We start from the raw sequence: 72,089 nt of genomic DNA on the forward strand, positions 1-72,089 counted from the left end.
TTAGCGATATTCTTGATCAATAAAAAAGAAGAAGCCTTTTTCCATCTAAAAATCACATACAAATAGTCATTTTATTCATTACTTATTCATTACGTTAGATTTTGTCCAAAAATAAACAAAAAGAAAAAAAATCATGACGTTAGATTAAACCTTAACCCTGACTTGTAAATGGATTCTTTAGTTTATCAGTTACAAGATTGCTTTTACAGAGCCCCAAGGCTGAGCTTTCATATGGTCCAAGTCTCTAAAGACCCGCGAATTATACTACCAATTTAGTTGTTACCAAATCTAATAATGTAAATATGTAAATCTAATAATGTAAACTAGATTTTGATCCGCGCGAATGCGCCGATATTTTTTTTTAACGGTCTATTTATTTTTTTTATCACTATTTGTTTTTGTGGAAGCCTCCTTAATTAGTCCAGTGGTTTGATTAAGGGTTCATTAATGCTTCTACACCATGAGGTCTGGGGTTCAAACCCTAAAAAACGCAAATTATGCAGATTATGGAGAAAAAAGTTACAAGAGGTCTTCAACATCGTGCTTGGCGTATCGTCGAACATGGATCTCATAGGGCGGCTCGGAGTAACGCAGTCAGACGTGCATTCTCATATGATGGTAGAATTATCGACTGTAGAATCGTCTATGTAATATTTCTCATCGTTGTAATAGCATAATTAATCAGACTTCAAAAAAAAAACATTCCTTTTTATTTAAATTATCATAAAACCCAGAATATTTGTTTTTACAGATTAGTTAAACGTGATTTGAAAGATTTTGTTAGTTAATGATTTACTTTATTTGTTATGATGACTGAATCAGGGGAGAATTGGAATGTTATTGAGTTTAGGAATAATCGGATTTATTAGTTTTAAAGAATAGCTTGATTTGCAAGTTTTGAATTACGATATCTTGTTCAATCGTACATTTTTATATAGTTTTATTTATGATGATTGCGTGGAAGTAGGAAACATTTTGGGAATACTAACTATAATATATTTTGGTATTCTCCAACATAAATACGTTTTAAAAAAATATAATAACATTTTATACATGTTACAAACCATAGGATTGATAATAATATATCTATCTTATTAAAACATAAACATTAAAACTTCTTCTAGGTGGATTTTTAAATTGAACATCACATTATTATTCATATCATAACCTTATATTTGCTTAAACAATTCAATATCAACCACCTTTCATTTAACTCCACCGTAAGATCTATCTTATTATATGTTTTACATTATACTTCTATTATTATACATCTATTAAACAAAACATCTATTATGGGATGATTGGTAAGTATTGTAGTTTTATATTTTTTTGCTGTAGAATTTAATCTGTAGATTTATTTGTTGTAGCTTTCCTTGCTGTAGATTTCTAAAGCACTAATTTTTTACTCTGGAAATAAAGCTCTCTACAGCCATATTTTGATTTTGTAGAGATTTTTTTGTTGTGAGTTTTTTAAGGAAAGCAAAGCTCGATTGGTGGACATATATAGCTGTAGACTAAATTTTGGCTGTCCAGAGCATCTACAGCCCAAACCAATCATCCCCATAGTATACTCAAATTATCATATTTATATTATATCATAGTACAAATATAACAAACCCTCTTTTTATTATAGTCAAATGAATACAACAAATGTCTCCAATCAAATATTTTGATCGGCATGCTTACGTACCTGCTATAAGATAGATAAGAATAAAAATTAATATTACACATGTTACAATAATTCTGGGAAAACAAGTCACTGCATCACGAGTCAGTCATTAGCAAGTCGAGTCAGCGAGTCATTAGCAAGTTGAGTCGACCGCGAGTCATTAGCAAGTTGAGTCGACCGCGAGTCATTAACGAGTCGAGTCGACTGCAAGTCATTAACGAGTCCTTAGCCAGTCATTATACAATTCCGAACATCTTGGTCTGGTTATCTCCTAAACCAATTGATTAAATTAACTAAACTGATTATGGAAAAACCTCTTCTCCAAGTTAACGAGAATGTACTAATGTATATTCTTATTTCAATAACAGAAACATCAACTTTTACTTTAAAAAAATCGACAATGGAAAAACCCCTTCTCCAAGTTGAGTCTACTATGGCTAAAACCTCAGTTACAATCAAATATTTCCAATCAAATTGCCAGATTTGAAAAATCATGAATATGGAAAACCTCATTCTCCAAGTTTATTCTACTAGACCTAAAATTTCGGTGTCAATAAAATCCGGAGAATTTGTAATTATTTTACCTAACTTAATAGGTTAGGGAATACCATTTCCTCCCACTATAATGTGTCCATAAATACTTGTCGATATCATTCATCATTCGACATTCACAAAAAGCTCCCAAAAAGCACAATGTCGAAAGAAAGACATCGACCAAGAAAACATACAGATAATGTAAGAAGCTGGCATGTCTCAATCGAGCATATTGATAGCCGATCTTATATAGGAATTGATAATTCTATCAAGAAACAAATAAATCTGAATAAGAACAAAATAATGAGTATCGATTGAATATTGAAAACAAAGAATAAGAATATATATTCTAACCTTTAACGAGTATATCTATCAATTGGTTTGCTCTGTTTTACGAGAATGAGGAAAGAAATTTTGGGGTTCTCTGAATTCCTAAATTTTGATCGGGTTACAGATACTTTTTCAACATGAATTGATGACTTCCAAGAGGAACAAACACGTTTAGAAAAAAGACATGTTTATGTCTTTAGAAGAAAATAAAACAAAGAAAAAGAAATATTGGGTAACCGTTTTTATTTTTTTTATTTTTTTCCTGTACAAGTACTGTTGTTACTAATGGGCTTATTAATTTGATATGGACATGTGCATTTACAATAAAATTTTGCTTTATGGATCATAATAGTTAGATTGCCGATAAATATAAAACAAAAACATTTTTTTATTGCACTTAACTTTTTAACCAAACATTGTTATTCTTTATTTATTAAACCTCTTGCATACACATTGAAAATACTATTCTATTAATAAAACAAATTGAAACTATAATTTTTTTTCGATTAGTACAGTTTCATTTAAATTTTGACCAAATAAAAAATTTTATATCTAAATATTTATACAAACATTTATATATCCGCATCGGGTTAATCTTTTAAGTATTTTTAATTTGTTTTTTGACGCGTTTGTTTGTTTATCTACCTTATTATTACAATTATTTTATTAGAATTTAATGAAGACTTGGGATGTTAGTCTATATTGTATTGGTTAATATTATATTAGTATTTTCACCTTACATCTATATTTATAATACACTGATATGTCAATCCAAATCGTATTGGTTACTTTTAGATTAGTGTACAACACATCTATAACACACTGTTATTTCAATCCAAATCGTATTAGTCAATATTATATTAGTGTTTTCACTGCACGGTTATATCTCTAATACACCGATGAAAACTACTAATACAAAATACAGTTTTTATATTGTTCTTTAAACATAAAATGGAATTGGACAAACTTGAAATGTGTTAAAACAAAAATAAAACCCGCGCGGTCGCGCTGGTCATGATCTAGTACGCTGTTACAAACCATACGATTGATCATAAAAATATCCGAGTAAACACAAAAATGCATACATGAAATTAATGGTTTAGATGAGTAAAAGTTCATTGATAGCACAACAATGTCTATTACACAATTTCTTTAGCATGGTATATTTTGGAACGAATTATGTGGTTAAGTATTTATACATTTTGTTTTTGATTATGCAGACCAAGATAAACGAAGGCATGGTGAGAAGAATGACATTTATTTTGGTTTATTCGGTTTAGGTACATGTAAATGTAATTTTAAATGACATCAATTTTTCAAGATAGTCCTGCGGATATTCGGTTTAGGTACATCTAAATTTAATTGTAAGTGTCGTCAATTTTTTTAAGCTGGTTTAGGAATTAAATGAAACGATAGTTTGTAAGCCAGTGGCATTCTATTGTAATTATTAGGAAAAAATGATGATTAAATACTAATTGTACTTCTGTTTTAATAGATTAAGATTGGAAGAACTTCATTAACAAAACCGCTCACGTGTTTGTATTTCAAGAAGATTGTTATACGTTTTGATTTTATATAACTCTCAGTGCAGCTTTACTCGTAATCACATCCACGAAAACCACGACGACACTGCCATACCAACACCAAAAATATTAGGGATAATTTAGCGTCAAGTGTAAATCTGTCGGTTATGGATTTCGATTCTATTCCTACTTAAAACAAAGTTGCTGCTAGGGACTGTTTGTTTCTCCGTCTCCCATCTCTATCCAGCTGCTCCATCTATGTGATACATCTAAATGATCCATCCAAATTTTAGGAACTGTTCGCTTTTCCATTTAGATGAACCATCTAGATGAGTCATCTGGATGACTTTTATGTTTGTTTATTTATTTCTATTTACATCCAGATGAGTTTAATAAACAAATTATAAATATACCCTTGTTTTGATTTAATCATATATTTGATATTAATTTTAACTATACTAACTTTTATTATTTAGTATAAAATATATTTACACTGAAATTATTTTAAAATTAGCGTTTCACATTTATAAATTTTTATTTCATAGAATTTTATTTATTTTATCTAAATTTGTATTAAAATTTAACTACGACTATAACTTTTCATAAAAAATTGAATAAACTTCCAAACAACTCAAAGTAGAAACTTAAAGTGCAAACTCAAATTGTATAAAACTAAAATTTAAAAGATGAAAGCAATGGTACGAGCATCATGTACTCAAATTTGCAGTTTCAACAGAAAAATATGTTTTTACGGTTTTGGCGGGAAAACACGTTTTTAAGGCTTTGGCGGGAAAACACGTTTTTGTGATTTTGGCGGAAAAACGCGTTTTTGCGATTTTGGCAGTAAAATGCGGTTTTGCGATTTTGGCGAGAAACCGCATTTTTACGGTTTTGGCGGGAAAACGCACTCTCGCGATTTTGGTGGAAATGTGTTTTACTGTTTTTACGAGAAACCGCGATTTGCAGTTTTGGCGGGAAACCGTGTTTTGCGGTTTTGGCGGAAAAACATGATTTTACAATTTTGGCATAAAAACGTGTTTTTGCGGTTTTGGCGGAAAAACGTGTTTTTACAGTTTTTGCGGGAAAACGTGTTTTAATGTGAAAATGCATTTTTGTGGTTTTGACGGGAAATATGTTTTGGCGGGATGTACATTTTTACGAGAAAATTACGATTTTGGCCAAAATTTTTGTTTTGTAGTTTTGGCGGAAAAATGTGTTTTGTAGTTTTGGTGGGAAAATATTTTTTTTATGGTTTTGTCGTTTTTCATGAGTGATAAAATGATATTAGGTTTGAGTTTATAATTTGTTAATTATATGGTGGTATAATAGATATTATACCATTTTGCCAAACTCATCTCCATCTAGATGATCCAATTTGGATTAGCCAGCTAATTTTCAAAATTAAACCTAAATTTTTAAAACTCATCCAGATAAGCCATCTAGGTGATTTATACTTTTAATGCCTAAACGAACAAAACTCTCGTCTTCATTCAGATGGCTCATTTGAATAAAAAAACGAACAGTCTCCTACTTGGCCAGATGAAGATGGAACCCACACTTTAGGCTTCATTAGATCGAAATGAAAACACACAACAAGGGCACTGAAACTCGAAAGGTACGTATTAAAATAAAAGTCATCAGAGTTTTCACCGAGGCTTTGAGAGAATTTTGCTGGAAATCAACCAAAATCATCTCTCAAAATCTTAGACCTGGATTTTAGGATATAAACCAGGAGCCAGCCTAGGTTTCGCAGATGCAAGTAGAGGCTTGGCCATGAACAAGTTGGTATTAGCGGCAATGAGCTCGACGTGGGAGAGTCCATTCGAACCCTTGGAGACAGGGCCGGCTCACAAGGGGGACAAACGGTGCGACCGTCCCGGTACCAAGCCCGTATAAATTTATATATATTTATATATAAAAAATAATAAATAAAATTGAAAAAGATCTAAAATTATTTGATATGTATATAGTTTTATTTTCACTACAAATGTACAAAATATTACTGATTAAAATTTAAAATATTTTAAACATTATCTACGTATAAATTTTAAAGGGTAAAAAAAAATTTTGACCTAGGACTCGGACAATGTCGAGCCGGCGCTGCTTGGAGAAGCCTAGCTAACAACATGACGATCTTTGTTGCTCCAAGCTTAGGACCTGTGTAGCCACGCCGACCGGTGCCGAATACCACGAAACGCATGTCGGGCTCCATCTAAAGTCACATCCACTGGGTCCCTAGCATGATCAACAAGGTGTCGCTCTGGCTTGAACGCGTCAGGTTCCTCCCATGTCTTAGGGTTCCGACCAAGTCCTGGACAGCTCATAAGAATTTGACTACCTGTCGTTGCAATTTAAAATATATAACCACGTCATATTATGTTCGATTGTGTTCTTTTAAAATGCCCTATGTCATAAACTGTTTGACAGAAGTTAAGCAAGACCCCCTAAACCTCTAATATTTACTATGACTTGGATTGGTGACTGTATGTTTAAGGAAAAACAAAAACAAAATAATGAACAGAAATTCACTTGAAGAATTGAATAAATAAGAAAATAATAATTTTTGTTCAATTTGTTCCTCATAAAAATTGTAGAAACAAATATTTATTCATAAATTCTTTTAAACAAGAGAAAATTAGAGGACTGGAGTTATGATCCATGTGTAAAAAATTTAACAAAATTTCTAGGTATAAAATTTGATAATCATCATATTTTAAAAAAATGTGGTCACCAATTGAAACCTATATTTAATAAATTAATTTCTCCATATTGATACAATTAATATCTTGACCTTTTATTTTTTTATTTTTATTTTTTGGCGACAAACGGCTATTTTATTACTCAAACTTGAGATGGTCTGGGTATCTTGACATTTTATTAATATTGGGGCTTTAGCGTATATAATAAATATGAAATTTTGACCTTTGGGGACAAAATAACCAGCAAGAGTAGTATCTTCTCGGGCTCCATGAGGAGGCAAAAATGCATTAGGTGGGTGAAGCCGGAAAGATTCTTTGCAACAAGCTTTGATGTAGTTAAGTTGTGGTATGTCTGATTCCTGGATAAGCCTGTCTTTGCCAACTATAATGTTCAGTTCTTTTGTAGCTTTCTCAAGAATCTCTTGATGATTCAACATCTCCGCTATCGTCCACTCCACGGTATTCATTGTATTGTCGATGGTTGCAACATTGACATCCTACATATGGAATGCATGATAGTATGAAACATGCGTAAGAGATGAAACGCTAATTTGATTTTTTTTTTTCTTTTACAGTTCTTACCTTGCATTGAGCTCTAATCTCCTCAAATGTGAATAAATGTATTCCTTGATCATCTTTTTGCTTGATTGGAATATCGAGCCAATCTTCCTCCGTCTCGTTTCCGCCTTTGTCCCTCCACAAATGCATTCTCTCGCGGATGATCGGGTCGTTGCACCTGTTGATAATATCAACCGCTTCTCTTGCGTCCTTCTCCTCACCCTCGACGTTCCATCCTCTAAGAAAAGGGCGGTAGTCTGCTATAGTGAAGCCGAATAAACAATAGTTTAGTGACCATCACTTTCTTCGCTAGCTTCCACCGCTCACCGTAGGAAGAGAAACTAACGCCGTTGTAGCCATGACTTATGAGTCTGATCGAGTATGCCTCAGCTCTGTCTGCGAGAGCCTTGTCTTTTTCCCTAAGCACTTCTAGGGAAATCTCGCTTGAGGTTACGATAATGACATGGACGCCGCCGGCAAAACGGAAGCAAGCTATCTCCGTTTCCATATCTTCCATTACGCGGTGAATCCACTGATGAGCCGGCCGGTTCATGATCATTTGGAACAAGTTTCCAATGATCGGCCATCGTCCTGGGCCCGGAGGAAGTTGACCTTTTGATTCTTGGATCTCAAGGAACGTATTAGCTAAGGCCAGGACCAGCATAATGGAAAGCACAAGCGTGAAACTAGATGGATAGGTCACATTCATGTTCATATTATTATTTTTGCTTTTACGTGGGAGTGCCATGGTCTAGAGTTGCTATATATAAAACCGCTCAAACATCCCAAGTTCCCAACCAATGGGTAAAAAACAAAATACATATAACAATATTCTTTTTTTTTTTGGGTCAAACAGATAATAATATTCTATACACGCCATTTCATCAATAACTAACTTTGAAAAATTCTCCGCGGGACTCGAGTCATTTTTAAAGTTAGTTCTTCATGAAAGGGATTGTTTAGAATATTATTGTCTGTATTTTGTTTTTTACCCATTGGTTGGGAACTTGGGATGTTTGAGTGGGGTTTTATGAACTCATGGTTAGGGTCCCTGTTAGCACTACAAGAAAACATCAATATCAATATGGTAACTATTTCTGCAACTACAGTCTTTATGTAACCCATCTTTAACGAATTTGCAACAATTTTGCAACTACAATGAAAACGTCTTAAATAAGTTGCAAATGTATAACCAAATTTCGTGGTTGTAAATGAGTTGATTTATTGTCACGCTTTTGAGACATATTTGCAATTCTATTGCGAAGTCGCAACGTAGTAGCAATAAGGCAACTAAAGGGCAACCACGTTTGTTGTTGGAAAACCGGAGTTACAGATTAGTTGGAAAGATATTTAAATGTTGTAGTTGCAAAATTGTTGCATTTTTATTGTGATGAATTGTAAAAAAGTTGGTGTACACATGTTTTTTTGCACGGCGTTGGGAAGTAGGTACAACTAACTTTAGCAACTATTTTTTTAGTAGTTGCAAAATAGTTTCAAGTATTTCTCTATTTAAATCAATCGTCCATTCTCTTCTCATTTGTCCGAACAATTATTAAAAAAACGTTTTCATACACCAAAAAAAAATATCGTGAAAAGAAAAAACGTTTTATACAAAAGATGGGAGAAAACTATAATTACTGGAAATCTCGTGAGTGGATGTACAAAAGGATCGACGAAAGGACGAATAATATCTCATCCGAGTTTTCAGCCGGGGTGGAAGAGTTCATGAATTTTGCAAATAGCCAGCCATTAGCACAAAGCAGTGGCGGTAAGTTTTACTGCCCTTGTAGTGTATGTAAAAATGATAAATTTCTTACGGGGCGTAAAATTTGGAATCATCTATATACTAGAGGGTTTATGCCAGAATATTATGTTTGGTATATGCATGGGGAACAATTGAATATTGACTTAGGAACAAGTCATGTCAATTCAAATCATCCTAGTGGCAGTCAAACCGAAGTTAGGAATATAGATGATAGATATGTCGACATGGTGAATGATGCATTTCGTGGAACATCTGTTTATGATAACTATCATCAAAATGAAAGTTATCAAAATATGGAAGAGCCTAATTACGAGTCAAGAAAATTTTACGATATGTTAGAAGCTGCAAAACAACCATTGTATGATGGTTGTCACGAAGGTCACACTCAATTATCTTTAGCTGCTCGATTCATGAATATCAAGGCGGATAATAATTTGGGTGAAAAGTGCATGGACTCGTGGGCAGAACTTTTTACGGAATATCTATCGGCGGACAATCAAGCAACTGGTTCATATTACGAGACAGAGAAGTTGATGAGAAATTTAGGGCTCCCATTTTATACAATTGATGTGTGTATTAACAATTGTATGATCTTCTGGAAAGAAGATGAAAAATGGGATAACTGTCAATTTTGTGATGCACCACGATATAAGCCTAGCGAAGGACGAACCAAAATACCATTCAGCCGTATGTGGTATTTACCTGTTGCTGATAGACTAAAGAGAATGTATCAAAGCGAGAAGACTGCGGCTGCAATGAGATGGCATGCTGAGCACGAAGCAGAGGAGGGAGAGATGTGTCATCCATCTGATGGAGCGGAGTGGAAAAAATTTCAACAACTACATCGTCATTTTGCTGATGAACCCCACAATGTTTACTTGGGTTTATGTACAGATGGATTTAATCCATTTGGAATGTCCCGTAATCATTCATTATGGCCTGTAATCCTGACGCCATATAACTTACCTCCTGGTATATATGTGTATGAATGAAGAGTACTTGTTTCTTACAATTTTGAATTCTGGTCCAAATCATCCTCGCTCTAGTCTTGATGTTTTCCTTCGACCTCTTATTGATGAGTTGAAAGAGTTATGGAATAATGGAGTCGAGGCATTTGATGCATCATTAAATCAAAATTTTAATTTAAAGGCAGTGCTTATGTGGACGATTAGCGATTTTCCAGCATATGGAATGTTGTCTGGATGGACGACACATGGTAGATTATCGTGTCCAATTTGCATGGATGATACAAAAGCCTTTCAGTTGACAAATGGAAAGAAGACATGTTGGTTTGATTGTCACCGAAGGTATCTTCCTCATGGTCATCCGTTACGGAAGAACAAAACAAACTTTCTGAAGAGAAAGGATGCTTTGAATGATTATCCACCAAGAACTTTGACGGGTAAACAAGTTTTAAAAGAGCAGATAAGACAGGTCAATCCACCCAAAACATCTGAATGTGGTGGAAACGGTCATGATGTAAAGAAGAAAGGATATGGGAATTGGCATAATTGGCACAAAGAAAGCATCTTTTGGGAGCTACCGTATTGGACAGACCTTAATCTCCGGCATAATCTTGATGTGATGCACATTGAAAAGAATTTTTTTGATAACATCATCAATACTGTTATGAACGTTAAGGAGAAGTCAAAAGATACTGTTAAGGCACGATTGGATATAGCAATATTTTGCAATCGGAAAGATTTGCATGTTGATGATTATGGTAGAGCTCCATTTCCTATCTTCAGATTGACACCACAGGCAAAAGAACGCTTATTGGAATGTGTTAAACATGAGGTTAAATTTCCAGATGGCTATGCTTCAGACTTAGCCAGTTGTGTCGACATAGATGGAGGAAAATTTTCTGGTATGAAGAGTCATGATTGCCATGTTTTTATGGAAAGGCTACTTCCTTTTATCTTTGCAGAACTCTTACCGCGAAACGTACATCTTGCACTTTCAGGTACAAATAACAAGTCTTACATATGTGAATGATTAAACATATTACTACTTAATAAGTTTGCATTGAAAATTTGATTATTGTAGGGGTTGGAGTTTTCTTTCGCGACTTATGTTCCAGGTCATTGAAACAATTCACTGTTCGATCTTTGAAGGAAAATATAGTCATAATATTATGTAATTTGGAGAAGATCTTCCCACCTGTTTTCTTTGACGTCATGGAACACTTAGCTGTACATCTCCCGTATGAAGCTGAACTAGGCGGTCCTGTGCAATATAGGTGGATGTATCCATTTGAAAGGTTTTTCAAGAAATTAAAAAGCAAAGCTAAAAACAGAAGATATCCTGCATGATCGATTATTCAGTCATATATTAATGATGAGATATCTTATTTTTCGGAGCACTACTTTGCCGCACATATTCATACCAAATTAAGGTAAAACTTAAAAGCATTTACGGTGTAAATAAATGTTATTTAGATGTAATTTAATTTTTTAAGGTTTTTTGGGTCAGGTCCACAAGATTCGATGAAGGCGAAGCTCATGTTTATCATGTCCAAGGAATACCAGATATATTTACTCATGTAGGTCGTCCAAGTGGGAAAAGAAAAGAAGTATGGTTTTCTGAGAAAGATTATCAATGCGCACATGCGTATGTTTTGCGCAACTGTGAATATTTCCGACCATATGAAAGGTAAAATCTTTAGTTTCAGTTAAAAAAGTACTTGAGTAGTGAATAATATTGTAAAAACATATTCATTGCTGTGTAAATATTTTTTCTTTTTGGTTTTAGGTTATTTGAAGAACAAATTCGTTTTCAATATCCAGAACTCTCTGAAGAAGATATTTCAAGCAAATGCGATGAAGAATTTCCTACATGGATTAGAGATTTTGTATGTGTATATACTTAACCTTTATAGGTAGAAATATATATATATATATATTTATTCGTAATTTTTAATAATGCAGGTTGCTTCAACAATCAACTCTAGTGGCGCTGAATCTTTTCCTATATGGGTTCAAGATTTGGTTCAAGGTCCTCTGAATAAGGCATCAACTTGGCCCATCTATTTCACAAGAGGCTATTTGTCTAGTCTATTAACATGTATGTTTATGTAAGATAATAGATTGTGTTGAACTTATTATTTATGTATAATTATCGTTTCCAACTATTTCGTAACCCGGAGTCACAAATCAGTGACAAATTTTCAGACATTAAAACATTTGTGACTTATTTACAACTCATTTAATTAAGGTAGTCGCAAATTAGTTACGGATAGTACTAATATTAAAATTTACGTTAATTAGATTGATCATATGCACTTAGTAAACTAAAAAACGAAAACAATAAATATAATTTGAATCAATTTGAATAATACTATTTTTATGTAATGTCTCATGGTTTAGTAAATATAAAACAAATTGCTTTTGCGATATATGGTTAAGTGCAACTAATTTGACACTAATTTGTGAACAAGCGTGGTAGTTTAGTTATAAAACGGGGCTTATACAGTTGCTTTGTAACATATTTGCAACTACAAAATTTATTGTTATTGCTCTATAGTTGCAAAGTTTTTACTCTAATAGTCCAATAAACCAAATAAAATCTATATTGCAAATATTATAATATGTTACATCTGTTTCTTAAAAAGGCTCCAAAATAATAGCAAAATATTTTTCTTAATATTATAGTTTATTTTACATAAGAAAACCAACCATAATTCATTAGAAAGGCTCCAAAATAATAGGATATTTATTATAATTTGTTACTAATTTGCAACTAGTTGTTAGAAGTTGTTGCTCTTTGGTCTCACAAATTTGGCTCCAAAAAATTATCCCTAAATTTTGGCTAATTTACATTAACCCGCCTAATGTTTAGAGAGTAAATATTTTACCCACCCTAGTACGACTACGTTTAATACATTTATATTAAGAAACCCTTAATCAACGCCCCTTTCTTCTAACCTAATCTCTACTCACACAAAGGTCACGATGTCTGGAATTGGTAGATCAGTGAAAGGTCGCAGTGGTGGTCGTGGTGCGAGTCACGGTGGTGGTCGTGGTGCCACTCGTGGTGGGAGTCAAGCTGCTGGCGTTTGTAGCTCTTCCGGAAGAATTTACTTCGCCTCGAACCCTAGCACTTCTAATTTCAGAGACTCGGTGTCTGCTCCGGAGAATTCACCGCCGTCAGAGACTCTGCGTCAGTCCCCACCCGTGTCTGCTTCTTCACCGACTCGTGATGGTTCTTCTTCCCCGACGGAACAGCACCCGCATCAAACTCAAAACCCACATTCTCCTCCCCCTCAAAATTCGATGACTTTGGATGACCTGCTTGCAATTCCTGGACGTGAAAATCATCTTCCAGTCTTATCTCTAGTTCCAAAAGAGGGAAGTACTTGGTAAAGGATCTCACTTTATACATTGAGTTTGGTTTGTGTTTGTGTTTGATTTCATTTGGTTCACCTTAGAATTTCATTTGTTTTCTTTTTTTTTGCTTTGGTCTCATATCCATAGTTGAATTTCCTCTGTTTATATTTGATTGTTTGATCATAGATTCAAAGTTACGTTACACGTTTTTTTGAACATGTTCCATATTTATTTTTGGTTCTTCTCTGTGTTAGTAACACTTCTGTGAACACGTGTTTACTTTGGTTTCTTACATTTAGGTATTTGTCTTTGATGTTTCTGTTTTGAACAATTGGATTTGAGTTATGGTTTTGTTCCTTTCATTTTGTTGTTCTATCTGTTGTTAACTTTGCTTCAATGCCCTATCTTTAGTTCTTCTCTCACTTTATGGTTTCTATGCCTTTTAATTGTCAGATTGTAAAGAAATCTTGTTTATATTTGCATTCTTCTCTTATATTTTTATTTCTTTGAATTTATAGCAAACGTTTTTTTACTTGTAACCACTTCTTCTTTTCATCTTCAAGGTTTGATCGTGATGGTGGGAAGCTGACTCGAAAAATCTCAAAGCTCTTGAAAGCTAAGTTTGATGATGCGTATTACTGCTGGACAGTAACGCCTCCTGACATCCAACGTCGCTATTTTGAAGACTTTGCGGTATTAATTTATTAACATATTTTTATGTCAGATTTGCTTACTACTTACAAACAAGGACACCACTGGGATCGCTCGATCACCACACTTGTACGAGATGAGTTTGAAATCATCTGTCTTAATCGGATGAAAGGAATGGTGTGTCAAGCAAAGAGGAAAGGCATACGACCAGCTTGGATTGGAGATACATTGTGGAAAAAAATGTGCGCTTACTGGGCCACTGATGCAGCCAAGAAAAAGAGTGAAACCGCATCAAACAGTAGGAACTCTGACCGTGGTGGACTTGGGCCATTCAAGCACTTCGCAGGACAAATGTCCTTCTTACGTATTCAGCAAAATATGGTAACATACATGAACAATAACATTGTAAATTATAAGGTTTCATATTTTTCTGTTTCAAGTTCATTTTATAATTGTAGGAACCAGAATTGGGCAGATCTGTCAGTATTGGAGAAGTGTTTTTAAAGACTCATACTAAGGCTGATGGGACATTTAGTGATCTGAAGGCTGAGCAGATCGCCCAAGCTTATGAAAAGAAATTAGATGAGAAGATGTCCCAGGTTGAACAAGACGTGTGTGTGAATGGTGGTGATAGTTCTTACATTCCTGAGCTTTCACCAACTGAAATGAATGAGATCTTTCTTGAGGTAAACCATATAAACCATTGTAAAGTTTTTAATAAAGTTTTGTTAGCTATTAATAAGTGAAAGATTTCATTATTTTCAGACTACTACTTTGGATATGAGAGGACATGAGTATGGACTTGGTAGCCTTCTTCCACTATATGGCAACAAAAAGAGAAAAGGAGGTCCTGGAACTTCAACTTCTTCTGCATTTGCACACTTGCAACAACAACTTGAAGCTTCTCAACGTCTAATTGAAGAGCAAGCAGCGGCAAATACTCGACGTGATGCTGAAACCGCAGCAGCCAATGCTCGACGTGATGCTGAAACAGCAGCTCGAGATGCAGAGCATCAAAGCCAGATCAATACTTTGAAGATGCTGCTCACCTATATGCAAGGTAAAGACCCATCATTCTCGGAGTTTATGATCGCAGCGTCTGCATCTGCGACAACTACTCCTATGCCATAAGTAGTTAATAAGTTCTTTTTTGGTTGGCAAAGATAAGTAGTTTATGATTTCTTTTTTTGGTTGGCAAAGATAAGTAGTTTATGATTTCTTTTTTTGGTTGCCAATGATAAGTAGTTCATAACTCCTTTTTGGGTTGGCAAAGATAAGTAGTTGCCATTTGTATAAAACAAAAATCTTAAGTATTTTGTATTTTAAAGTTTAAGGAATTCAATGGATGTTCCAAAATTAGTATCAAAACTAGATTTTATTAATATTCTACTTTCAGATTATAATTTAGCAACTAAATATACAAATAATGTTGTTACAAATCAGTCAGCATAATCCCAACTATATTGCCACAACATTACAAATAATATAGTTGCAAATCAGTCATTATATTTTGTGACAATTTTGCAACTCTCAAAAGGGTGTAGTTGCAAATCAGTCGCTCTACTTATAACAATGCAGTTGCAAAATAGTCACTATATTTTGTGACTTAATTGAGACTACCTAATATTATACAGTTGCTTATATGTTACTAATATTTGTGACTAAATTAGGACTGCATTAACCAAAGTAGTAGCTAATTAGCGATAAACATTTTGTGAAATAAATTAGTTGCTAATTGGTAACAACAATATAAATATTTGCAACCTTTTTTCGAGTTGTGGTATAGTGGCTAATGTACCACTAAGTTTCGTAGTTGCAAATTAGTTGCAAATTATCAACGGATTTGCAACCATTTCTATTTGCGACGAAGCTTTTCTAACCGTACAAGGTAGTTACAAATGAGTTACGAAATTCTTATTTACAACCATTTAGTGACTAATATTGTAGTTGCAAACTCAATGTTTTCTTGTAGTGTAGGAAATACGGTAGGCGTAACGCGTGCGGCCGGTCCGGGCCTAGCGAGTTGAGAGAAAATCGGGGATTAAGCGGAGATTAATTTTGTACAGTTTTACATATATATCTGTTATATGTAAGATAAGTATAAAAATGCGGAGTGGTTAAGTGGCTTTTGCTCACTTATTCCAACTAGACTTCTCGGGTTCGAAGCTCAGATCATGTTTTCTTTTTGTTTATTTACTCGTTTTGTCTTTAGTGTGCATTAAAAGACCATCTTGTCGCCATCTTCTTTCTCACTTCGTAGATCTGAAAATATGCATTTCGTCTCAGACATATTTTTCAAGATAATGGCATGTTTTTACTGGTTTTCTTTAAGTTTTCACTCACTAATAACATAGCTTGAACTCAACATATGATTTTCAAACCAAATTATACAAGTTTTCTGAAACTCAAACAACCGGATTTCTTTAATAACTCGCCGACGTTTGCAATAAAGCGGTTAACTCGGACTTTACTCGCTCGTCCGCGTTACACCTCCGAACAACCTCAATTCACCACGGCGTGCTTCCGGTTTGCGCAAACGCGGCCGCGTACTCGGCAACTCGCCCGAGTTTTAGAACAAGGGTTAGGGGTTACCTTGTCAGTTAGTTGGTAACTTTGTACTATTTGGAAGTTATTGGGAGTTTAATCGAATATACATCAGTAGATGACCAAAAAAGAATATTATTATATGTATGAGTTTTTATTTCTAAATACTAATATATTTTAATTGTTTTATGAAAAAAAGTTTGTCAACTACATCAAATATAATATAATATGGTCGAAAACATTCCAGGTATGAAAATATGTCAACAGCACCACTAACTTTATGTTAATCCATATCACATGTACAAAGTTAAAAATAATATGGTAAGAACAACGTAATTAGGTTTAATTGATTTTTACACTAGTTACTGGGGCCTGTCCGTAATTTATTAAACTTGGGGAAAAAATAGATCGGAGGAAAAATATAAAATCAATTTTAGAATCTGTCATTGGAGAAATTCGTGTGTGACACTGTGATTTCGGAGGATTCAGTTGCAGGAAGAGGGTTCATCATCAGGAAAACATTGTTGAGATGTAAGAGTCATCATCATATCACTCACCCAAAGTCATACGAAGACATAAGACGCTTTATGCAAAGCTTGGAGACATTCTTTGGCACGAACTGTAGGGGGGATTTTAAAAAGTAAGTATAGGTTTTTTCACCTCTGTTCTTAAGTGTAGGTTTGTCACTCAGTTCTCAGTTCTTGTCCTTAGTTTCTGGTTGGATTAACCTTAATTTGTGTCTGATTAATATTATCTAAAACTTAATTTTCTAGTGCAAGTGAAGATTGAAGAAGCTTCAATTCAGCCTCATGAAGATACATAAAACAGACACAGAAGCAGGCTTTTCCCTGCAAGTGCCATGTCCAGCAACTTATGGGAGATCTTGTTCATCTAATGAATAACCAAATGACAAGAGAAATTATGGCTATTAATTAAAAAGAAAGAAGAGTAGCAAAATTTATTGTCTTCTTGGCTCTCTCCTCCTTGAATAACCGATTTTTATTTATTTAAATTGAGTCTAAGTTTAATAAATTACAGATTGATCCTATTAACTAGTGTAAAAATCAATTAAACCTAATTGTGTAGTTCTCACCATACTATTTTCAGTTTCGTACATGTAGTATTGATTAACATAAAGTTTGTGATGTTATTGACATATTTCCATATTTGAGATGTTTTCTGCCATATTACCCTATATTTGGTGTAGCCGACAAATTTGTTTCCTAGTTTTATTCATAAAGAGTAAGAATACATGGCATCACTGAGAATGGAGGTTCACTGAGAATGGCAGAAATGGGGATCAAAGTTGTTAATGAGAGGTTCATTGATTTTTACAATAATGGCAACTATCTAATTTTCCGGAAAAAAATTAGTGTTAGAAGTACTAATGATCAAATACGGTTTCACTTCATTTATAAATTTGAAAATTTATCTGATCATTATGCTGATTTTTTTTATCACCATTCTTTCAACTAATGTATTTGCACAAGTAGAGAAATGCATGATTAACAACATTTTTTTTCTTTTGAAACACACATGATTAACAGCATAATATATGCCATAAATATCAATGGGTTAGGTATTACTTTGGGTGTGGCGAATGCAGCAAAACATGTCACAAAAATCAATAAGCATGACTCGGCAGTTTCAATTCACACAAAAAAACATTTATTTTGTGGTGGTACACAGGGGCGGATGCAGGAAGGCGTTGGGTGTGGCATGTGCCCCACATAAAATATTTTTTTTCCTTTAATAGTTAACAAAAAATCTATGTAGATACTAGGCCTGAGACGGATCGGATATCCGGACTATTTTAAGGTATCCGGATCCTTATCCGGCGGATCCATAATTTTACTATCCTTATCCGGATTTGGAGTTCTCGGATATCGGGATGTCGGATATCCTTCTAAAAATTGTAATATACGGCAGATATCCAGATCCGGATTTGGATGATTAAAATAAATAAAATAATAATATTAATACATATAAAATATTAGCAATAATTTAAAAATAAAAAATATATAATGTTTTTAATTATTTCTATGTATAATATTACAAAATTTACATATACTATTATAAAAATGAAAATATATTAAATAAAATTAGTTTTTATATATAGATATTACTATTTTAAAATAATTATTAATAAAATTTACGGATCCGGATATCCGGACTAAGAAATCAAGATATCCGGATCCGGCTTTGACGGATCCAACATTTTACTATCCGGATTCGGTCCCTCCGGATATCCGGATTTTCGAATCGGATCCGGATCGAATCTCGGATCGAATCCGGATCTCGGATAAAAGTCCCAAGCCTAGTAGATACCCTTCATCTGAGCATTTTCTACATTGCATGCCCCATACTAAATGAGTGGCTAGATCCGCCCCTGGTGGTACATGCCATGAAAATGTGTTTACAACGAAAAACTTCTTTTAGGTATCATTGAACTTTTCTCTAAATGGACAGTCCATTTGCACCCAAACTCCTCTTTAATCAATTGACTATATGTTTTCTTACACCAGCCACCAGGTGCAATAATAAATTTTTGAAATTTAAATTATATTTAAAATAAAATTTTATTAATATTGTAGATGTTATTATTTTTTATCAATATTTTAATATGAATTTGATTAATTAAATATAAAATTAAGATAAAAATCATTTTTATTGTAAATTATATTTAAGAATATGTATATATCTAAAATTATAATCTTAGATAGATTTTTTTAATCTATTTATTTTGTTAAATATATTAAATCAATTTCTGTAAATTAATAAAAAATTGATATAAAATTGAATAAGTATCAAAAATCAAATTTTGTAGATATATAACAGAAACTAATGATTTTACGATTAAAATTTTATAATTTTATTAAAAATTATAGAAATTTTGAGTAATAAAAACTGTATAATTATAAAAGATAAAATAAAATAATATTTTGAATTTGTAATGTCATATAAATATATTTATTATAATGATGATGTATAAATTATTACTATATTCTAAAAAGTTTACTAAAAATATAAATCAACATTAAATATAAGGTATGAATTATTACTTTATTCAAAAAAAAATTACAAAATATATAAAGCACCATTAAATGTATTGTTCATATCATATTTAACCATAAATCATACCATCAATTTTACTAGCCATGTAACATTTTTTTTTTGTGAAATTGATTGTAAACAAAATACGTGGCAAATCATTTTTCAAATTATGTCCATCGCATAACAACTTAAAAACATCACCGTAATTTACTTGAACAGCACGTTTGATCAATCATCGCTCACATTATGTCAATTGTCAAGGATGATCATATCCACATGCATATATATGTTTTATTTCTTTAAACAATGGAAACACAATAATCTATACTAATAAAAAAGACCTTTTGAGGCTCCATGGAGCGTCCACATCAGCAAAAAAAAAATCTTCCGAAAGATGACACGTGGCATAAAATATAGTTTTATATTTTAATATTACTAATTTCGAAAATTATAAATAACATGTAAACATACAGTATAAAAAACGGAAAAACTACATTAAACATATGTAAGATTACAATTTTTCACTTAAAAAAAAATATGGCTTATCTCCATAATGTAACATTACCGTTTTATAAAAAAAAACAAAAAAATTATATATAATTTCGAAAATAATAAATATATGTAAACATACAACATAAAAATGAAAATACTACATTAAACATATGTAAAATTACCATTTTTCACTAAAAAAAAAGACGGTTTATCTCCATAATGTAACATTACTATTTTGTAAAAAAAACATTATATATAATTTTGAAAATAAAAATAATATGTAAACATACAACATAAAAAATAGAAATACTACATTAAACATATGTAAGTTTACCATTTTATATTTAAAAATAAAAATAATATGTAAACATACAATATAAAAAAATGGAAAAACTACATCAAACATATGTAAGATTACCATTTTTCACTAAAAAAACGGCTTATCTCCATAATGTAACATTACCATTTTATAAAAAAAGAAAAAAAAAACATAAATATAACTATTTGACTATTTGTCCAAGTTCTTCTATTAAAAATTATATATAATGTTTTTTTTACAAAATAGTAATGTTACATTATGGAGATAAGCCGTCTTTTTTTTTAGTGAAAAATTGTAATCTTACATATGTTTAATGTAGTATTTCTATTTTTTATGTTGTATGTTTACATATATTTATTATTTTCGAAATTATATATAATTTTTTTGTTTTTTTTATAAAACAGTAATGTTACATTATGGAGATAAGCTGTGTTTTTTTAAGTGAAAAATGGTAATCTTACATATGTTTAATGTAGTTTTTCCGTTTTTATGTTGTATGTTTACATATTATTTATAATTTTCGAAATTAGTAATATTAAAATATAAAACTATATTTTATGCCACGTGTCATCTTTCGGGAGGTTTTTTTTGCTGATGTGGACGCTCCATGGAGCCTCAAAAGGTCTCTTTTATAATTTCGAAAATAATAAATATATGTAAACATACAACATAAAAAATGGAAATACTACATTAAACATATGTAAGATTACCATTTTTCACTAAAAAAAAGACGGCTTATCTCCATAATGTAACATTACTATTTTGTAAAAAAAAACATTATATATAATTTCGAAAATAATAAATAATATGTAAACATACAACATAAAAAATGGAAATACTACATTAAACATATGTATGATTACCATTTTACATTTAAAAATAAAAATAATATGTAAACATACAACATAAAAAATGGAAAAACTACAATAAACATATGTAAGATTACCATTTTTCACTTAAAAAACGGCTTATCTCCATAATGTAACATTACCATTTTATAAAAAAAGAAAAAAACATAAATATAACTATTTGACTATTTGTCCAAGTTCTCTATTAAACATTGCCGTTTTACATTAAAAATGGAAAAAAACATTAAGATTTAAACATGTATCTTAAAATATAAAATATAGATATTAACTAAATATAAAGTATATGAAAAATATCTATATTTTATATTTTAAAATGTAAAATATAATTATCATATTATTAACAATCAATATATAGAAAAATAAATAATAAGTAGATATTATAAATATATAAATATTTGAATTATATATACAGTAAATGCACAATTTTTAAAATATGGAAAGAGTACATTAAATATTAAACATCTATTTTAAAATGTAAAATATAGATATTAAGTAAATAGAAAGTATAAGAAAAAGAAATACACAACTTAAAAACAATGGAAAAAGTATATTAATATTTAAACATATATCTTAAAATGTAAAATATAGATATTACGCAAATAGAAAGTATAAGAAAAGGAAATATACAATTTAAAAAAATGGAAAAAGTACATTAGTATTTAAACATCTATCTTAAAATGTAAATCTATCTTAAAATATAAAATTATTAGTAAATAGAAAGTATAAGAAATAGAAATACACAATATAAAAAAAAAATAAGTAATATATAATATAAGTAAATACGTAATTTAAAAATGGAAAATTACATTAAGATTTAAAAATATATCTTAAATTTTAAAATATAGATATTACGTAAATAGAAAGTATAACAAATGGAAATATACAATTTAAAGAAAATAGAAAATATACATTAAGATTTAAACATCTATCTTAAAATGTAAAATAGAGATATTAAGTAAATAAAAAGTACAAGAAATAGAAATACATATACATGAAAATAAATAATAAGCAAATAATGTAAATATATAATATATGAATTATATATATAATAATAAGTAAATACACATTTTTTTTAAAAAAATGGAAAAAGTTCATTAAGCATTAAACTTCTATCTTAAAATGTAAAATATATAATATAAGTAAATACACAATTTAAAAAAAAATGGATAAAGTACATTAAGATTTAAATACATATTTTAAAATATAAAATATAGATATTACGTAAATAAAAAATATAATAAATGGAAATAAACATTTAAAAAAATGGAAAAAGTATTTTAAGATTTAAACATCTATCTTAAAATGTACATCTATCTTAAAATGGTAGTAAATTATATAAAAATAGAAATACCACATTAAACAAAAGAAAATAAAAATGTATAGTTTTACATCAAAAAAGTCCCTATAAAATTCATTATTCCATCACTACAAGAAAACACACCGAATTCCGACGGAGGTTCCGACGGACACCAAGGTCGTCGGATATTTGTGACGGAATACTGACAAATTTCCGACCAAATCCAAAAAAACTAAGTCTTCGGAATTCCGTCGGCCATTTCCGACGAAATAGGGTTCGTCGGAATTTTCCGACGACTTTTCGATGACATTCCGATAAAAAATGTAACCGTTGTAGTCGTCGGAATTCCGTCGGAAAATACCGACGAATTTCCGACGACATTCCGATTTACAGGAATGTCGTCGGAATTCCGTCGGTATTATCCGACGGAATTCCGACGAACCATGTGACCGTTGCCGACAAATATATATGACCGTTGTATAGCCGTTTGAGATTGGACAATACCGACGGAATTCCGACGGACTGCTTTACATCCGTCGGAATTCCGTCGGAAAGTCGTCGGAGGTCCGTAAGCAATTTCCTATAAATACAACCCCTCCTCATTCAAATCATTCACACTTCATTCTCTCTTCATTCTCTTTAGTCATAACAATTCCGTGAAAATCATGTCTTCAGAAGTTTATTATCGTTCGTGGATGGATAAACCTCATTTGGATCCGAACACCAATTTGCTTACGGAAGAATACGTTCAAGGGATTGGAGAATTCATGAGGCTTGTTCAACAGCAACCGGATGCAAAAAGTGGTATGTTAAGATGTCCTGCTCTTCTTGCAATAATAATAAGGTTATAAAAGAATTTGATGTTTGGACTCATTTGTATATGAAAGGGTTTTCACGTAATTATAAAGTTTGGTACCTTCATGGGGAAACTGGTTATGAATATGGTAGTACTAGCGAACCTCAGCCTGTTAGTGAACCTCAGCCTGATATTAGGTTAGAAGAATCTAGAACGGATATAGATTATGGTGTAGGTACTGAGCAGATGGTACATGATCATTATAGAGGGGAAGAACCAAACCCCGAGTCTAGGAGATTTTTTGACATGTTGGATGCAGGAAAACAACCTTTGTATCAAAATTGTAGAGATGGTCATTCAGTCTTATCATCTGCAACTAGATTAATGGGTATTAAGACAGACTATAATTTGGCTGAGGAATGTATGGATGCGATTACTGATTTTGTCAAAGGTATTCTACCTGAGGATAACCTTGCACCGGGTTCATACTACGAGGTTCAGAAACTTGTTGCAGGTCTTCAACTACCGTATGAAGTGATAGATGTATGTATTGACAACTGCATGATCTACTGGAGAGCGGATGAGACACGGAATGTATGCAAATTTTGTGGGAAACCTCGTTATCAGGAGACGAGGGGAAGAGTTCCGATCCCATTCAAAAGAATGTGGTATTTGCCTTTGACGGAAAGATTGAAGAGGTTGTATCAGTGTGAGCGCACAGCAAAAGCAATGAGATGGCATGCAGAGCATTCCACAAATGGTGAGATTAGACATCCTTCAGATGCAAAGGCTTGGAAACATTTCCAGTCAACATATCCAGAATTTGCGGAAGAGAGAAGAAATGTTTATCTTGGATTATCTACTGATGGTTTCAGCCCATTTGGAAAGCATGGAAGGCAGTATTCTCTATGGCCAGTTATTGTGACACCGTACAACTTACGGCCGAGCTTGTGCATGCGACGAGAGTTTTTGTTTCTCTCAATTCTCGTCCCCGGGCCAGATCATCCTAAAAGATCACTAGATGTGTTTCTTCAACCACTAATATATGAGTTGCAACAACTATGGGCGCATGGTTTTGAGACATACGATGTTTCGCGCAAAGAAAACTTTCAGATGCGGGCAGTACTTATGTGGACAATAAGTGACTTTCCAGCATATGGTATGTTATCTGGATGGACAACACATGGGAAGCTATCATGTCCATATTGTCAAGATGACACAGATGCTTTCCAACTAAAGAACGGAAGGAAAACGTGTTGGTTTGACTGTCACAGACGATTTCTACCACCTGATCATCCATACCGCAGGAGTAAGACTTCGTTTACGAAGAACAAGCAGGTGTTTGATGGTCCACCTGAGGAAGTTAGTGGGAAAGATTTGTTGAAGCAGTTTAGGTATTTTGATGCAGAAAGGACGCCAGATGTAGGTGGACATGAAAACATTCGAGTCAATGCGGTTGGAGAGCTACATAACTGGCACAAAAAGAGTATTTTCTGGGATCTGCCATATTGGGAGAGTCATCTATTGCGACATAATTTAGATGTCATGCATATTGAGAAGAACTTCTTCGATAATCTGATGAACACAGTCCTTAACATCCAAGGTAAAACGAAGGATAATTTGAAGTCAAGGTTGGATTTAGTCGATATTTGTGATCGTTCTGAACTTCACGTTGATGAGAACGGTACGGCCCCTTTTCCCATTTATCGGCTAGATGGTGCTAGAAAAGAAGAGTTCTTTGATTGGATTACAGATAAAGTGAAATTTCCTGACGGATATGCATCAAATTTGGGGAACTGCGTTGATAGAAGCGAAGGAAAGTTTACTGGCTTGAAGAGTCATGATTGTCATGTAATTATGCAGCGCCTCCTTCCGTTTGCTTTTTCAGCATTATTGCCACGTAATGTTCATGAAGCAATTGCAGGTATATTATATTTTTACAATTTAATTTATTTTTATATTTAACAATTATGCTTATAAAAACTTAATACTTACGAAAATTATGTCTTTTATCTATGTAGGGATTAGTGTTTTCTTCCGCGACTTATGCAGCAGAGTAGTGACTGAAGAGGGTATTAATAATTTGAAGACAAACGCACCAGTCAGCATGTGCAACCTTGAGAAGATATTTCCTCCATCATTCTTTGATGTAATGGAACATCTTGCTATTCATCTCGCAAGAGAATTGGAACTTGGTGGTCCTGTGCAGTACAGATGGATGTATATTTTTGAGCGTTATATGCATCATCTGAAGAAGATGGTCAAAAATCAAAGCAGGGTGGAAGGATCTATAGTGGCACAGGTGATCAATGAAGAAACTGCAATCTTTGCTGAAAATTATTTTCCACCAGAAGTGCATACAAAACACCGAAGACCTGCTCGGCATGATGATAGAGGGGAGAGAGCAACATATCATGTTACTGTCCCAAGCATGTTCAAGGAAATAGGACGACTTAGTGGAAAATTCACGAAGCGGAGACTTACGGACACTGAGCACGCTCATTTGCAAACATATTTGCTCACCAACTGTGAAGATGTTCTACAATATGAGAGGTAAAAATATTTATTCATTTATTGTTAGATTAATATTCAATATTTTATTTCATATTGATAATATTTTTGTATATAGTGTATATATGGCGGAGTTGCGTATGACTCACAGGCATGCAACAGAAGATGAGCTTCGACAACTTAGAGATAACGGATTTGCTGCGTGGCTTCGTAGTTATGTGAGTCATATATCATATTACCCTATGCAAATGATTAGTTTAAATTTAATATATATAAACTAATTAATTTTGCAATCATATATGTTTTTAATTTATAGGTGAATGATGGTTTGGCCAGAGGTCTTGTGTTCGATGATTGGATACGCGAATTTGTGCAGGGACCAAACTATGTCGTCAAATCATATCCTAAATTTTGTACGCGAGGATATGCATTCACAAGGAAAGGTCATTCTAAGACAACATATGATGCTGGTGTTTCATCTTCTTCTGGTGACGATGTCTACTACGGCAACATAAAAGAAATATTGGAAATCCAATTTCCTGGAATGGTTGGATTGCGTTGTGTAGTATTCTATTGTGATTGGTATGACACCACCCCAGATAGAGGAGTGAAGATTGATGCGTTTGGTGTTACATCAGTTCATTCGCGGCGGAAACTTCAATATTATGATCCCTTCATTCTTGGTTCGCAAGCTGATCAGGTATGTCAATTTATTCATAATTTTTTAGCAATATAATTAATTAATGTTATATATTTTACTAATACTTGTATAATTGATATGTATAGGTGTGCTACATCAGTTACCCTCGGGTGACGTACAGAGACGATCCATGGGTTACTGTAACGCAAATCAACCCAAGAGGACGAGTGGATGGAACTTCTGATGATGATGAACCATTGCAACCAGAGTCTACCAGCAACGCCCAGGCAGTTGAAGATTTGGAAAATGTTCAACTCGTTGAGAATTTGACTGTGTTTGGACATGATGCTGTCGTACATTCAGAGCCGGAAGCCGAGGTTGGGGAGTTTGATGAAGATTCAGAAGATTCTGATTAGTTTTTTTTTTTTTTTTTAATGGTCCGTCGGAAATCCGTCGCAATATACCGACGACATAGCGACGACAATGGGTTTCATTGAAAATTGGAAAGGTCGTCGGTATTTCGTCGGAAAATACCGACGACATGTGTTTCTATAAAGTTTCAATCATAAAAATCTATAAATTTAGATGCCAAAACTATGAAAATAACACATAATAAGTGTTTAGTATAGTATTAGATCGCAACCGTTCAAATATAACAACTCATTAAAATATTTATGTATGCATATCATTGTTTTCATAACATCTCATCTTAACATTATATACTTATACAATCATATTTATATAAGCTTACACTACAAAAAATGTTGTTGTGTAAAATCGTGTTATAAAACATTTTTATTGTTAAATCTTTATGCAAATACTATATATATTATCAAAGATTTGGATTTTGCATTTAGAAACTTGAAATCAACACCCTAAACACTAAGTCGTCGGAATTCCGTCGGAATATACCGACGGAATGTGTCCGTCGGAAAATACTGACGGACACATTCCGTCGGAATTTCAATTTGCCCGGGAGAACCAAACCGCTTGAAAATTTTCGCGAATCGGCATTTGGTATATTTTAATTATACCGACGGAATACCGACGAACCCGTGTCCGTCGGAATCCTCGGATATAAAAACCCTCCTTCTTCCTTCTTCGTTATCTCTGCGGCCCCCCTCTCACAAAACGCAAACAATCCGGCGATTTCTCCCCCTCTCCGGCGATTCCGGCCTTTCTCCACCTCTCTTCACCGGCGAATCCTCTCCTCACCCTCATATCTCTTCCCCAAACCCCAAATCATGTAAGAATCATCCCAAACCTTCTTTTTTATCAATTGTTTAGGGTTTTGGTAGTTGATCTCGGATTTTAGGTTGTTTGATTGAAAATTTTAGGATTAAATGGATAGTTTAGGATATATAAGTTAGGATTGTTGTTTTAGTTTTTTTTGGAACATTTTTTGATTTTTAAAAACGTTTTTTGATTTTTAAAAATGTTTTTTGATTTTTTAAAACGTTTTTTTTATTTTTAAAAACGTTTTTTTATTTTTAAAAACGTTTTTTGATTTTTTAAAACGTTTTTTTTTATTTTTAAAAACGTTTTTTGATTTTTTAAAACGTTTTTTTTTTTTTTAAAAACGTTTTTCAAGTTTCCAGTAATGAAATATATATAATAAAACGTTTTTAAAATTTTTTAAAAATATTTAACAACATTTTTCTATATTTATAAATTTTTTATAATTTTGTATACATATATATATATATATGTAAATCATCTATAATAAAAATTTTAAAATTTTTTATAATTTTTTATAAGTTTCCACTAATAAACTATGTATAATAAAACATTTTTTTAAAAAAAATATAAATATTTAACAACATTTTTCTTCATTTATAAATTTTTAACAACATTTTTCTATATTTATAAATTTTTTATAATTTTGTATACATATATACATATATATATATAAAAGGTTTAATAGTTTTTTTAAAACGTTTATAAAACCTTTTGTAAATATATAAATGAAAACATTAAAAATAGAAATAATTTGAAAATATGTTTGATGGGTTAATTTTTTTTTTTAGGGCCGAGGATGAAGCCCGCCCCGCAGCCCGTCTTCGACGTAGTTCGGTGAGCAGTTCCCGTGCATCGGGATCGTCTCATGACTCGGTTCCCGCATATATTCCCGCTCCAGCTCCCTCAGCCCCTCACGCTGCTGCTCCACAGGATCCGGGGGTCATGCCGGTTCATCTATTGGTTCAACAACCAGGTCGAGAGCATCTCCCGTTTCTCCAACCCAACCCACGACGAGGCCATAGCACTTGGTTAGTATTTTGTTTATTTGTACCGTTATATTTTTCCCTTTAATTAACTTGCTAACTTGTATTTTTTTAAAGGTTCACCAAGTCGAAAAATGGCATTAGCCGGAGCATCAACCAGATGATGTACTCCATGCTCCGTTTTGGATATCCAAAGTGGAGTGTGATCGCTACCGACGAACGAGAGTTGTGGTTTCGTCAATTCGCGGTATAGTAACTCTTCATTTTTTTAACATTTTTTTAAATATATTTACTTATTAAATTGTGTTTGTTTTGTAGCAAGAGTTCAACTGGCACTCCGATCATACGGAAACAGTCCGTAAGAAATTCAACGAAAAGGCCATGGACTCTTACACAAAGCAGATAAACTCGTGGAAGACAGTTTGGCAGAAGAACAAGAAGCCACGGTTCATCAATGGGTCGGTGTGGGAGCAGTTGATAGCTCATTGGGAGAAGGAAGAAACTGCAGAGACGTCTTCTAGGAACTCCAGGAACCGGAAGAGCGATCGTGGCGGGAAAGGTATGTATGTGCACAACCTCGGCGGTTGCTCTATGTCTACTAAGGAGGATGAACTTGTAAGTTTTTTATTATTATTTATCTTTATATTTTTTAAATAAATATTTTATATATTTCTTGGCTAATAATGGCCGTTTTTTTAGATCGAAGCAAATGACGGTAATCCCGTTGATCGTCTACAACTCATTAAGGTGGCTCACACTAACAAGACGACGGGTCAAATTCAGGACCCCGTGATCAAAGGTGTAGTTGATTTGGTGGAAGCTGAAATAGTTTCCCAATCTCAGCCTCTCTCTGATGACGGCGAGTCCACGGGAGCTTCAACCAACCTGTCTCTATTGCAAATAAATGAGATGGTTGAAAAGGTAATTTTTTTATTAATATATTTTTTTTATAATGTCGATTACTTACTTGTCCCTATTTACTTACTTTAAATATTTTTGTAGGCGGTTCCTAAAAGGAAAGGAGGCCGTTTAGTTGGGTTGGCCCGTCGTGCTTCTTCGTATCCGGCATCTTCTTCACAAGCTCCGTATGCCGATCCAATGATTCTCGAGGAGCTACATGACAAAGATGAACGGATTGGGGCATTGGAAGAGCAGAACACCACTATCCTTTCGGAGAATGCCACTATCCGTTCGGAGAATGCCACTATCCTTGCTGAGTTGGCATCCCAGAAGAAGTTCAACACCGAGATTATGCAGAAGCTAGATCGTTTGATGTCTTCGAGTTCATCTTAGTTTATTTCGGCTTTTTAAAACTTTCGGAATGTTTTTTTTTATTTCGGTTTGTATGAATTTTAAACTTTATGAATGTTTTTTTCCTATTTTGGTTTTTATGAATTTAAATTTTATAATATTATTAGTTTTAAATTTCTGATTTTTTAAATTTATTAATATCAAAAAATATATAAAAATGCAAAATTAATTAAAAAAAATAAATGGGTATATACCGACGGACAGTGGTCGTCGGAATATACCGACGGACATATATCCGTCGGTAAATTCCGACGAACAAGGTTCGTCGGAATCCACCGAGGAACACTCTACGTCGGAAGTGTCCGAAGAACGTTCTCCGTCGGTACGTAGTTTTTCCGATGAACTCTGGTCTCGTGTATCTGCATCGTAATATCGTCGGAAGTTCGTCAGAATGACGTTTCTCGGTATTCGTCAGAAAGTCGTCGGAAGTTCTGACGAAATTCCGACGAATTTTTTTTTTCCGACGAAACGATACCGACGGACGGGTTCGTCGGAAATTCGTCGGAATTGGTCAATACCGACGAATTTCTGACGATTTCGGCCATCAGAATCCCCCTGTTTTCTTGTAGTGCATCAACATCAACCTCACACTATCAAGGAAAACTTCAAAGCACTCGAACAAAAAAATGGTTCCACCTTCAACTCTTGTCGTTCCAAAAACCTTTAATGACCTTGAAGGAGATTTTTTATAACAACGAACTTTTTGTTAGGTGGATTCATTGTTGGGAAACCCGCAACTTCCAAAAGCCAAACTTATTCATGGGAATTGAATTGCTTTTCATAGACTCAAAGGTATTCTTACAAATTTAAATTAATCTAATCCATAATTTTATTGTTAATATTCATACTAACTCTTTCATGATCAAACAATTACTGTTAATAACCATTCAAACGTTTATCCCGAAACACTTCTTTCCTCGCCGAATCAGGTATTGGTTCATGTTGGTTTAGTATTTTTTTGGTTTATTAACCAGTTTAGGATGGTCCTATTGTAAATATAATTTAAGTTGGTTTAGCATATATTATGCTTAAAATAACTTAAATTAAATAATAGTAATATTATCCTTAAAATATAATTTTAGAGAGTTTTCAAATATAGTTTACAGAATATTATAGGTGATGAATTTAATTTATTAAATTCGTTTATTACTTAAAACTAAGTTTTTTTAAAAAAACATACTGAGTTATAAATATCAATGCTGGATTGGTGAGTATAACATGAAGATAAAAATATAAATATTTCATTTTCAAGATAAAAAATTCAGCTTTTATTTAGTTACTCAATATATAATATCTTAAATTATTTTTTTTAAAAATATACATAATTTATATATATAGATTAATCTTCCAAACTTAAACTATTATATTATATATTAATAATGTTTTTAAATAAAAATAATTTCTGATTTTAAAAAAAAATAAAAACAACAAAAAGTTATTTTCAAATAATGGATGTAATTTACATTATACTATCATTTAACAAGTATTAGATACGTTTTGATATATCATTATTTTTTATTTCCAGAAAAAATTAATTGTTAAACATCAATATCATCTAGGTTAAGTATACTAACAACACAAATTCAAACATCACAAAAAATATTTACATAAACGTTATAATACAATAATTTAATCAAAAAATACAATTCAAAAGACAATATTCAAAAGAATAGTTATATACTTAATATTTGAAAATCAAAGATTTTTTTGCTAAAATTGTACTTACCTGGCCAAGGAGATCGACCATCTTTTTACGGATCGATCGATTGTTGAGCATGTGGTCGATCCGAAAATACTATGCAGTTTAATTAAATATCTAAAACATTTATTACAACACTCAATATATAGTTTTGCTAAATATGATAACTAGATAGCCAAGAAAATTACAAAAAAATATTTAAATAGTAAAAAATACGTTAATTTAACGTGTTAAAATTTAAAAATAAATTTTAATTATGACATGCATCTTAACATTTATATAAATATATATCATAACCTAAATATAAATAATTTAACAACTTAAATTAGAAAAAAATAAAAATACAGGGCGTAGCCCGGATTAATCCCTAGTATTATAGAAAATCCAAGTTGCAGGCAAATATGAATATTTAGGCCCAAACCCATAGTTGTTAAATCAAATAGTAACCACAAATTTATAACCAATGAAATTCAAATTTTAATAAAATCTCTTATATATTAATTGAGAAGCATTATATTTAGTATTTAACATTATTAAAATGTTTTTAGAGTTCTTAAAAAAAAAGGTTGATTCATTTAAACAGATACTATATTTCTCATTAGACAAATCATAGAGGATGTGTCATCAGCATTTAGATAGATTGAGCGAAAAAGAGTAATTCGAACGCTGGATATAGTCCTATTAAATCCTGCGATTGCCCTAGATGACTAGATCTAAAGAAGAAGATAGCAAACTTTTTGCCATTTCATTAGGTCATCTACTGATTTGTAAGGCAGGCTTGACAGTTGACACTTTTGGCATCTCTCATGACCTCTTTTTGGAGATGATCGTAAATGTATGCACATAGTGGTTTTTGAATTTGAATATTCTATTTGAGTGTATAAACCACAGTATATATTGTTTTGTGATTTCTCAAAGGCTGGGCTGATGATAAACACGTATAACTAGTAATATAAAACACAGAAATATATAAAAATCCATAATTCATTTATGAAAAATATAATAGAGCATCAATTGATCATTAAGCGAAAACATTATTAAATGGAAAAGATAACGATAAATTTTGCAGAGTCGCAGCAGCGATCTGCTATTTAGTCATATACAAAATAACAAAAAAAAGACATAGCTAATTAATTGGTAACCAAGATAAGGGTTATGCTGCATCGTTCCCAAACCGTTTGATGAGTTTTGGGGCGCAAACCCAGCAAGCTACAATGGCTGAGATGATGAGGAGCGCCACAAAGACGATGGTTAGGATGAAACCTGTTTCCATTTTTTCTTGATCAAACCACCAAGCCTTTGGGTCTTTCTAATTTTTCTTCTCTTCTTCTTTTACCTACTAGTCAATTGCACTCATATATTTATACTGTATTGTCGACACTGAGTTCACATTTCTGTGGGTAAGTTAGATAATTGTGGAAATTTTAGAGTTTCTCATTAATGAGCATTAACTAGTGAAAATTGGGAATGTTTACATTTATGGATTTTAGTAATTGTCACGCATATATCACTAGATTCTTTCTTTTTTTTTTAACTTTATATCACTAGATTCTTTCTTAAACATTCAAAGAAAGCATAAAGTTGTGATATTTACATATAGTAAAAATGCCTCTTTTTTAACATAAATTAATAATGTTGGAACTTTGAAATTTTATTAATATATAAAGATATTAATTTACAAAAAAAATTCTTATTTAGATTTCTTATTTTAAGATATACACTAATTGTTATTTAGATTTAGTTCGAATTTCCAAATCAATTATATTATAGAATTTAAGTGGGGTTATTAGTTGTTGTATTTTAATGGATTTGAAAATTCGAACTAAATCTAGTGTTATTGGTTCTATAATTTTCAAATGTGTATTAAAATCATGTTTTATTGGTTTAATGATTCATAAATTCTATATCAAATCAAGTGTTATTCAATCGTACGGATTTACTAATATTGATTTTATAATGGATTTAAATGGATTTTTTTGGATTTTTTTGTTAAAAATACAAAGACTCAAATCCGAGGGAACACCTCCGGATTTGTAAATAATAATCCGAAAAATTTAAAAATCTGCATATTTTACTTGGATTTATAAATACTACATGGATTTATAAATCAATCAAAATATATAAACCAATAACACCTCGTTAGTTTTAGATACAATATTACTAAATCTTATCAAAAATATATTAAGTGTTAAGAAAATATAAAGATAATTTTATTGTAAATATAAAACAAATAATATAATAATAGGTTCTTAATTATATAAAATATGCATACGTATAAATTATTAATTTATAATTTTAGTGGGACCATATATTTACATAAATGTTTAAAAAAAAAAAAATTATTTTATTGATTTGTGTCAAATTTTGAATCGTTCTAAATTGGAACCGGTAAAATTTATTAATTCATAGAGATTATTATTTTATCGAGTATTAATTTATAGAGAATGTAACTCATTATTTCCTTCTCCCCAATATTTGTTTCTCACATGCTCATGTAATTCCTTTTGTAACTTTTAAGTTCAGAAGCAATAACTTCTCTTAATTTTTTTAGTTTTTTTTCTAAGTTATTATGGTGTATCTTTTTGTATTGACAAGTAGATAAATTTATGGTTACATTTTACCGTCTCTACACGTTCACATTAACACATTGCAAGTGTGTTCTTGCCAGAAGACAAGCCACTTAGCCACACACAAACAAACTAGAATAGCATACATATGCCAAAATATTTCAGGGCCAGGCCTGCATTCCTTCATTTTGTTTCAACAGCACTGGTTTGGTCCTTGTTATGTAAGTACATGAGTTGATAGAACCATATGATTATTTTGTGTGACAAAGACTGTCAAAGAGAGATACTCTAATAAACTCTTCACCAATCGATACCGAGTTGCTTGGAGAGGAATAGATTATCAAGATATGTGATTACTGGTGCCGATGCATTTACGTAGCTTTCCATCTGTATCTTAGCCTCCGCTTCTGTACGTAATAACCAAACGCGAGAGAGAGAGAGAGAGAGAGAGAGAGAGAGAGAGAGAGAGAGAGAGAGAGAGAGAGAGAGAGAGAGAGAGAGAGAGAGAGAGAGAGAGAGAGAGAGAGAGAGAGAGAGAGAGAGAGAGAGAGAGAGAGAGAGAGAGAGAGAGAGAGAGAGAGAGAGAGAGAGAGAGAGAGAGGAAGAGATATCAAAACATATTGAACTCTCAGCTAACTGAAGAAGAAACACCTATAAACTAAATCAAATCTTAAACATAATGCGTCTACTGCAGAAGCCAAGATCATTCTCAAAGATATTTCTGATTTGTCTCATCAAGAGCATATAGAGTGTCTTACGAGAGAATATGAATTTGAGTTCATATGGACTAACCTTCCTCATTGAGCATCTTAAGTAGGTGGGTTCTTGTGGGAAGAGCGTACATCCCTAAAGCAACAGCTTTCCGTATAGCCCATCCATGGTGAGGAGCAAACACTTGAGCATAAGACTTTGATGATGGGTCTTTTAAAGAGTTATTACCTCCAAATAATATCGAATACACATTTTATGGTAACATTTTACCGTCTTTACACGTTTTTGCTTTTTTAGTATGTTCACGTTTGAAAATTGTCTCAGTAGACATTTTGAGATGGTTAGTGTGTTTGGTTTCGTATCCTCAGTCGCTTAATTACCTAGACGAAAGAAGAGATAAAATCCAAAATTTAGCCAAAAAAAAAAAAAAGAAGAAGAAGAGATAATATCATGAATGTTGAACCTGCTGCTCTCTTGATGGTATGCTCAATACCGCAGTATCCACACATCACTAACCCTCTGTCCCACACATGATGTTATATTCCGTCAAGATACGATCATGAGAAGTTTTGTCATCAGCATTTAGAGAGATTGAGCGAAAGAGTAGCTCGATGGCTGGATATATTCCTATTAAATCCTGCGATTGCAAGATAGCAAACTTTTTTGTCATGTCATTAGGTCATCTACTTTTGTAGGCAGGCTTGACAATTGACACTATTGACATCTATCATGACCTTTTTTTGGAGATGATAGTATATGTATGCACAGTGGTTTTTGAATTTGAATATTCTATTTGAGTGTATAAATCACAGTGTTGTTTTTGTGATTTCTCAAAGGCTGGGTTGATGATAAAGATGTATTATCATTAATATATAACACAGCAATATATAAAAATCCATAATTCATTTATGAAAAATATAATAGAGCTACAGTATCATTAAGCGAAAACAGTTTTAAATGGAAGGATAACAATAAATTTTGCAGAGTCGCAGCATCGATCTGCTACTTAGTCATATAAAAAACAACAAAAAAAAGACATAGCTAATTAATTGGTAACAGATAATAGTTATGCTGGATCGCTGGAAAACCGTTTGGTGAGTTTTGGGGCGCAAACCCAGCAAGCTACAAGAGCTGAGATGATGAAGAGCGCCACAAAGACGATGGTTAGGATGAAACCTGTTTCCATTTTTTCTTGATCAAACCACCAAGCCTTTGGGTCTTTCTAATTTTTCTTCTCCTCTTCTTTTTCCTACTAGTCAATTGCACTCATATATTTATACTGTATTGTCGACACTGAGTTTACATTTCTGTGGGAAAGTTAGAGAATTTTGGAAATTTTAGATTTTCTCATTAATGAGCATTAACTAGTGAAAATTGCAAATGTTTACATTTATAGTATTTTAGTAATTGTCACGCATATATCACTGGATTCTTTCTCAAAGATCTATGCTATTAAATCAGGATTTTATTGTCTTTTTTACCTTAGTCTGCCATTTCTTTATTAACATTGCATATTTCATTAAGGGCAATCAAGTAATATTAATAACACATCTATATTGGGTCATTATTTTCGGATCCAGCCCACTATCCACATCAGATCTCTCTTGGGCCATTTGGGCCGATTAAGAAATCAGATCCAATTCTCACATTTTTTTTCCTTTGGGCCATTGAGTCCAAGTTCAAATAATTTTTTTTCAACCATTCTTAATTAATTTTTTTTTTCTTTTCTTAATATAATTTAAGCATTCATAAAAAAAAATTGATTTTTTCATTGAAAAGTATAAATCTTTATTAAAAGTATATAATTATTTTTATTAAATATATTAACCACATAATAAAATTAATTCATCAGAGTTATACCAACTTAATTCATTAAAAAAATAAAGTTTAATTTTTTAAACATAAATAGTCATTTAAAATGAAACACGATAAAGAAAGATAAAAAGTTTAAGTCTTTTATAAAATAAAACACAAATATATGAAATATGACGCTAAATATTTGTCAATTGAAAAAAAAAAGAAAATAAACCCGCGCTTTGAAAGTGCGGGTCAAAATCTAGTTCTTTTTTTAAAGCTGGATAATTATGTTATTACAACTATGAGAAATATTACAGATGATTCTACAGCTGACAATTCTACCTGTCGTATGAGGATTTACGCCTGACTGCATTGGGGATAATTATGATATTACAACTATGAGAATTATTACAGATGATTCTACAGCCACAATTTTACGGTAAAATTTTTGCCTGTCGTATGAGGATTTACGCCTGACTGCGTCACCTGAGCCGTCTTATGGGATCCATGCTTGACGGTACTCCTTGCGCCATGTTGCAGATATCTTGTAAGCATTTTCTCATTTAATTCGCATAATTCCGTCTTCTCCGGGAATTGAAACTCATACCTCCTGGTGTAGAAGTATTAATGAACCATTGGTCAAACCACTGGACCAAGGAGGCTTCCAAATTCATAAACATTCTAAGAAAGCATAAAGTTGTGAATCTTGTGATATTTACATATAGTAAAAAGCCTCTCTTTTTTAACATATATAACTCATTATTTCCTTATCCCCAATATTTGTTTCTCATATGATCACTTAATTCCTCTTTTTAACTTTCAAGTTCGAAAGCTTCTTTTTCTACCATAACTTCTCTTAATGTTTTTGAGTTTTTTTTGGCTAAAGTTATTATTATTTTTTTGTCATCAAAAGCTCCATTCAAAGATCAATTCGGTCCTAACATACTAGCTGCAAGAGATAGCTGTTGGAGGACCTCAATGTCTACAAAGTTTAAGTCTCGTGATCGGGACTCTTTAGCTAAAGAGTCCGCATGGGTGTTCAAAGATCTTGAAATGAAGCATAAAGAGAAAAAAGAGAAAGAAGATCGAAGTGTTTCAATATCATCGAGTTCCGGTTTTAGGGCTGGCCACGACTTGGAGGAAAGAATGATTTGCACTAGTTGTTGGCAGTCAGATTCAAAACTCGCATGCTTGAACCCACGACCACTTAGCTCCTCCATTGCCCAAACAAGACACTCTATCTCCGCATGTAGCGGTGAGTTCGAATGCCTACATTTGCTCTGACCCTTGACGATGACTGAATCCCCTTCAAAGAGGATAAAGCCCAATCCCGTCTCATCGCCCAGTTGTATTCTATGACGCATCAATCTGGCATCTCCATCTTCCCGCCTTTACTCTAGTCGCGTCCTCTGTATGCCTCCCCACATGTGCTTCTTCCTCGCCGATCGTTTCCGGCATGATTTGAGCAATCCTCCAAACTTCCGCTTCATGACATACCAGCTGCAGTGTGTCCATGGCCGTTGTGTCTTTGTTGTTGAAACATTTGTCATTCCGGGCCTTCCACAAATACCATATTATCCAAGGGAACATCGAGGTATCCATGTCATGCTGGTCTGTGTTTACTCTCAGCTGCAACAATATATCAAAGTTTATGTATTTAGAAGAACACGGGAAGAACCCCGGAGACGATGGAACCATCGACAGAGCCCAACATTGCACTGCCGGTGTACATTCGAAAAGAATATGGTTGATGGTTTCACTCTCTGCTCCACACCGTTGACAAACCGTGTCGGTACCGCAGTGTCTCTCCTTTAGTTTACTTGCTGATGCAACGTAGCCCGATAGAGCTTGCCAAAGGAAATGCTTGATTTTTCTCCGTGCTTTTAGCTTCCAAACTTTCTTCTTAAGGCTGTTACAGTTCGGTTCTAGAACCATTCTCTCATGCGCTTTCCTTCGTTGTTCAACGGTAACTGCGTATCCCGTCCTCACTATGTAGCCTCCCGAATTTGTATGGCTCCAGCTGTATCCATCGTAAGGCCAGATTTACTAATACGTAACGAGAGTATTCGAGGTATATCCTCTGCTTCTATGAGGTTTTCTATAAGATCTACCTTCCACTTTTTCGTATCAAAGTCAATGAGATGATGCACCTTAAGATCCTTATCCAGAATTGCCCCCCTTGGTTTTACCGCTCGAACAGGGCTAGTGGGAAGCCAGACATCATCCCAGACATCATCCCAGACGTATTATCTGCACCAGTTCCCACTGTTCTCCAAATCTCATTAACCAGGATTGGTTTCGCTGCCATAAGACTGTTCCATCCAAACTAAGGCACATTAGGCTTCCCAGTTCGCAGCGGGTTCGAGTGTCTATAGTATCGTCCTCTAAGCACTCTTGCTATGAGGGAATGTGGGTGTTAAACAAACGCCATACCTGTTTGGCAAGCAATGCCAGATTAAAATCCCGGAAGTCTCGAAACCCCAATCCTCCTTCTTCTTCAGGCACACATATTTTATTCCAAGCCACCCAATGTAGTCCTCGATTACTATTACCCGTGCTCCACCAGAAATGCGCTACTGCAGCGGAAAGTTTTTTGCATATATTCTGAGGTAGCAAGTAGCAAGACATAACGAAAGTTGGAACAGCTTGTGCCACCGATCTAATCTGTACCTCTTTACCTCCTTTCGATAGAAGTTTTACAGCTTGTGCCAGCTTATGGTGTATCTTTTTGTATTGACAAGTAAATAAATTTATGGTAACATTTTACCGTCTCTACTCGTTCACATTAACACATTGCAAGCGTGTTCTTGCCAGAAGACAAGCCACACACAAACAAACTAGAATAGCATAAATTTCTTCAAAATTTTTTCAACAGTTCTGGTTTGGTCCTTGTTATGTAATTACATGAGTTGATAGAACCATATGTGGTTATTTTGTGTGACAAAGACTGTCAAAGAGCGATACTCTAATAAACTCTTCACCAATCGATACCGAGTTGCTTGGAGACAAAATAGATTATCAAGATACGTAATTACTGGTGCCGATGCATTGACATAGCTTTCCACCTGTATCTTAGCCTCCGCTTCTGTAATAAACCAACGAGAGAGAAAGAGAGATGTATCAAAACATATTGAACTCTCAGTTAACTGAAGTAGAAACTCCTATATACTAAATCAAATCTTTAAACCATATTGAGTCTACTGCAGAAGCCAAGAGCAATTTAAAAGATATTTCTCTAACTATTATTGTGTGATTTGTCTCAACAAGAGTATAAGAATGCATTACGAGAATATGAATCGAGTGCATTGGACTAACCGTCCTCATTGAGCATCTTTTAAGTACGTGGGTTCTTGTGGAAGAGCGTACATCCCTAAAGCAACAGCTTTCCGTATAGCCCATCCATGGTGAGGACTGAGGAGCAAACACTTGAGCATAAGACTTGGAGGCTGGATCCTTTAAAGAGTTATCACCTCTGCTGGCTCTGCAAATAATATCCATACACACATTTAATATTTCTCTGTCTCAGCCAAATAAAAAGAAAAACTACAACAATGCACCAACTTTCAGTTACTTTAATAATCCTGTTGAAATCATCAGCATATATAAACTGGCTCATGTGATCCAAATAACATTTGGAATTTGTAACTTTCAGGGGGCAAGAAGATAAACAAAACACTTGCTGAGAAGCTATAATCTGTTGAAAGAGAACTCTGACCATGTCAAGACCACGCTTTACCCTCAAAAGGTTTCTAGTATGACTACCAGCTTTCCTTGCACAGTTTGTCTCAATATCTTGTTTATGAAAAATGGTTTATTTCAAGAACCAAACCTTGAATTTTCATAATAACCCAACCTGCTAAGTGTAGTAAACTTGAGAAGAGGCTAGAGGAATAGCTTATTCCATTGGCTGAGATAGAAAATTTCAGCAATAAAAAGAAGAGTAGGACTCTAAGCATCTATTGTTACTTGTTAGCTAACAAGCCGTGAGAAAGCAAAATACTTAAACTCGGTCGAGGCTAGTAAGAGATCAACCTCAAATCAAGCCTTGAGAGAGTTTTAGCTTCTTGATGTTTCTTTCTTTCTTGGGGCTGCTACAGTGATTTAGATGAACGCCTGTAGAGAAACTCATGTTTACAACTTTGTCCAGCTTTCAAAATTGCATCACAAATGTATCATCAAATCTAAAAGGGTATATTATTCTGCTTTTGAACTTTTCAGAATCCCCATTTACGAGTCAAAGGATACTAACTTCTCTAATGATTCAAAGACGAAATGAAGAACACAGCAAAGTTAAATTTTCTTTGCAGAACAAATTTAAGTTTCAAGGCATCCAAGAGTAACAATTTTGGTTAAGGTAAGAACATGTTTCTTCAACTTGATGATGATGATTCCTAGCTTGACCTGAAACTTATCTACATCTCGATATTGTCCCAGTCAAACGAATTTCCTTCCAAATTATAGCCTGGTTGTTGCATTCTGTTCCTCGCCAATCTGCTCATCACCGCAAGCCCTGAAAACAAGAGTTCCAGATAAGAGCAAGAATTGACTATAGAATCATATCTTCAGGTAAGCATTTTGTAGATTATTTACCTTCTACCATTCTATAGAGTGATGACAACCAACCGTCTCTAGAGATATTATGTTCCTCAAGCGACTCTGCAATCTCCTTGTCATGTTTCCCCTCCAGAACATTGCGCAAAGTCACAACCGCATCTTTCGTTCTCTTCAAAATACTCCCATCATCTTCTATCTCAAGGATCTGAAGATCGTTGTGCGATGATGTAAGACTCACACCTAGCGCAAACTGAGCAGCTGCAGCCCAACGACTAGAAGCTAGCCATTTCCTTTGTCCTTGTAATGGTTGTTGCGAGTCATCACCATCTCTCTCACGCTTGTTCTCAAGTACTAAACTACGCAAGTACTCTGCATTTGCAGCTCCTGTGCTTTGAACCATCTTAGAGAACGAGCTTCTTTCATTTGATAGAAGGTTCTCCGGTGTACTGAACTCTTGAACTCTTCCGGAATCAAGGACGAGGATTTTGTCACAGTCGATGATGGTGTTGAGACGGTGAGCGATGATGAGCATGGTGCATGACTTGAACTCCTCACGGATAGTCTTCTGAATGAGAGCATCAGTCCTAACATCAACAGCAGCGGTGGCTTCATCAAGGACGAGTATCTTGGATCTCCGCAGCAATGCACGTGAGAGACTCAACAACTGCCTCTGTCCCACACTGAAGTTCTCTCCTGCCTCAGAGACCTGAATCAGAACACAACAACAAAGATTCAAGATCAATAATCACCACTTAAAAAAGATAACAAATAAAACCCACACATGGGTTGTGGTCTAGTGGTAAGCGGAAGTTGGAAAAATAATTAATCCGGACACTAAACATGTGTGACCACATGGATATGGGGCCATGCTTTGGCCTCATTTGAATATCCGGACTACATCTCCCCGAGATTAGTCTGGATCTTTCCATAGGTCCGGGATATCTCAAGTTAATATAAACAAAATAATCTCAAGCTACATGTGGTTAGTTGGGTACCTCAGCATCAAGACCAAGAGGATTTCTCCGGATGGTATCCTTCAAATGAGCCCTCTCCAGAGATTCCCACAGATCAGCATCATTGTGTTCACCAAACGGATCAAGATTAAACCTCACAGTTCCCGAGAAAAGAACCGGTGACTGTGGAATGATCCCAAGCACTTTACGCAAGTCCATAAGTCCAAACTTGCCAATGTCACATTCATCGATTAATATCCTTCCTTTCTCCAGCTCCACGATTCTAAACAAAGCGTTCAACAAGCTTGACTTCCCAGCTCCCGTCCTCCCAACAATCCCAACCTTATCCGTTGGATGAATAAAGAAAGAAACCCCATGAAGCACAGGTGGTAACTGAGGCCTGTAACGTAGAACAGCATCCTCAAACTTTATGCTTCCAGCTGATGGCCATCCGGGAGGTGGACGGTTGCTCTCAATAACAAGCGGAGCCTCTGATGGTATCTCTATATAGTTACCAACACGCTCCACTGCGTTCAGACTGTTCTCAGCCAAACTCGCGAGTCTCAGAACACCTGTTAGCAAGCTAGTAATGTTTAACGCGTAGCTGAGTAGCAAACCCATTGTAGATGCAAACGCCTGTTGGTTCTCAGCTTTCCCGTTCTGCATGACGGCGAAGGATGCTGTCAGCCAAATCATAAGACCACCGAGTGTCTCTAAACGGATCCCGAGCCAACGGTTGGCACTCATGTTGACAAGAGTGAATCTGATGTTGTTATCCATTGATCTTCCGTTAATCTCAGCCATCCGATCATATGCTTTGTAGGCACGGATGGTTGATAAGCCATTCAACGCCTCTCCAAACTGTGCATAAACGGGAGATCTTGTGATTGAGTCCATACGCTTAACCTCACGAGCTGTGTTCTGCAATAAGAAAATTGGTTAACACACAACACGATGAGCACGTTTTTGCGAACAGTTGAGCGTAGATACATTACCTGGTAATAGAGATAGGCTCCATAAAACAAGACCAAGAGGGGCATGATGGCCCATAAGGACAAAGTGCTGACAATGCCAATCAAGACAACAGTTGAAAGAAGCTGTGAGACTTGACCCATGAACATGTTTACAAAGACGGCAACAGTTCGATCAATATCACCGAGATCTTTTGCGAACCGGTTGATTATCCGTCCTAAGGGATTGGTATGGAAGAAGGACATTGGGGCCCTTAGTATGGAATGAAGCATGTTGTCGTGTAACCTCTTAGCTGCATAAAGACTTGACATAATCAACCAATATGAATTGGTCAATGTCACCAAAACCTGAAAGCAACAAAGAAACAGACTCAGCACAAGATGTTATGTTGTAAATAGTATACCATCAAGCACATACCTGTCCAAATGAGAGAAGTGCATAGATGAGATTGTAGAAAATGGGTCCATGACTCTTTGGAGTTCCTGCATCAGTCCATTCACTCAACCACGTGCTGCTGGTAACCCGGAATACTTCCGTCAAGACGTAGCATAAAAGGAGCATCATCACTACCCATGCCCCTCCAAGTGCATCTTGGTACCTGAGAGAACATGGTAAGACACCGCACAAGTCATTTTCATATCCTACCAAGGTGCAGTTCAGCCAATAGACATAAAGAATATGGTGTTCAAGTTACCTCTTCAGGACTCTCCAGCTCACTACTCCAGTTTCACGCTCTTCTTGCTTGATGAGAACAGATTTTCCTCGTTTACTTTCTTCTTTGGGTTTCTTATCGTCAGTGCCAATATTCATCTGAAGAGTATTTGTGGTTCCGTTCGTTAATGGTGCTACGGCCGTTTGAACTGCCTCAGCTTCTCCATTTTCTTCTGAATATTCTTCCACCTTCCCTGCATTTTCCATTAACCTCTGAAACAAAGGGCCGTTATTGGATAGCTCTTCATATGTTCCTTCCTCTTTCACCGTGCCTTCATGGACAAGTATGATTCTGTCCACTTGCGATAGGAAATGGAGCTGGTTTGTAACGAGAACTCTCGTTTTGTTCCCCAATTCTCTTTTTATACATTTCTCAAAAACCTGAAACGGATTATTTTTTTTTTATAAATCAGATTGACAGTATAGAAAGGACCAGTCTTATATAAAAAAAAGAACCAACGAGTTGTTTGTTACCTGTTGACCAACATGAGCATCAAGGGCACTTAACGGGTCATCAAAGATGAATACGTCTGAGTTTGAGTAAACGGCCCTAGCCATTGACACCCTCTGCTTCTGTCCTCCACTGATGTTAACACCTCTTTCTCCAATCTCAGTGAGATCACCACCCTATCAAGCAACACAAAGAGGTTGAACAAACTTAAAAATACAAGAGCTAGGCAAGACAAATCCTTGTTATCAAAACTTACCGGCAGTAACTCTAGGTCATGCTTGAGCGCAGTCACATCAAGGACCCTTTCATATCTTTCACGGTCAAAAGGAGAACCAAACAATATATTGTCGCGTACCTAGAATTTTTAATAAGAAACCTTAAAATCAAAAACTTAAGAAACAATCCACTAAGCGTATGAAGTACGGGACGCATTATGTATAGCACCAATTATAAAAGTAAAAGAAAAGAAGAGCATACAGTTGCATTAAAGATCCATGAAACTTGTGGAACATAAGCAACTGATCCTCTGAGAGTAACCATTGCATCAGATGTTGCAGGAAGTTCCCCAAGGATAGCAGATATCAGGGAGGTCTTTCCTTCTCCTGTACTACCAACCACAGCAACTAGGCTCCCAAGAGGTACGTCCAAGTTTATATTTGACAACGTCGGCCTATCCCCCTGCAGATGTATATGGTTAGCTCGAGTTTTCTACTTCTGATGGACATAATAGACATGGTATAGAATACACAAGCGGCACCTTAGCATCCCAAGAGAAAAATCCATTTCTTATTGAGATGGCTGGCTGTCCAGGTTCAATGGGTGGATTTGGTAAGAGAATTCTCTCTTCTGTCGCTAAGACCTCCTCTAAACGTTTTAAGGATACATTAGCATTCACCACCTACAAGTAAACACTAGTCAGCATTGTCATCGGTAAATAAATAAAGAAAAACACGGCTGTACACAAAAATATTCAAGAAATTACCTGAGTTATAATGTTCGGAAGCATGAATAGAGGGAAACGAAGTACAGCAAAGAGAGAGAGCGATGTAAACGCTCTTGCAGGAGTCAGGTCTCCTCCAAGCAATGTGAACACACCAAATGAAACAATAGTCACGAGAACAGGAATGCTGTTCAGTATGAACATATTCAACTGCAAAAAAAAAGGCAAGAGTCAGAAACAAACAACCATAAAGAGGAAATATATAAACAATCCAAAACAATTTGAAGAAAGCACAACATGATCATTAGTCACATATCATTTACTTGGATTTTTCCTTTACAGAAACATAATGTACATTATAAAGACGCAATAAAAAGAAAGGTAGTACAATGCTGAATCATACCGCTCCCAGGAGCTGTGATTTCCGGAACCAAGATAGTTCATCATCACGTACAGTTTGGACCTTGGACTGAAAACTGTTTTCCCATGCATAACACCTGTAGCATTTTTGGTTTGGTAAAAATTGCCTAAAAATTTGTAACACCATGCATCAACAACAACAAAAATTGGTTTTAGTGTGTCTTACTTTACTGTATCCATTGCAGCTAAAACCTCATTCATAAGACCAATTCGCTTGTCAGTACGCTGAAGACCTTCCTTAGTCAGATTCTGCATTTTGCTTATAATAATAGTCTGTTTCAAGAAAACAGAGAACTAGTTCAGGAGGGAGATGGAGAATTATTAACGTTTAGGAGTAAAAGTGATCAAGTAAACAGTGGATAGCAAAATAACATAAAGATGAGGAAACATGAAGGTAGACTGACCTGTAAAGGGAACATAAGGACCAACAACAAAGCACCAATGAGCGAGGCAACGCCCAATTGCTGGTAGAGGAGAATCAGTGCTACAATGATTCGAAATGGAGCCGACCACATGGTATGAAGTGATTGGCAAATTTGCTGCAAACGGGAGGGAAAAACAATTAGCACAAAGTACACATGGTCAATTAGATACATAATACTGATGGGGCACGCTACGCACCTGAAGAGATTCAGCATCAGTGGTCATTAAGTTAGTTATCTTTCCCGTTTGAAACTTTCTACGACCTTCATTGGTCAACCTCAACGATTTGCGAAATACAGCAGCAATCTAAGAAGGCAAAAAAAGAACACATATGGCTAGAGAAGAAGGCCATGGTATCAGACTGAAAGTGAAGTGTAACTATTAATTTACCAAAGCAGATCTTAGTCGGTAACCAACACGCATGACATTCTGGAAGTACTGAGCTTCGCATAGCACCCCCAGTACCTGGAAAATGTATTCATCAACAAAGTTAGAAACCATCCAAGACACAAACATTGAGAACTCAAGACAGCCCAGCCGCATTGAGAACTCAAGACAGCCCAGCCCGCATTCTTATTAATATCAGCTTAGAGGATATTAGACCCAGTATACAGAGTAGAACATGTGTCAGTTTCACAAGCTGGGGGGTTCTACTATGGACCATGAATTAGCTAAATCCATGGAAAGAGAGAGAAGGATTTCAGTTCATACCACTCCAACAAAGATGGAGAACGCATAGATGTAACCCATATAAGCTGGCTCATCTTGTTGCATTGACTGCAGATAGTTTGACAAACAAGTGAGATTAGAGAAGAGATCGACCGTGATCCATTTAAATGATATTATGTCAACTAGGTTAAGATAGATTGCAAACTAGTACAAAAAAAAAAACATGGGAAAAGAAGAAACCTTTAAGAGTTGATTCAGTAATAGAGGCCCCACAAATTGTGAGCAATCATTCCCAATCTGTGAAGTGCAATGAATTAGTTGGATAAAAATTGAGTATGCACTGCTTCTTTCTATTTGTCACATTAAGTAAATTTTAAGAACATCCTGAGGCATCATTCAAGACTAATCTAACATGACGTGGCACCAGTGACCATTGTACTTTAACCATGTCATAAGAACAGAAGAGAGGAAAGACTCTGGAAGAGCGAATCAAAGAGAAGACGTGAAAGAGATAGGAGAATGTACCTTCCAAAATCCTCCCCACCAAAACCTTCAAAATGCAAAGGAGAAGAAAAGAAAGATTTACATCAGACATGTAGTGATAAGGCAATTTAGGAGCCAGCAAAAGCATATCTAACCAATATGCGACTCTCAGTGGTAACAGTTATCTCCTATCTAACCATAGTTGAAAGGAATGAAAACAGACCAGGGAACGGTGAGAATATTACCTTCCTCCCAGACTACTGTTTAATGCTCTGAGCAACCACGGTTTAGGCTTTTGTAGTTCCTTATCCCAGGATTGCTGGAAGCTACAAAAGGATACATAAAACATCAACAACCATTTCACTCGCATACATTTTTAGGAGATTTAATCAGTTTTCGAAGTACCTCGTGAACAGCGTTTCAGTCTGATCCCAAGTGTCCAGATGCCACACATCCGTCTCTGTGAGAGGCCTTTTAGATCCCAGAGTCATCAACGGATTAATCCATGAGAAGAAGATCTCTGTGGCATTTCAACAATTGTTTAAGAATAGAGCGTGCATAACGCTACCGTATGGTAAATGGTTAGTCACTACTCAATAAGCATAGCATAGACTACACAATGCCTTACAATCACAATCCAGTAGTATTCACAGAACTGAAACAAGGCCAAAGAGGTGACTTACTGTCAAAGATGTTTGCGTGCCTTTCTGGACATATTTGTTGTCCCTCAGAAAGCTCTTCATACTCATGATCATGATCATCCACAGTTTCACTCCCCACTGGCATGTAGCCAGGGTAAGGATCCAAATTGGGAAGATGCACAAACAATAAAATTCCAAACAGAACCTGAATAAAACCAAAACTCACCATCTTAAGTTGTTATAAGAGATTAAAAAAATTGTATCCGAGTGTGATTTAGACATAACAACAAATATTTATAAAATTGATATTCTTTTAGGATTTTAAACTCTAGAAAGGAGTCTAAGTGAGCTCACCTGAACTGCCACCTCGCTGATGTAGAGATACAATACATAACTGCAATGAAAACAAAGCTTGAGAAAAAAGAATAATCACTTGCATAAAACCATATAACACTAAAAACCTCCTAACCTGGTATAGAACTCCTTGACTGAGAGAACAAGATTTAGCAGGACCATATCCCCCACAAGAGCATATATGACAGCAAACCTAACATACCAACGGAGTTCATGGATGTAAATTTTAGTTTCCATACAAATCATGATCATCACAGAGCCCCAAGTCAAAGCTTCAACCCCCAAACCAAACGCCTGCCAAATAAACCACAAAAAACATCAGTATCTTTCAGGTAAAACATAAAGAAGACGTTTAAAAACAGCAAAGATCACCACCTCATAAGGAGGAAGCCCATCTCCATCCAAATCCAAAACAGAAACCCCCATGATCAATCTAAACAACGGCTCAGCAGTACCATAAGCCGCCAACAGAGCCAGCAAATAGCTATACAGTTTCGACCTCATGCAGAACCTCTCCACTTTGTGGTCCTTCATGGTGCGCCATATACGGTACAGACACAGAACCAAGAGAACCACATGAGAGATAACAAGGACAAAAGAGTCAGTAGCGCAGGGGGTGTAAGCGCCAAACGCATTATCAACTTGTCTCGTCCAAACACCATAAGGCGCCGGCTTGCAGTACCACTCCAACGCCTCCTCAAACCCCATTTTTTTCTCCCCTCTTCCTCAGATACAGAGCATCAACAACAGCTTTCTCGAACCTGTAAAGAGATTCAAGAAGAAAGTTAAAAGCTTTTTTTTAGTTTTCGATTATAAAACCAATCATACATGTACGTTTCTAGCATTCAATGAAAAGCAGCAAATGGTCCCCCCGGGCTGATAAATGAGTAGAAAACATCCGCGCGTAAAAAGGAGGGAACTTTTGCATGTAATCAATTTCAGTGGACGCTGGATAATCATTTCAAAATGATACAACAGTTACAAAAGCAAAAACAGAGGAAGCTCCACGCGGCAAAAACGAATCCATATTATTATTTCTAACGCAGACAAGGATGAAGACGAGATCTTGTGAGAACATACGGATATTAATTCACGAGGAAACTCAAAACTATTATGTAGAGTTAATCCCACTTTGTCGTGGGGGGGGGGGGGGGGGGGGAACAGAGGAGGAGAACAGAGAGAGATGAAAAGATGAAAGCTTTAATACCTGGAGATTTGGCTAATCACGAGGAAACGAAAAAGGGATCTTATGTACTCACTCGTATGGCTTTGGGAGAAAGTGGGTTCTCTCTTTTTTGATGGAAGGAGAATATCTGAGAGACAGAGAGAAGAGTGATACGTCACCGCTTACGATGCCAAAGATGCAAAATATATGGACGAAAGGGAAGATCTCTCTTTCTCTCTCTCTCCCCTTTTTTCTAACTGGAAATAAGAGCATTATTATTGGGGTTAGCGGGGTTCTTAGCGGAATTTAACCAGTCTCTTAATTTTTAAAGAATCGGTTCTTAAAATTCTTATTTAAAAATCGAGTTTTAGTTTTTTTAAATTAAAAGTTAAGATACGGATTCTTATATTCCGTTAAGAACTCCAACCTAAGAACCCTCAATAATCATGATCTAAAGCTTTTTAACAAACAAAAAAACATTTGATACTATTTTTTACTTAATTTTATGTTATCATATTCTCTGAGAACGTTTTCTATGAATACTATATTTCAAAAGTAGTATATGTTGACAGTATATGGCTCCTTTTATATCAGTTTTGATTTTCTATATCTGAGTATAAATAATGCATATATAAACTACTAACAACTGTAATCCAAATCAATAATGTAACCAAAAATATAACCTATGGTTTAGATAAAATATTATATTATATGAGATTTTAGGAGCTATAAATACTTTTATAAATATTAACAAAAAGATAATTACTGGAGTTAAATGTTTATTCGGCTAATGTTCCGAACATGTTACCTTTTAAAATATTATTTATTAAATTTTGAAATTGTATATCTAATCTATTAATTTAGAGTTCTATTTTTATCTACCATCAACAAATCATAATATGACCACTTAAACAATTAGTTATTATGACATATTTGATTATTTACATTAATAATAAATTAACTATAAATTTTATTTTATTTTTTTAATTATAACAAAATCTTTTGAGAAAGAATCTAATAAAATCTAACTTAAATTTAAATATTTTTTATAAAATAACATATTAATTAATTTTTTTAATTAGTAATATAATATGTTATAAGTCGATGTTAGCTAAAATTTTATTATAAAATAAGAAAATAAAATTATATTTTTTTATTTTTATAAATTCTATAACTATATTCTTTATTAATATAAAAATAAAAGTGTTATACGAATTAAATATGACAAAATTATATTAAATAGGTAAACTGAGAAAACAAATTAAAAAATTGTTTCATTTAAATAAATTATCACTCATCATAAAATGGATTAAAATTTGTAAACTATATAATATTTTTATACAAATTTTTTTTATTAACATAGATTAAACTTTTATATCTACAACTATATATTATATTTTTATTTATTTTGAAACTCTCAACAATATATTGTTCAAAATGTTTATATATAAAAATATAATAGTATATAATAACATTTAGTTCATATACTATTTAAAAATATATGTTATTAGAAAACTATGAAATTTTAATAATTCATTTGAAATATTAATGACATAAAAAATTTAATTATATTTTTTATTTTAATTATAACCAAATATGTTGAAAAAAATTAGAAAATATTACCAAAAATTAAAATATTTTTTTATAAAATAATGTATTAATTTAGTACCAACACCAAATTCAAAATTCATGTAATCTTCCAAACTTAAAAATAATAGTATAATTTTCAAAGTTTTCTTGACAAAATATAAAATTTTGAAAATAAATATTCAAACTCAAAATGATAATATTTCAAATTTTACAAAAGATAAAATCATAGATAATAAAGAATAACTTTTTGAAATGCACCACGAAAAAAAACTATATATGATGTAAAAATTAAAGAAATCTAATATTTTTTTAAAAATTATTAAAAAAAAACTTAATATCATAGCATCCAAAAATATCCTATATCAATAATATTTACTAAAATATTATGATAGATGCTATTATGTATAAAATTTACTAAAATAATATGGTTATATGATTTAAACAAAACAATGTTTTTACTTATAAATCCCGTAAAATACTAAAATAATATATGTTAAAGTATATTTTTAAAGACAACAAGTAAATATAAATTATCTTAAACATATTCCTTTTCTATAATATAAATAAATAAAATTTAAAAATGTATTATAGTAAAATATATAAATTAAACAAATAACATATTTTGAATGAGGTTATCTATTTGATTATTTCATATTGTTATTTTATTGTACCTAACTTAAAAATAAATTATTAAGTAATAAAAATTAATAACTAAGTAAAATGTATTAAGCAAATCACTATATATTAATACTACCGAATAAAAAATTAAAAAAATATCATAGAGTTACATAATATATAATACTAAAATGAAAATTATATATTTAAAACATTTGTAATAATATCAAATACATTTATAAAATAAAAATATATGCACATATGTGCGGGATATAATCTAGTTTTTCATTAAGAGAAAGGATAGTGGAAGTGAAAAATCTTGTTTCATTATTATTTCATTAGGATTTGGAAATAAAAAATAATTTTGCAGAAAGAATGAAAGAAAGAAAAAAACCCAATTTGTTTACGAGAAACCACTATAAATCAATTAATCTTGATTATAATTCTCCATTAAAAAAAAAAAGACCCATATGAAATATCAGTAGTAACCAAGTTGCTTTGGGCTAGTGGTATAGGAGCTCCAGCTAGAGTGTCCGCCCCTGGGTTCGAGCTTTGGCCACTGCGGAATTTACATGTGGGCTGTAGCATCCGAGACCGAAGACCGTTACACGGTGAGCCACATGGTGACGCCTTGGCAGCGTCCATGCTCACTTCGGTCTCTAGTCTGCACCACCTCGGCGGGGCCAGGATATTCGGTTAGCAAAAAAAAAAAAAAAAATATCAGTAGTAACTCATGTCACGTGATCGATGAAAATATTTCATTCAATTAGAAAAATAATGCTGTTCACGTGCAGTGAAAATAACCAATGCCTTTTTGTGTGTTTCTCAATTTATCCACGTCTATTTATAAATAAATCCTCAATCCTGAATACATTGGTTTTCCCGTGGCCGGTCTTGGAACAAAGACAAAGATTGAACTCTATTTTTTTTTACATAAGAGGTTGTTTTTGGCATGTTCTTTTTTGTTTCTATAAATTTTAATGTTATAATAATACTGACACTTCTTAAAAGCCACAAAGCCTCGCGTCTGTCTTCTCCCTCCGGGGGTTGGACATGTACGTGGTGGGTACATCTCGGCATGTGGTGGGTGAGAGAACTGAGAAGTCGCAGGGGTGTTTTAATCATTTAGCGATCTGTAGGAGTACAACTTCTCAAAAAGAAATGTAATTTTATCACAGCTAGGACATCCATTTTTTTTTGTTCAACGACATCCAAATTTATATAAAAATAAAAATATGTATGTTTATCTGACTAAAAGGGCAACACACATGAAAAAATATATATACATCGAAAACTACATTCCATCTAAAAACGTGGTGGATATATCTAAGGATTTGGTTGATAATCCACTTCCGAAGCAAAGTTTATCCGATCTCTATGTAATAGTTTGTAAGATATTAATAAAAGAAAAAAGAGTTTGAAAATGTAACAATGGTTCACTAAGAGCTTTATAAACCACTAAAAATAAAGAGATTTTGATCAACATCATAGGTATGAAGGAGAGATTTTTAAGACATTTTCTAAGGTCACAATCCACAGTGATATATGACGCATAATTGTATTTATAAACTTGTAAAAATTTCAAACACATCCCTTATATATTAATGCGCAAATCGTCTAACTAATTAAATAATGACATGTGGAAAATTTGACAAAACAGTAAATAAATAAAAACAATTAAAAAGAAAAAATAGCAAAAGCAAAACAAGTTAAAATTTTCAAATTACTAACTTTTTATAACCTCCTTCACAAAGACAAAATATCCATTACTGTAAAAGTTCTGTTCATAAGTTTTACGTTACGTTAACTGTTAGACGTTTAACGTAACCAACACTACAAGCTGGAAGAATGAAGATTCTCAATCCATGGTGTTCAAAGAAAAAAAAAGATTCTCAATCCAAAAAATATAAGAAAAACGAAGAATACAACCGCAACATCAAAAGGCAAAACACAATCTGTCACAATGATAAATGATTTTAATTACACTACCAATGATGAACATCATTAAAATAAAATAAAAATAGTTTGAGATAATAAAAACACAAGAAAAAAATAGGAAAGAAAGATGCAAGAAACATGTTTCAGAGTTACGTGTCAATTTACATAGTTACTAGATAAAATAAAAATAAAAAATTTACTTCACCTCGCCGTCCATTATTCTTTCAGCACCTCCACGATCACCATTTAGTTTTTAGTCATATATTCTATTATTTATAAGATTATTCCATTACTCCACAGTTCAAAAGATCTCTCTTTTGTTTTCATCTTTCTTCTTCATTTTTCATTTTGTGCTCGAGTGTAGCAAAAAAAATCTATGCAAATGTCTTGCCTATATATTCATATTTATTTGTTTCTTTCTCAGTTTAACAATTTTAGTGCTCTCTAATTCTTTCTACATGATTCAGGTTGAGAGGTTGAAGATGGTAGTTCTCCTATTTCAAAAACTTAATTCCTTCAAAGAAGAAGAAAAAGAAAATTCAAAACGTTGTCAGCAACTTAGGTAACAGTAAGTATGTCTTAATTTACTATATACAAATTGATTATTTACAGATCTTTGTTTTTTTTATAACAGAACATATTCAACTATTTTCAGTAAAAAAAAACATATTCAACTATTTTTTCAAATATGTTTATGAATCTATTATATACAAGTTGACTATTTTATACATGTTTTCTTTCTTATCATTGAAGTTCAGGTTGTTGATGACTGTAGAGGAAAAGGAAAACGATGGAGAAGAATCTTAAAACGCAAGTTCAAACAAAATATTCAGAAATGTATTTTTTACTTGGCCTTTTATATTTGTCATGTCAAAAGTAACCGAGTTGGTAAAAGAACTGGCTTAGTCTTAGTGTCTTTTCCCGTTTGCTTATATTAGATTTTTTTGTGACTATTTATTCCGTGATGGAAAATAAAAGTTTCATTATAAAACATACGAACACAGAACACAAGGTAGTGACATTACAGAGCACCAATGTTCTCAAGGCCGAGCACAACTCCGACGCCGATGATGTGTCCTACGTTGCCGGCGAGCATCTACCGGCTTCTTTGGAGATCACAGAAATCGATTCTGTTTGGGCTAGATAAGGTTGTCGAGGAATGCACCTCAAAGAGTAAGGCCCATCAGGCACTTTAGTGCTATTACTCTTTGAAGAAAACAAAATTGTGAATTAGCCCAAATATTATATTTCGTTCAAAAATTAACTAACCCATGTTATGGATATATACTATATGTGAAGCCACTTCCACAAACCATATTTGAACTGTTCGGTAAAGATCATAGTCGGAACTTGTTGAGAATAGCACGCATATTAAACTCGAAAAAGCAAGAAATTAGAGAGTACACTTGACTGAGACAAACTTTTGTATCAATGATGTCAACAATAAGTTATAAACCTCTAGACATGTACTTATAAGCCTCAAATCACAGTTTTCTATTTCGACCAAAAATGAGTTTCCTAATCGAATAGAGTACTATATCGTGGGAGTCTCCTACCTTGACTTTTTACTATTTTACTAGTATGTCGAAATTTAATTCTCAGCAAGTGTAAGAGAGCTACTCGGGTTGTTCGTTTCTTCATTCAAATGATCCATTCGAATGGAAATAGACTTTTTGTTCGTTTAGACACAAAAAGTACAACTCATTCGGATGGTTCATTTGAATGATTTTCGAAAAATTAGGTTTAATTTCAAAAACCAGTTGAATGAACCGAATCGAATTATTTGGCTGGAACTGGTTCAGTCAAAATGCTTAAAAGTATATATTACCCCTCATAAACTTCTGAAGTAACAAACCTAATTATCCAAGTCTCACTCTCGTATCTCTCTCACCTCTCTCAATGCCGTCAATCTCCACATCTCGTATCTCTCTCGCCATGAAAGCCGCTGGAGCTTGAGCTCTCTCCGCCTCTCTCTCTCTACCTCTCCGCCTCTCTCTCTCAGCCTCTATCTCTCCGCCTCTCTCTCTCAGCCTCTACCTCTCCGCCTTTCTCTCTCACCGCATCTCTCTCTCGCTACATCTCTCTCTCTCGAGTATCTCTCTAAGTCTCTCTCGATTTTTTGTTTTTCTTCTGTTTGAAGTTCCTCTGTTCATTGATGGGTTTGATTGTTCTCTGATTTATGAATGATGAATGATGGGTTTGTTTGTTCTCTGACATTGATTCTTCTGTGAATTATGAATGATGGGTTTGATTGTTCTCTGACATTGATTGTTCTTTTGTGAATATCTTTATCTCACTAGTAGAATCTCATAGCTTGTGAATTATGAATGATGGGTTTGATTGTTCTTCTGTGAATTATGAAAAATGGGTTTGATTGCTCTATGACATTGTCTCTCTCTTCAACTTGCTCATAAACCATATGACAAGAAGCTACTGATCTTCAAGAGTATTCTAACGCAAAGCTTGAGAAGGTTACTCGTGGAGCATTGAGAAGTTTAGTGGTGCTCTGTCCCTTAAGTGGTGCTCACTGATTTTTTGATTCAGCACTGTTTGAAGCTTCCTTGCTAGTTTGATAGTACACTTTTAAAGATGTGGTGTATTGGTTTCTCAAACAGATGAATATAAAACTGTGCTTAGCTGTCCTTTAAGATGTTTATTTTGTTTTGGCTACCGTCTTTTCCCTTCAAGTTTGGTAGTCATGATTGGTTTGTCTTGAATTTTAATTCTTGCTACGACCAGTTTGGTCTTGAATTTTATATTGAAATAAAGCGTTAAAAAAAGTTGTGCTTAGCTCTCGTTTGTCTTGTTTAAGCTTGTCTAGTTTCTTAAACTATTCCACTGACCATTGGAACTTTATTCTCTTGTAGATACTTGTTGCAATGACCTCTGTCCCTGGTACTGATATAAGTACATTTTTAACTGAATGCTTCTCTTAGTTTAGTTAGGTTCTCCTATTAAATATTTGTATATCCAAAGTCTCTTGCATGGACTGATGAACAAACCCGGTTCTATCTACAACTGAGAATTAGCTGAAAGGAAATGACAGAAAGCAAAATATCAATGAAGCTGGGAGACAGTCCATCATTGACAAATTCTATGAAGCTTATGGGGAAAGACATCCTTGGAAAAAATTTGGGATCAAACACACTACTTGCAAGACTCAGTATACTAAATACAAGCGGCTGATTCACAAGAGAACTGGCCTTGGCTATGATCCATTTGGGTTCATAGACATGTCAGATGACTGGTGGAATGAACTTTTTAAGGTACAATCAGCTTCTCTGTTATGTCCGGTTATGATCCATTTGTTTGTGTGTATACTATTTTCTGAATGTTAACTCTTGTATTGGTTTTTCAGGTATACAATTGTCAGTTGGATGGAGATGACAAATGGAGAAACGAACAGCCCCACTATCATCTTTTTATTCAAGTTCAGCTTAACCTTTTGAGTGTGTTGTCGAGGGACTTCTCCAAATTTGTATTACAAAATTAACATTTTATGAAAAAAAAAACACTTATGGTCAATCCTGAGATTTTGACTCATAGATATTTAGAAAAAAAAATTAAAAAGTAAACAATTTGAGAGTTGAGCCATTTGCACGGAAAATAATAACTAAGTTAGTAATTTGCAAATATGGAAAAGACTTTGCTAGTCCTATGAATGTTTGAAAGAGAGAAACAATAAAGAATAACCGATGTGTTTCTTCTATTACTTTACAATTTACTTTAAACTTCATCTCTGTTGAGAGAAAGAGAAAGAGACAACGAAGAGATAAAAGAGCAAACTTTGGTTAATAAATATCTAATTAAATGATCCGTTTGAAGCTCTGACTTGAGGCAAGAGATACAAGCTGTGATTCATGGTGGAGCGGTGATGAACGGAAGATAGGCTCAGGCGCATCGGCAGTACACCACCAGAGGATTACAGATACTATGCTGGAGGTGGCCAACTATACAAAGTTCTAGAAACCAGAGTTAGTGGCGGCGATGGTTCGCGTGAAGGAGTAATTGGGCTGCTGTAACCGGCGGTGGACAATGAACAAGGAGTCGATTGAGGCGAGCAAGATTGGAGCAAGTCAACTCTGGAAGGTTCTCATCTTCGTCTTTCTTTTGTGGCTTTTGTGAAACCGAGTCTTCTGATACGATGTCATGCATGTGTGTGATTGGAGTGAAGAATTTTATTTTTAACCATAAAAACAATACTCAACGAATGAGTGAACCAAGTTGAGTTCGTGTGCTCGCCAACAGAGCTAAAGAAATCTATGTCTTGTAGTTCAGTAGATTCCATTTGATGATTCTTGTCTAAAAAAATAGAGATATATGTATGTTTAGCCGGCTAAAAATATATATGTTTTTGTATTTATTTTCCTTGATTTTATTTTGCATAATGTTAGCTTAACTCCTTTTTTTTGAAACAATGCAAGCTTAACTTAGATTGTTGATATGTTGATTAGCTGGTTACAATGTGACTTTTTAGATCTCTTATAAATTAGCATTTTTATATTATGTTTTAACTGGATATTTTACATGTTAAGTGATATTTAGATTTAAAATCACCAGTTATACATATAGCTTCTAAATATCATTTTTAAATTAGTATTGTTATATTTTGATTTATCCGGATATTTTACAATTTAGCTAGTATTTAATTTATATTTACCGGCTATATGATTAGTTGGTGGTTATTATTTTGTATCAATTCGGATAAACAAAAAAATAACTCTCTAATAAATCATAAAACATATGATTAGATTTACATGTTCGACTAATCATAGAATTAACTCATTAACAAATCATGATACATATGATAAAATGGTTGTTTAACCGGGTAAGATTTTACTTGACCTCTTTTTTATAGTTAGTCGGTAATATATACAAATTATCTAGACATTGTTATAGTTATCTGGTAATATATACTAATTAATGATGTAGTTTGTGAAATAGCCGGTAATATATACTATTTATCTCGACGTTGTTATAGTTAGCCGGTAATGCGTACTAATTATCTAGACATTGTTATAGTTAGCCGGTAATATATATTAAATAATCTCGATATTTGCATATAACGGGGCATGCGTTGCACAATCAAAAGTTTGAGGTGAAACTATAGAATCTAAGACTGCAAATTAGAAAGTTTGGGGCATAATTTAAAACATCTAAGACTCTCAAGACCATTCGGACAATTCTTAAAAGGGTTGAAATATAGAATCTGAAAGTATAGGGCCTATTTGTGAAGTTATTTGTACACTTGGAAATATTGGGGCCAAATCGAAAATACCCAAAAGTTGGAAGGCTTGTAATGCAAAACATAAGAAATAGCCATTGTTGGAATCAAATTCTAGTATGGACCAAAAGAGTTCATAATAATCTGATATGGACCTCCTCTTTTTTTTTTACATTTTGCATTTAAATTTAATTCAAAAACAAGAAGAAATAACCAAAAAACCTACAGACTCAGACATATTTACAAATTCATGCCATTCTTTTCCTACCCAGACCCAGACCCAGACCCAAAATTCGACCCAAAACCCGATCCAGATTTAAACCCTAATTTTTTATTCTCTTGTCTTCTCCATTGATACTTCTTCAATTTTAAAGCAAAGTCAAAAAATTTCTTCAATCACTTATGGATTTTCTTTCTGTTATTCCAAATTCGATCAACCCATAGTCTTCTTTAATCCATTATGTCTTATTCGAAACCAGATCTCATCATATACATACGAGATTCATAAAAAATAAGAACGAAGAGTATTACTAGTACAACTCCAACTTGTGCAACTAGTACAACTAGAAAATGTATAACTTGTACAACTAAATTGAGTATAATCAATATAACTGGTGCAACTAGAACTCGAATTAATAGTACTTTGAAACTAGTACGGTGATATTTAGTTTTTGTTTTCAGTGTATTAATGATATACAAAAAGATGATGTTGAACCAATAAATACATATTACTCTACTCTTTCCCACTTGCATCTGTCTAAATACATGTATAACTAGAACAACTAGAACATGTATAATTACTACAACTTTACAATTAATATGATTATATTTGATTTTTGTTTTCAGCGTATGAATGATGTTATAGAAAACGATGATGTATAACCAATGAAAATGTTGGTGTAATCTTCATGTAGTGTCAAACTGGTGTTATAGAAAGGGATGATGTACTATTTGTACTAGTTGTACCAGTTGTACTATATAGGGGGAAAAATCATTTTCATGTTTTTGCTCCCAAAGGCAAAGAAGACAATTGCCGAGCCAAAAAAAAAATTGTAGTTTAAGATCTGGAAGAGTATACTCCAGAAGATAATGCATAAGCCATCACGAGTTTGAAAAGAATGCATAAGCATTAATGTTTGATATTTGGACTACAACAATAATAGTTTAACTACAGTAGTACTATTACTAGTTTAATTTTGGCAGCACTTGATTTGCATTTTTCTAGTGCTGGTTGGTAGGTTTCTCATCCCAATGTTCATTTTTTTGATATGGACATGAAAATAATATAAGAAATAGAGAAATTGTAATCATATCTATATAATTTCCATCATTAGTATATATTTTCATAAACAAGAAGGACTGTTGTGAAGAAGAGAGATGCACAACATCATTAAGATAACAATACATAAAATAATTTTAGAAATAGAAATATAATAATATTTTACCTTTTTTGAAATATTATTTAATTTTATTTTATAATTATATATTTTTCTTACTAAAAAATCTTCAAAATTTTATCAAATTTTTTTTAATTGTAATTTTAAAAGTCCCAATACCATTAGTTTCTTTTTAAAATCTACAAATTTTAGAAATATTATTTAGTTTTATGTTTTGATAATTGTGTACCTAAAAATAATTCTTAATTTTATAGACTTTGATTTAATGTATTTTAACCAAAAAATAGATAACAGGTTAAACTACACAAAATATTTAAGAATGGTACAACTACTTGATTTAATATTCAACCATAATGTAACATGATGCACGTTTAAAATTTGATGCACAATACAAAATGAAATAACATAGTTGTACTAGTATTCGAGTTGCACCAGTTTGTACATAGTTGTACTAGTTTTTGAGTTGTACCGGTTTGTACATAGTTGTATTTTGGCAGTGAAATCGAAAAAACTAGTTGTACGACATAAATTTTAAACTTACCTCAGTTGTACCACTTCTTTATGTGTACATGTCTTTGCCCCAATAAAACGAAATCATAAATTTTGTTAAAATATATTTCATGTATGTTTTTCAAAAATTATGTGGACAAAGAAGTTAACAAACCTTAAGAGTATAAGGTAGATCATGCAAATTTATGTGATTGTGTTGGATTTGAAAAAAAAACCCACTAAATTTTCATAAGGAACCTTTCTAAATACTTTCTAATTTAGCCAGTTTATTGATTTTTTCGTATGGAATACCCGAAGGAATATTTAAATTTCAGAACCTACATAGTTGTACTAGTTATACCAGTATCACTAGTCTGGTAAATAAAAAATAGTTTTACGAGTTATACTAGTCAAACATGTATTCTTTGATATATAGTTTTTCCATGATGAATGATGAAGCACTGTATAGTAATATGCCAAAGTCTATTGATCTATCCAATACTACTTAGAATAATAATGTTCAGCAATTTTCCACGCTTAATGATGACAATAAGTGAATTCACACAAGGATAAATTTCTGCATAGTTATACTAGTTTTTGAGTTATACGAGTTTATTTAATTACAATTAAGTAAAATCCTCTTCTCTTCTTTTGGTCAAACCGTGCAACATTTATATAATGTATGCATCTCCCTTACTACGCTAACTTAGCCGCACCACTTTTGTCAAGGATGATTAGATGGTTTTATTGTTGTACTTCTCTTCTTTCCTCTTGATATCATTCTTCTTCTTCTTCTTCTTCTTCTTCTTCTTCTTCTTCTTACGTACGTTAGTAAATGAAAGAAAAGACGACTCGGAATTGTCGCATCTTATCACCACAGTCGTCGTTCTTCACTACCGGAGAGCCAGACCATCAAACCGGACTGGAGTCGTCATACATTACCGTAGGAGGAGTCGTGCCATCGGAAGCCATCATCGATGCTCTCGCTGGTGATATACAATAATGAAGAGAAGTTTTAACAGTGACCGTTTGAGGGAGGAGCCGTGCCATCTGAAGCCATCATTGATACTCTTGTTGGTGATATGATATACAATGAAGCCGAGCAGTTTTAACGTGGAGAGAAGAAGTACACGAACCGGAGCTATCACTACCGACCACCAACATGTACCACCGAACAACAATCTCATGCTACCGGAGAAGTAGCTACATCACCAGAGCCAATGGTCGAAGGAAGAAACTGAACACATCAATGGAGAGGGTCAAAGAGAAAGATTAGAAGGTAGGAGGAAGAAACGATGGTTGATAATTTATAAAAAATAAAAAGAAACGTTTATTGATGAGGAAGAAGAGGAATGAGTGAACCCAAATGTTTGTTGATTGGTTAGTTGGGAAAGTAAAAGATAAAAATTCATTAAGAACATAAATATAAATTCACTTGAATTGGTCCATATAGATTAAAATAGGTGGTAAAAGATTATTTTTTAGTCTTTTGGTCTATATCAGATTTTGGTCCCCATTGTTGGTAGATCTATTTCGTAAAGAGACGTCGGTAGGACAAGACGACAGAGATGGTCTGGTGATCCGATCCACAAAACCCACAAAAAAACACACCATAAATATGAGATTTCAAAATAAATCGAATGAAAAAAAATATTTGTTTTTTGTCTGTCAAACAACGAATTAAAGACGAGCAATAAGCTTACAAAAACTAGCTGAGATAATTTCAAGAATTGTTTTGAAGGTGAAAAGTTGAATTTTTGGTAGAAAATGAATTTAGAAGAAAAGAGAGAGAGAGATGTCGACAGATAGGAAAAAAAGAAAAATAAAAATATTAGGTTTGTTTAGGGTTGATTGAGTCAGTGTTGCCATTACTGAAAGTAAACAGTTAAAGTTCCAAATTTGCAAATTACGGGATTAGTGAAAGTGAACAGTTGGTGTATATGCACTGCAAATTTTCTTGAGAGTTTATGTTTTTGTATATTACTTCTAAGATAATTGGAACCCTAAATTGAATATTTCATTGGGTTGTGGTCATAACTGACCTGGAAGCAATTTGGACGTTTGCTTGTTTGAAACCCAAACTTATCTCCAGACTCGACGAGATTGAGATAGAATTAGAATTGAATATAAAAAGAAGAAAAGATCTATGCCGGGTCTTCAACATAGAAAGACAAATAAGTCAAAACAGTTTATTCTCATGATATATTATGTTTGAATTTAAACCACGCAAGTAGTTATATTCAGGTCGTTAAAAAACAACGTTGTTAACAAGAGTGAAAAAGGTTCTTTCAAATCGGGAGACAGGCCATGACTCAATGTGCTACTTAGTGTCGCTACCGCGATCCCTTAACTATATATAACTTTATAAGTTCATAGTATTCACCATCAACCCTAGGTTTTGTTTCAATACTTGGAAGTAGATATTTTAAAGCTCTTCATGTCAACAAAAATGATTTATTATTTAATTACTTGCACAAAGATGAAAACGTTCTGTCTCCCGTATCGAATCGTCTCTCCTTCTCATTATCTTACTATATAAAAGGGTAAACTATAGTAGTTCTTAATTTAATTTACATCATGTCCAAGACTAATTTATATGTCTGACTGTGTCTATATCCTGTTGAAATCGTATTTTCTAAGAATGAGTTCTGATAATTTTTCGTAATAAAGTAAAGATTAAAGAGTAATGGGCCGGCAGAATCTATTCGTTTCAGTGAAACAATTTATAATGTTAATAAGGGAGATTAAATTATTGGAGGAGACATGGGAACAATGTCAACAGTTTTGGGGAGTAATAATATAACGTACAATTAACTTGCTAGAAATATTTTTCTTAAGCTACAAGCATATTGTAGAATTCCAAGGGGCAAAGTTGGATTCTCTATGATTTTCCAATTTTAGGTGTCTTTGGCTAAAGTCTACAACAACTACGTTTACCCTGACAGAGGGTTATTAGTGCTTTGTACTTCTTTTTTTTCATTTTAATTGTCGTTTTAGAGTTGGATACACTAATTAATAAAACATTTAATTTTACATATTTCCAAAATAAAAGTATTATTATCAATATACGTAACTATATTTTATCCAATAAAAAAATAGATTAGAATATAAAATCAATATTTTTTTCACTGAAATTATAAAACGACACTTATTTTAAAACGGAAATTTTATCTTACAACGACAATTAAATTAAAACGGAGAGAGTATATTATAATGACAACGACAATTAAATTGAAATGGAAGGAATATATTATAACGAGTTTGTTTCGTTTTTAAAACCTCCATAAAGAATATTTTTATTATACTACTAAGTTTTAATTAGTGCTCTCTATTATTTGCTTTCCTTTCTGTCTGTCTGTCTTTCTTTCTTAAATTTCTTGCGTTAGTTATTAATTTATTCTGTACTAACGTATTCCATTTAGATACTTAAATATGCGTCATGCATGTTCGTTTGGTGGACAAACTGATGCCATGATTTTTGCATATAGTATAGATCTAACCATTTCTTTCGCCATGCATTTTTAATAATGCCATAAAACTTCAATCAGTTTTCTAAACATAATATGTCCGTGTGTCGGCTACCACGGCACCGGGAATATTGGCGGCCGGTTTGCCCTCTTGGTTAGTACTTATTAAAATTGTAGAAAATCAATTAATTAATAAATTAACTTATTAAGATATCAACATCAGAACAGCGGCAGCGGTCGAGGTAATAACTTCGGAACCTCACGTAACTTCCCTACAGTTTACATTTATGTATATACTAACTGTTCTTTCCTCCATTGGAGTATATTATAATCTTCTTCTTTTTTGATAAAATATGTTATAATCTTCTTGGATAGCAGCTTAATTACTTGTTTCATGTTCTTAGTTCTTTCGGAATTATCAAAACGTTGTTATCTCGAAGATTAAGGTATAAAAGTAATCTAGGTCTCTGAGTCTAACCCTATCTGTCCACTTTTTCATGCAATAATTTCCGTCCAATAACTTTGACGCTATAATGGTTACTAAAAACTAAATTAGACTCATGAAACGACAAGGAAAGTACGTGTTAGATAATTAATAGTTATATATATAATATATATTGTTCTCTCTATGAATCTATAGCAATTCCAAAAAGAAAAAGATAGATTGAAAGAAATTTATAGCATATAATAAGTTATTTATTTTACACCAAAGATAAATAAATATAATAAGGTATTTATTTCTTGTGTTGTATAATTTGACATTGGATTTTAAAAAGTAGCAACAAATCAAAATCATATAGTAATCCGTATATATGAACAATTGTTCTTTTTTTTTTTTTACCAAAAAAAAAAATGAACAATTTAGAAACCATGCTTAGTTAGTTTTGGATTCAGAGAACACAGCTCCGCTAGTAAGCATGGTTATCTGAACTTTTAAAGGATTTCTACTTTAAAAAAAAATGTTTAAAACAAATTGATATGTTACACCAAACAAAACAAAATACAATGATGTTAAATATATGTATAAGAATATAAAGAAATTGTTTGACTGATTCTGATGATGTAAATTACAAACAAAGTTTTATAATTATAAGTTTTTTAGCACTAAAATAGTTGTATGAAATAAATGTATGTCGTCTTATGTTTCTGGAATGAGTGTATTCTTTGGTGGGTTAAATGTGTATGACTTGCATACTATTCGTTTTAATATAATCTTCAAATGATAAAAAAATGTTAAGAAATTGGTTTTTCATTAACGACCATTTTAGAGCCTTTGAGCGGCGAATACGTTTCACGCGCTCCTCCCAACTCTCTCCAAAAAAACAGATCCCGTCGGGGAGGAGATCTGATCTCCGGCGTTCTGTCGGTCTCGTAGGCTCTCCCTCCCCACCCCTTTTTTCTTTCCTTATTCTCGGTGTCTTCCCTCTTGCCTTCTCCCTCAGCTCCTCCTGATATACTTTCCCCTGTGGTTGATCAGCCCCGACGTCGCTGCTCGGGCTGTCAGATCCTTTGGAGTGGTGGTGAGGAAAGCAGCTGTTTGCTTGAAGCAAGGGTTCTCCGAGAGAGATTTCTGAGACACGGACTGGATCTAGCCAGATCTGAGCGCCGTACGGTGTCGGGTCTTGTTTGTCCGTCGGTAAACGGTATTCGCTGAATCCTCCGTATGGTGATTGCTCCGTTGTTAATGAAGTTATATCTCTGTTTTCGGCTTGGAAGGTTGTTCGTTCGATTGGCGAGTCTTTCAGATCTAACCCTTGGCTCGTCCTTGCGGTGAGGGTTTGGCTAACGTTTTGGTGGCTTCGGCGGGTTTCCTCGGAGGTGAGGGCTTTTCTTTTGTTGGCGAGTCCCTTTTCTGGTTGCGGTGGCGGGGTCGTGTGGCTAGGTGACTATGTTTCGTCTAATCAGAGATAGGTGCTCGGGTCTTGCTTCACGGCTCCTCCACTAGTGGCGTGGTGGAGGTGTTGTGGGTTTTGATTTTTTTGAAGGTGATGGAGATTGCCTCTGGTTCTCAATGATAATAGCACATGCGAGTTGGAGTTCTTTGGAGTTGTCAGCCTAGTTTTTCTCTTTTCAGTTGCAGTGTGTTTAGGCTCAACCGTTGTTGGAGGTTTGTGGGTCTTGGATCCTTTCATCTGTGGTTGTAGCCTTCTCCATTTTCGTGCAGGTTCAGTATTGTGGCGGGTTAGCTTCTTCCTCCAATCCAAATAAGAGCATTCCTGTTGTCCTGGCTCTGGTGGTCCCTCTGGGCAAAGAAACATTGTTGTTCAGTGTTGATGCTCATTGCGTACGCTCCGTCTGATGTAGTTGTGGATCTATGGGTTGTAGTAGCTATTTTTTGGAGTCGGGTTTGGGCTTGCCTTAGACTCGTATCTCATGGGTTTCATTGATCTCTTCTGTGTCCGGAAGCGTCTGTGTCCGTCTGATGTAGATTCAGGAGCTTGGGTCGTAGTAGCTACTTATTGGAGGCGAGTTTGGGGAGGCCAAAAGACCGGCTCGTCTCCCTGGTTTTCCTTTGATGCTAGTCCTCATTGTCTCCACTTCTGTGTCCGGATGAGTCTCCGTTGGCCTTGGTGTAAGTCTCTGTCCAGCTTCTTCATTGGTATTTCGGGATTCATCAGGTGTTGCGTTTTCCGTTTTGTATTTCGTTGTTGTTTAGCTTGCTTTCAATTTGTCTGCTACCTGTGATCTCTGTAACTTCTGTAAAAAACTCAAAAATAGTATAATATTTAACATTTTATCAAAAAAAAAAATGTTAATTTTATCTACAGAAGCGCCAAAGATACAATGAGAAGCACATTAAATCTTGAAACATTACTTTAAGACATAATATTTAATCAGCTAGAGATTACCGATCTGTTTCAATAATTTAAAATTTTGTGCTATAAAATCGTAGGGTTGTTTTCTTTTTCCTTTAACCTAAGTAGACCACCAACAGTATTTGGTCTGGATTTAGAGTGAATATAGAGTATATATAGACCAAATCCAGGGTGCTTAAAATTAGTATTATATGCCATGCGGTCTACACGATATCATGTTGGGGTTTTAGTATTTCACCTTTGCTTAACTTTATATTAGTGATTAAAGTTTTAAAAACCTTGTTTTCAACATAAAATCTATACCAAATCTTAAAGAGATCTCGATCTGGCAAGGAAAGGGATAGTTGAATTTACAATAAGCACGCCTTTACATTTTTCACACACGATTTGTAAGGACCTCGTCTTATTGCGCACATACCAAAATATGTCTAGTTAAGTATCCAAGTTAGTAAATTACAGTATGTAAAAGTCATATAGTTAGGACTTCGTTGTTTAAAAATATAATGACTTTTACGTACTGTATCTAAGTTAGTAAATTACATTTTTCACACACGATACAGTAGAAAACGTCTTAGATACAGTATGTAAAAGTCATATAGGTAGGACTTCATTGTTAAAAAATATAATTTTGAATTAGAGAAAACATTGTATTATTATTATTTATAGTTGATAAATTTACTTTTCAAATTATAAAAATAAGATTATTAAAGCAACTCTATTTTAAATAAAAATATAAAAATATAAAGAGAGTCACCGTCGAATTAATTATACGATTCGGTTCTCGGTAGTTGCGTGATTAACTATTAAATCACTATCATGCTATTTGAAACCCTACTCGTCTAACTCTTGCCAAAGTCCAGGTATGTAACATTGTCACACATGCCATGTGAAATTTTTAGCCGATGATGTGGACGTTAGCATGATTAAGAAATTATTTGGGTAGTTTCCTAATTTATATCAAACAAGTTTTATGATATGGGTCGCTATTATAAAGAAAAGTCTAGCAGTTTTATTTTATTCTGCGCTAACAATCAAAAAAAAAATGCGCTAACAATCAAAAGATACACACCTCTATGCATACGTATAGTGACTAGTGTGTATATATGTATATGTTTTTATATTAATCATTCTCATTCTTAAGTATGACATGCCCACAAGCAGTCTCACTTGCCATGTCTTTTTTAATGTGTATAGAATGCGACACTAGTGTGTGTTTGTTGTATGTATACCGATTGTTGTGTGTATATATGACATATCTCATCAAGCATGTAAGCGTACGTGTATGTAGATATGACACATATCGTGAAGTATATATGCATGTATAAATATCATTATTTTAGGTATTAATGTATGTATTTCTTAACTGCATATACACGAGAAACATATGATTTGATATGGCGCAATTCTTATAAGCAATTACTTTTATAAATATCAATATATATGTTACACTTTCTGCTGCACTTTTTTATGCACGCAACATTATTTAACTGATTAATGGTGGCTCGCTCACTGTATAACTCAACTCTAATCGGTTCCCCACATTATCTTCTCCTTTTGTGCATGGAATGGATCATCAGCTAATTTATCTTTTCTTAAATACATGGTATCACATGGAAACAAGCATTGGAAGGTGATCACACCGAATTTGCAAGATCACTGTTCTTCTAATTGCATAATTTTTTTCTTCTTTCTGGGTTGTAAGCAACTGTGTCTTTCGGAAGATCAGTATATATATTAAGGGATTTATTTGCATTCTTGTCCTTACTTACTAGAGTTCTTTTGTCCGTAAGAGTCTTGAGACTATAAACCAAACGAATTATTTATGTGATATTGTACTCCCTACCCACCATGTTTCCTATATTTGTATCCAATGCCCTATTTTCCCTAATTTTTTTCTCCCCCAATATCACCATTTCCCTCCCTTTCTATGGTATTGCACTTCTTTTAGGATATTTCCCTAATTTGCTCATTATTTATTAGAAAGAGACCCCACAATTCCTAAATGTTGCCGCTTGTCTTTCTCAGATCCTATGCTTTTAATTAATTACACTGTTTTAGTTAATCTCTGCGAACCAATCTTTAATATTCTCACTATCCACTTTTAGGTACAAGTTAAGCCCGTCATGAACCTTAGTCATCATCCACTTCTATGTAATCTTTTGCAGAATATATTACGATTTTAAACACAAAAACTAACGGATTAAATCGTCTTAAAATAAATTCGAGGGAGAAGTAATTGGACCGCTGTGGGAACTAATCCGTACAAGACATGGACCCCCGCAAGATACAGTACGTAGAAGACAGAAGTCATTCGATGTAGTAGTTAGTCAAAGGTCGGGATATAGGTAAACCAGTGACCAAACACTTAAACTAAGAGCTTGAGAATATCCTATTAGAGCCTCTCCAAAATACGCTATATAACTTCAAATACGAAGTTTTTGGCTCTCTGAAAATGAACTTCAAAACTTCAAATTTGAAATTTCGCTTTTCAGAACTTCAAATTTGAAGTTTCATATTTTTGTTTGTATTTTAGTCTCTACAATTACAAATCACATTTATAATTCTTAAATATTTTTTAGTTTATCAGTATTAATCCATAAAATTTTATATCTCACTAAAATTTCATTTTCTTATAAATTTAAGTTTTATACATAAAATCTAAATAAAACTTTAATATAAGAGTAAAAATATTTTAAAACTAGATTTAGACAATAACAATACAAAATAAACTTGACAACAATTTTTTTTTAAAAAATTTACATGAAGACATAATTATTACAACAATTTAAATATTACAACAACACTAATAGTCAGGTAAATTTGATCTGGAACTTGCAAATCTCAAAATATTATCTAAACAAATTCTGTGTAACCGAAGATGGTTGTTGTTGTTTTGATGTCTTTTTTCATCCAATTCTTTCTTATTCACATCGAATGTATTCACGAGTATTAATTTCATCGATATAAGTTAAGTTTTTTAGCATTTTTTTTTCTCTTTTATTTTCTTGTTCAGATCTAATGTATTTACAAGTCTAAGATCACTCGATCTCAACACTTTTTAGTTTGTAATCTACAAATTAAAAATAAAGAGAGTTATTTTTTTACTTTGAAATGCATTAGTTGATCATATATATATTACGAAAATAATTTATTGAATAATATGATATTTTTTTTTAAGTTTAATATTAATTATGTTATTTCTATTTAAAATTTTTATTGTAATATAACATTTTATTAATTAATATTGTTGTAATATTTTTATATATGTGCTTAGTTATCTACAAAAGTTTTATGAATTTAAATTAATTATGACAAATATAAGGACCATGGTATAAAATATAAATAGTTTTGAAGTTTTGTTTTTCGAAAAAAATACCTTAAAAATTCAAATATAGAGTTTTGAAAATTTCGTAATAGAGTGTTTTTTTAGAGATGTTCTTAGTAACGGAACAGTTACTGTCTTTACGAACCAACGAGGAAGGGAATATCTTTTTTTTTTTGGTAACAGAAGAAGGGAATATCTCTTTGGGATTTTATTAAAACAGAGTTCAGAGAGGTCAGTTATGTTCTCTTCTTGCCTCTCTTAGCTGCTGCATTTAATGACTTTGTGCCTCTTCCACCAAACAATCAAATATTTTTCCACATCATTCTATCAATTTTTTTTCCTATGTTTCCAATACTTAAGTACTTAAATTTATGTGTTGTGATGATTACGATGTATTTTAATTTAAACTAAACTCAGGGAAACAGATCTATACAGTATAACCTAAGAATTATGTTTGCAATAGAAGAAAAATAAATTGTAAGAAATAGTATTAAAGTTTAAGTAATATATGTATATATATCAACTATTCCACTTGTTATTAATTAGTTTTAAGTTCTAGTTCTATAAATATTAGCATGATATTAGATTGCTAATTTGTTGCAAATCTAAAAAGTAGAGTATGCTTCGAAATGGACCAAAAATAACATGATAATGAGTGTTATACATGAAACTATAAGATGTTTGAAGTAATATATAATAGACCACTCTCTTGTTTCTAATTACTTTTAAGTAGAAACCAATGAATCGTAAAGAATTAGAATTCTTAGTTTGTCTAATACAATCATTTTATTATCTATCTATCTATATTATTAAAAAATAAGTACAAAAATTAAATAGCTCTTAGTTTTTAAACTTATTTACAATGGCATACCACTAAAGTTATTAATTAATCTACTTTATAGAATTTTTGTCTTTTTCTCTTTAATTAATACATTTCCAAAATCAAATTCTAACTAAAAATTATGGCAACAATAATTAATAAACTTAGCTTTTAGTATTCTTTGTCTTTTCCTATTTTATTATACATATATGTGCTTGAAAATAATTAATTCAATATATACATTTTGTAATTACATACATTTTTTTAACTGCATTAGCAAATGGAAAAAAACCAGGTTTGGGGGACAAAAAGAAACTATGAAATGGAGATACAAGGGAAACACATAGAAAAAGCTCAACCTTATAAAGATCTATGAGCTAATCTAGACAGTTTCTCTTAAGATCCTTTGATGCAACCATGCATGTCCTCCTAACGCCAAATACGATTGCAGGCGGCCATCACGGAGGACATTTTTCGCAATTTCATGAGCGATCTGATTAGAGGTTGCTGATTCTGTTTCAAAATTATTTTACATATATTATATGGTAATTATTTTACTAATTCCACATATACATAATAAATAGTACACAACAATTTTATTATACATAATCATAAAATTTTGATCCATAAAAACAGTTTATACAACAATTTTATTATATATTATCATAAAACTTTGATCCATAAAAAATAAAAATACATTTGTGTGAATTTACAGGTCATATTCTAAATAAATAGATGATATAATTAAGGGTTTACATGATAAAATAAAACTACTCAATATAAACTACA

The 72,089-nt window shown here is 33.3% G+C and overlaps 4 protein-coding genes and 1 long non-coding RNA gene across 8 annotated transcripts; 3 read left to right on the forward strand and 2 right to left on the reverse strand.

The window, feature by feature from the left end:
- Nucleotides 1–6,206: 6,206 nt before the first annotated feature.
- On the reverse strand, nt 6,207–8,061 carry LOC106392762 (hexahomomethionine N-hydroxylase-like). The gene is made up of 4 exons (XM_048755450.1): nt 7,641–8,061; nt 7,338–7,573; nt 6,979–7,252; nt 6,207–6,394 (listed from the first exon to the last, which is right to left on the reverse strand). The coding sequence occupies exons 1-4, from the start codon at nt 8,059–8,061 to the stop codon at nt 6,207–6,209; spliced, it is 1,119 nt and encodes a 372-aa protein (XP_048611407.1).
- Nucleotides 8,062–8,470: 409 nt separating this feature from the next.
- Nucleotides 8,471–11,642, forward strand: LOC111198451. Its single transcript, XM_022701729.2, has 3 exons — nt 8,471–11,041; nt 11,125–11,473; nt 11,551–11,642. Exons 1-2 carry the CDS (start codon nt 10,057–10,059, stop codon nt 11,388–11,390), a joined length of 1,251 nt encoding a protein of 416 aa, XP_022557450.2. The 5' UTR covers nt 8,471–10,056; the 3' UTR covers nt 11,391–11,473; nt 11,551–11,642.
- A 1,003-nt stretch (nt 11,643–12,645) lies between these two features.
- LOC125585109 lies at nt 12,646–15,400 on the forward strand. The gene is made up of 5 exons (XM_048753547.1): nt 12,646–13,435; nt 13,967–14,096; nt 14,148–14,435; nt 14,513–14,740; nt 14,820–15,400. Exons 1-5 carry the CDS (start codon nt 13,029–13,031, stop codon nt 15,183–15,185), a joined length of 1,419 nt encoding a protein of 472 aa, XP_048609504.1. The 5' UTR covers nt 12,646–13,028; the 3' UTR covers nt 15,186–15,400.
- A 25,651-nt stretch (nt 15,401–41,051) lies between these two features.
- LOC106396181 (ABC transporter C family member 2) lies at nt 41,052–49,890 on the reverse strand. Of its 3 annotated transcripts, none has more exons than XM_013836505.3 (26): nt 49,662–49,890; nt 48,830–49,215; nt 48,570–48,748; nt 48,455–48,494; nt 48,143–48,305; nt 47,865–47,979; nt 47,705–47,785; nt 47,502–47,526; nt 47,217–47,273; nt 47,019–47,084; nt 46,698–46,772; nt 46,506–46,613; nt 46,289–46,423; nt 46,051–46,157; nt 45,868–45,961; nt 45,507–45,674; nt 45,282–45,422; nt 45,002–45,202; nt 44,781–44,879; nt 44,548–44,700; nt 44,057–44,454; nt 43,780–43,960; nt 43,386–43,709; nt 42,433–43,311; nt 41,474–42,143; nt 41,052–41,393 (listed from the first exon to the last, which is right to left on the reverse strand). In XM_013836505.3, the coding sequence occupies exons 2-26, from the start codon at nt 49,160–49,162 to the stop codon at nt 41,296–41,298; spliced, it is 4,890 nt and encodes a 1,629-aa protein (XP_013691959.2). In that variant the 5' UTR covers nt 49,163–49,215; nt 49,662–49,890; the 3' UTR covers nt 41,052–41,295. The 3 variants fall into 3 exon arrangements, with proteins under 3 accessions (XP_013691959.2, XP_013691960.2, XP_048609505.1); XM_013836506.3 differs by lacking the exon at nt 49,662–49,890 and adding an exon at nt 49,283–49,598; XM_048753548.1 differs by lacking the exon at nt 49,662–49,890 and adding an exon at nt 49,535–49,557.
- A 2,080-nt stretch (nt 49,891–51,970) lies between these two features.
- LOC106392767 lies at nt 51,971–57,287 on the forward strand. Of its 2 annotated transcripts, XR_002657446.2 has the most exons (3): nt 55,593–55,854; nt 56,193–57,028; nt 57,121–57,287. It is a non-coding gene; the product is annotated as an uncharacterized LOC106392767 (long non-coding RNA). The 2 variants fall into 2 exon arrangements; XR_002657445.2 differs by having other exon boundaries at nt 51,971–57,028.
- Nucleotides 57,288–72,089: the final 14,802 nt, after the last annotated feature.

The sequence above is a fragment of the Brassica napus genome, chromosome C4, assembly GCF_020379485.1.
Source record: "Brassica napus cultivar Da-Ae chromosome C4, Da-Ae, whole genome shotgun sequence".
Classification (NCBI taxonomy): Eukaryota; Viridiplantae; Streptophyta; class Magnoliopsida; order Brassicales; family Brassicaceae; genus Brassica; species Brassica napus.

What these genes read in the sequence shown, in the direction of transcription:
- LOC106392762 (XM_048755450.1), bottom strand. Translation starts at nt 8,061, where the DNA reads ATGGCACTCCCACGTAAAAGCAAAAATAATAATATGAACATGAATGTG. An exon ending in CGTTAGTTTCTCTTCCTACG is followed by an intron (nt 7,574 to 7,640) that starts GTGAGCGGTGGA and finishes GCTTCACTATAG; the next exon opens with CAGACTACCGCCCTTTTCTT. An exon ending in TGGTTATTTTGTCCCCAAAG is followed by an intron (nt 6,395 to 6,978) that starts GTCAAAATTTCA and finishes TTGCAACGACAG; the next exon opens with GTAGTCAAATTCTTATGAGC.
- LOC111198451 (XM_022701729.2), top strand. Translation starts at nt 10,057, where the DNA reads ATGTGTATGAATGAAGAGTACTTGTTTCTTACAATTTTGAATTCTGGT. An exon ending in CGTACATCTTGCACTTTCAG is followed by an intron (nt 11,042 to 11,124) that starts GTACAAATAACA and finishes TGATTATTGTAG; the next exon opens with GGGTTGGAGTTTTCTTTCGC.
- LOC125585109 (XM_048753547.1), top strand. Translation starts at nt 13,029, where the DNA reads ATGTCTGGAATTGGTAGATCAGTGAAAGGTCGCAGTGGTGGTCGTGGT. An exon ending in CCAAAAGAGGGAAGTACTTG is followed by an intron (nt 13,436 to 13,966) that starts GTAAAGGATCTC and finishes TTCATCTTCAAG; the next exon opens with GTTTGATCGTGATGGTGGGA. An exon ending in TACGTATTCAGCAAAATATG is followed by an intron (nt 14,436 to 14,512) that starts GTAACATACATG and finishes TTATAATTGTAG; the next exon opens with GAACCAGAATTGGGCAGATC.
- LOC106396181 (XM_013836505.3), bottom strand. Translation starts at nt 49,162, where the DNA reads ATGGGGTTTGAGGAGGCGTTGGAGTGGTACTGCAAGCCGGCGCCTTAT. An exon ending in ATGGGCTTCCTCCTTATGAG is followed by an intron (nt 48,749 to 48,829) that starts GTGGTGATCTTT and finishes TTTATTTGGCAG; the next exon opens with GCGTTTGGTTTGGGGGTTGA. An exon ending in GCTGCAATGGATACAGTAAA is followed by an intron (nt 45,962 to 46,050) that starts GTAAGACACACT and finishes AAAATGCTACAG; the next exon opens with GTGTTATGCATGGGAAAACA.